A 71,875-nucleotide genomic window follows, 5' to 3' on the forward strand; every position below is an offset into this window, starting at 1 on the left:
CGTGGATAAAACAGCGCGTGAGGTGCGACAAAAGCCGAGCTTCTCAGCCACCGAAATCAAGAATAAACACCACGGAATTCCCACATCTGACTTCAAAAGGAAGGGAAGAGAGAATCAAAGGATGTCGTTAAGTTGGCTGTTTTCCGTTCAGCGATTTCCCCCATTCTTGAATAAAACTACCGGAAACCAAACTGTGGCTCAACTTTCTTGCGTGCCCATTGTCAAGTCTCTTTTCGCTATTAAGCAGGCACGAAGGGAAGATGGATGGCGGGGGTGCCCCGTGCCTCTGCTGCGTCTCGTGCAACCTCTCAGACCAGCCGAAGCCACGGAGCGATCCGCCCGCGCTGTTTGCGACGTGTCGCGTTACGAGCCGCAGCTGTCGAGTGCGACGCCTCCCTTCCGTGGGGCCTCAGCTACGCGCGCAGGACTCGGAAAGCTCGTCCCCAGTCGCGTTTCGCCTCGTTAGACGTGACCAGCGTTGGCAAGCCATGTGTCGGCTCTCGCTTGCACCGTCGCTGCTGTTCGGCACAGCGTTGACACTGCTCGGAGGAACAGCGGTCTGCAGAGCGCAGGGCGCCCAGTCGGCCACGCGCAATTACGAGGATGACCTGAACGAAGTGCTCAAGGTGATCGTGCAGAAGCTCCTGCCGCTCGTCTCGGACCTGGTAACGAGGCCCGAAGTATCGACCGACTGTTCGACCAGCATGATCAAGACGTTTCTGGCTCTTCGCCAGCAGAAAGCATGGGCGGTACGGAGTGAGTATGGCCGCTTCTGACGGCTGCGTCGCCGTGTGTCTCGCTGCATCCTATCATCATAATCATGAAACTATACCACTGCAGGGCGAAAGCCTCCCCCATGTTCCTCCTCCTGCTCCTGCATCCTATATTTATTGTGCCATTTTGAAGCTTCACTCTGTTAGCTAAAGCCAGGTATCACCGTGTGTGCAGCAATCACGGGCATGGCGCTGGCAGGCGGTAGCTGGCAGTTGACATGGCCGCGCACTAACTGGATGTAATTTCTGGAGGGTTGCCAGAAATTACGTTTGGCAGGACCTTCCAACTCGGGCCTTTCATTTCACACGGGAGGATAATATCAGAATCATCCCGCCAGGACCGTTGCATTCACGTTACCCCTAGGCTACGCAGGCATGTTCATACCGATTGGTTAAATGGGGGCTTTATATGTTTGCTAGGTGGTAGCCTACGCTATCGCATCGTACTGTTAAAGGCGGAGCTTCGATGCCCATAATTTATGTTAGCATCGCACTGTAGCGATCGCCGTACGATGATCTGCGCAGTTGCCAACAAAAGGTTTGGTTTGGTTTATAGGGTTTAACGTCCTAGAGCGACTCAATTGAGAGACGCAGTAGAGAAGTGCTCGGGAAATTTCGAGCACCTGGGATTCTTTAACGCGCACTGACATCGCGCAGCACACGGGTGCTTAGCTTCCAAGAAAAGGGAGCAACCATTCTGACGCTTCAGAGATGGGAAGGATCCCGACAGTCTGACCAGATGACAGTGCTGGAAGCGCCGATATAGGCCACCTTCCTTTTCTTTTCTAAAACTCTTGAAGGGATGCCCCGCTGCGGTGGCTCAGCGGTTACTGCACCAGACCGCTGAATCACATGACGCGGAATCAACTCCTGGCCCGCAGCGGCCGGTTTTCGGTCGAGGCGAAAAGCAAGGCACCCCTGTACTGTGTGATGTCAGTGCACGTTAAAGAATAACAGGCAGTCGAAATTCCGGGAGCCGTTCACTACGGCGCCCCTCATAGCCTGAGTCATTTCGGGACGTTAACCTTATATAAACCAAGCCAACCTTTCAGGAGGTAAGAGGGCACGTTGAGCGACTTGCACGTTATTCATATTGAGAGGGAAGCGCGAACCAAGATGACCACAGAAAGCAAAGCCACCACATTATCCAGGGGGAGATCGTAAATGCTAGAAAGATATTTGAGAATTTCTCAGCTTGTAGTGCTCCTAGTTTGCAAAAAAGAAAAAAAAGCTTCAGGCGAACTTTGTCCGGAAGCCATAGAAAACTTGAGGCCAGTCATAAAGCCGATCATAAAGCCAAAATTATCCGAAAAACTCCATATTTTTGCTCCATATTGGCAGCCAGCAGAAAAAAGCTGCAATACTATAGTAACAAGCGGAATTCGAACCAATTCCAGCGCAAACAGAGCAGCTTCGTTTTCTGATGCCTTTCATTAGTCGGAAGCTTCCCCAAGTTTTCTTTTAAATCATGCTGTTTATTACACAAATATCATCTCCCATCTCTAAAAATTATTTAAAAATCCTCCATTAAAATGTATCAAAATAATCAAATAACAAAAAAAAAGGCGCGGCAGCGTATGTCACCAAAATGGAGCGCCACCCTAGAAGTCCGTCGGATCATACATTTGCTGAAGATGAACAATCAGTTGATATAAATTAGATTTGTTTTAAATAAACAAATTTGCTATACTGGCCCATCATGCGAGTTCTACACAAGCTGTGCAGTCCAGTATGGCTAGGATTTCATCAACGTATTGCACAGCGGGAGGTATCGTACAGTATGAGTAGTCAAATTATTACCCTTATTCAAGGTCCTTCGTGCAATGTCTCTCTAAACAATAAATACTCCATCTATAATAACTATTTGAGCAATGCGGATTTCTTTCTGGAACGTTTTTCTGAAGCCTTGTTTCTTGATTTCTGAAACGAAAACGTTTTTCTGTAGCAGTGTCTTCACCGGAAAGGTCTCAGTGCATGCCTTGTAAAATAAAGCCGTAGTGCATGGCGAAACTGACAGTTTGAGCATCCCCTTCAAGTACTTACATGCGCACATCGCTTCCTGCCTAACCAAAACACAGTGAACGGTAAATGGATGGAGGGAAACTGAATTCAACTCTTTTTATGGCGATTTTCGCAGCCCTGGAAATAAAGATACAGTTGAAAAACAGAGTGCTAGAAAGCGCAGAGTGTAATTACACATCATACAATAACCACAATATAGAAGGACGGTCACAGAAGTTAGAAGAAGAAACAGAAGCGTTCGTGCAATCTAGCCCATTAAGTTTGTATGCAAGAACGCACGAACAGTCACGTATGAAACGTTTCAGAAAAAAAAAAAAAAGAGGAAAGCAAACTGTCGTGCATAACAATTGGCTAAACCACGCCCACCAGAGCCCGCAGGTCCGAAATGATAGACACGTATTATGGTCTCAACATCGCAAAAAAAAAAAAAAAAAGAAATTATAAATAAAAAACAAAAACGGTGAATATAAATCCAGCCGCGGGAATCTGCAAAAGATTACAATTTTTTGTTTATATAAACATGTCGCAGGCGGTAACCCTGCCTAATATTGGTAGATGACGCAGGACAAAGGTCTGACGTCGCACTGTGCCGCCGATATTTGATATTTCCAATCGCTAGTACCGTGCTTGCACGTGCGCGCCTCATGGAGCGCCAAGGTACACGGGCGGCCCACACTTTCATGCAACTTTCGTATTCATATTCAGTTGGCGTAGGCCCTCATAATTCAAGCCATCAGCTGCAACTTTCGAACGCTTCACCCAAGCTTCGGACACTGAAATAAGTCCTTCGGTCTGGTCAACTACATTTATTCTAAAACGCTAAACCTTATGAATATACCAGCACCGTGAGTTTGCCATCCGCAGAAGGAAAGCGTCGGACGACATTGCTCTGCAGAGGCTTGAGCACAGCGCCTCTAAATGCGCTAAAGTAGTAAAAACGTTCCTAGCATGAGTCGACTTTTTAGGAATTGTCTTTTTATAGCTATCAATTTTCTTCCTCTCCTGTCTCTGTCCTTTTCTTCACTAGCTAATGTGCTGTTTCATTTCCATATTTCATGTGTACCTTGACATGCGAGCAGTTTAAAAATACCGGCAACTGCTGGAGTCTTCAGTTTTTTTTTCTTAACTATTTATAACAGGGTTACTGTGTCTCGAATTTTTAACGGCTTAAGTGCTAAAAAGCTGTGGGTAAAGATTTTCAAGTTCGTGACGTTCACTTCCTATCTTGACGAAATCTATTTATTTAATTATAGCCATCGCATCAGCTTCAATTGCTTCAACGTGAATGGTATATATTTCAGCAGTATGTATTGTTTTAGTTTTATTATTATTATTTTTTTTAATAAGTTAAAGCTATTCAGCCGTTTTCGTTATATGTTTATCTTCCCATAAACATATATTTTATGCTCAGTTTTCCCGTCCTGTTGTGTAGACGGGCGGTACTCCACCATGACGCGTTCCTCTAAAATCTGTTCCTCGGTGAACGTTGCATCTTTAATGCTCTTGTCTCGTGGTGCATTCTATATATTCAATTTTGTTCTTCTATCTTCTATGTAAACAGGTAAACTGTTTCTGATGGCATTAAGAGTGAGATTAAATGTTACTTTATAGGCTTCTATAAAATCAAATCGAGGTCCCTCTTCAAAGCTACCTTCAAATTATCACTCTAGAAAAACTTTGCATTGACAGGTCCCTACAACGAAATTATAATGTGAAGAGGAAATCATTATCATGACAGCTTTTTCGTCGCTCTAACCTTCCCTGTACCCCAGTGGCCATGTCCAACGCCATGTACGCCCCAAACGCCCTTGAAGGCACGTACGTGGCCATGGGCGGCTATGACCAGTGCCTACGAACCCGGGTGCGCTCACCCGATGGCGAGGTGTACTTCAAGGGCCAATACTGCTCCGTGCTCTTCTCCCTGCCCCAGGAGTATTACAGGCGCTTCATCGAGTCCTTCCACGAGATCGGGGAACTTCAGGTGAGCTTAACTATCATATAGGTGGAAATCTTGGCAGAATTCCAAGGTGTATAAAAGCTGGACTGCAACCCATCGCAAATTAAAGAGTGCAGCGAATTCGGCATGAATTCGGGAATCCAGTCTAGAGAATGTCTGAAGCTACACCTGCCAACAGGATCGTACTGCATGATGTTGGTTCAAAACCTAAGAATCTTTTAAAGGTATGAAGAAAAGAAGACACCGTCGATTCTGTGGGACACTGTGGGTTCGTGTTGTAACGGCTTCTATACTGCACCTAAGCGTGATGAACTTCGGTGCATGGTTTCCTTAAAAGTGCACACGGAGCTAAAGTATTCCCATTAGCAAATCAGTATTCCAATTATAACTGCCATCGCAACTATTATTGCTGCGTACGTGTTTTGTAAGTTGCTGCTCATGGGCTGCTTATTGCACGGTTGCATCTGTGCCCGCGTGTTAATAGTGAATAAGCTGGCCACTATACCCTTAGGCGGAATATTCAGCAACAAAGTCTCTTTTTTGAGCGCTCCAAATTCACAACACAGCTCGCAGCAAGAGACTACAGCTTTTTTTTTTCCTAATCCTGGTATTAATGAAATTTCGGGCAGGCAGAAACTACGAATACGTTTGAGAGCTAAGTGTGATTATTTCACCACGTAGGCGATTACCTACGTGGAAGAGCACCATCGCCCTTTTTTCTTGTTGAATTTACGGTTAAGAGGCTTCACCACTTCGTTGGTTTGAGAGTGATAGGCCGTTCCCATATGTCCTGTTGGCCCCTTTGGGAATGTATCCTTCAGAACAACGCGCTCCTGCAGAAGGTAGTTCCGTTTGGTTTGGTTTGGTTTGGTTTGGTTTTAGTTTGGTTTGGTTTGGTTTGGTTTGTAGGGTTTAACGTCCCAAAGCGACTCAGTGGAGAACTCTGAAAATTTCGACTACCTGGAGTTCTTTAACTTGCACTGGCATCGCACTGGCGCCACTCCGTTTTGCCTTCATCGCAACGCAGCCGCCGGTGGAAGGTAGTTCTATGAAGTATTCCAGTCGTGCGAATTATAGAAATCGCATACCCGCATTAAGTATAGAAAAGGCTTGGGGAAGCATAGATGCTGCCTCTCACCTTGCAAGGGTGATTTTGTTTCAATTTTCTGCTGGTTTACGTTGTTGTGTTGCGGCTAAGCTCTGAAAAGAAAAGAAAAAACTGAGCTATTACATACGTGCAAGTGAAACGCGAGATTCGCGTCGTGACTTTCCGTGAACCGCAAACACTGTTACAGTAAAAGCTTGGTCTGCGCAGCACGAATGAATATTGCCTGTGCCTTGTCTTCGATGCGCCTGCTCATTTGCTGATGTATGGCTGACTACGGAGCTTGAATACAGGGCGTACGAATACCAGTACACAAACGCCGTTTGTGTTAATGGGCTGTGTGGCCAAGCGGACACAAACTATTAAAAAAGTTGTCATCGTAAATTCAATGAGCAACTAAAATTCACTAATTAACTGTTGTTCACTGCAGTTAGCATGCGTCTTTATATTGAAAGTTTGTAGGCCTGTGTCTAATTAATTTACTTATTCAGTCGTGTCTCTTCGTACATGTTCTCTCGCGTTGCTTTCAGATGTCTGCAAACTTTACTGTGCCACGACAAGCCTTGCTGATTTTCGAAAAGTGCCACGAGAGCATTTGATCAGCAGATAACGCCAAGTAATAACACAGAACTCGCGCGGTTAACCGAACTACTAACTGGGGTGATGTTATACCTCACGCTGAGCAGTATACTATACGCGTGCAGTAATGATCTAACGAGCCGTTCTCTTCGCAGGGTCGTTTGGATCCCCTGACGGCCACATCGCCGGAGAGGGATGGCGTCGACACCATCGGAGGCCTGTGCTCGCCCTCACTGTGCACCCGGGACGACCTTACCTTCTTAACCCGCTCACGTAAGAACACGCACCCGAAACGTGTGCAGTCGCGAAAACTCTCGCCCGATGACTGTCTTTTGCTTCTGCGCAGTGTGCCGTGACTGCAGCTAACAGCACACGTTGCGACAGTACCGCTACTGTGGGGTCTGTCGATACCTTGCTGTTCGCACAAAGCGTAGTCTCGTGGGTGGTCAAAATACCTGTTTAAGCGGCATTTGTCCCTGTCACGGTGGTGCAGTGGTTATGGCAGTAAGCATCCTTGCTGTTTGAAGGACGTCTGTCAATCACAGCATGAACATAATGTACACGGAAAAGGTGATCTTTGGCTTTAAGATGTCTCGAAGCGACGCCATTGCTGCTTTGTGCTCTATTAAGCTTAGAGGACCGTCAAACTGTGATCTTTCGTTGCGTGAGTGACACAGATACGGTGACTTTGATTAAGAAGAGGTAACGTTGCCTGATATTGCGACCAGTCGGCGAAGCGGTTATGCCGGTCTGTGGGCGTGTCATGTTCTCGCCGCCACGGAAGACGAGAATACTATCACCTATTCTCTCGATTTTTGGTGTAAGGCAAAGAGCTAGGTACTTAGGACTTTTTGGGTGTGTTGCTGGCTGTGGTGGCGGTCTTTGTATACCTGTCTTTAGAACTGCCTACCTACTCTTGAAAGGGTACTGAAGCAATATATGAACGCCACGTCATTCAGCTCCCTCGTTACTCATCGGGGATCTACGAGGCAGGGGTTAGTGGCATACATCAGCACCCTTCTCATCGAACGAAGAGCAGTGATAGAGATGGGCAGAAACAAAGCGTATTTGCACGGAGAAGAGCGTTCCGACCTCTAAATTAACCTAGGACGAGAGCTCGGTAGCTGGCGTGAACCAGCTCATTTCTCACAATATTTAAGTGAGAAGGAGTCAGTTCCAAGCACGTGTGCTTATAGAAGAGTGGGAATGCCGAGCACAACGAACGAGACAGTTGATTGTACGGCACGGCAGAGTTTGCCAAGAAATGTGTGAAGTGCCGAATGTGGAATGGTAGCGGGGGTCAAGAGAGAGAGAGCACGTCTAGGGCGTTTGTTAATGCCGGCCTCGGTGAGGCCCGCACTCTGCCCGTCGGGTGCCGTCTCGGGTATCCGATGAGCGAGCAGCGCAGAGCTCGTGGCATCTTTTTCTCTTATAAGAAATTTTCTTTACCTGGTGACTCTCGCTCAGTTACACTGGCAAAGGCATGGATGGCGACGCGGCTCAACCGCGTTCCCAATGGCATATCAAGTTCGCAACCTTTAATGGTGATAGCGACTTTCGCTGACGTCAGTTCGTTAGGCAGCTACCAAGAGTCACGATATTACGGACCCTCTCAATTAGATTTTGTCCGGCGAATTCGTTTAGGAGAAATCCCAATCACTAATATTATCCCACTTCCTCGTTTTAATCCCTGAAGAGGTAAGTGGTTTAGGGCCAATGTTTTACACATACACTACGCGCAGAAAAAAAAAAACAGCAAAAAATAGAAATCAAGAAATACGATGGCGTATTGCTTTAGAACATTGCCGTACATAAAACGCATAATAATGTTTTTCAGCGCAGAAAATAAAAGCATGGGATTGTTATTGTGAAAAGGAAAGCAAAGTGAGCAGCTCTCAAATAAATAGTTCTCGAGGAGAAAAGAGTCCTGCCGGAGCTACTGAGTCCTGAGTGCGGAATCAAATATCCTGCCTCGGCGTCAGCGTTTCGAAATGCAAAAACGGCCGAATGCTGTCCTCCCTGCATCCCCAAAGAACGCGGTTGCGGGTATCTCTCATCACACAGCCGAGTTCGAAATGTAACGACGGGATCTGCGTCGCCTTAGTTCCGACAACTTCGTTCTCCTTACCCCTGCTAAAAGAGCGGTTCAAGCGTGCAATTCGTGTGGAACAGATACAGATCCTTCCCTTTTCTGATGAACAGCTTCCACTACCCCTTAGGGGTAAATAACCTACTCCGCCACCAGGCGATTGTGTGTGAGAGAAAGAGAGAAGCAGTGGTTGACGACGCATGGTCTCTATCGTAGTAAGCATTTATTTCGGCGTTGATCTATTAATCATAGCAAGGATATTGTTTTTAAGGTTAAATCAACGCTTCTTTTTTTTCTCGCCTGCACTTGTGCTGCGTAGGTTGTAGCTATACAGGCGGACAAAATGCGAATAACGCTGTATACATAGAGGCTCTACAAAGTGTGCTTTATCGCAGTAGCATGCGTAAATGTATTCTCTGTTGAGACGATCAGCAGCTATTTTTCTAAAAATTATTTTGATACATACCCACTTATTTCTTACTGATTATTGGCATGGCATCGTATGGTATGGTATGGTACGGTACGGTACGGTACGGTACGGTACGGTACGGTATGGTATGGTATGGTATGGTATGGTATGGTATGGTATGGTATGGTATGGTATGGTATGGTATGGTATGTGAGGAAAGGAACTTAAACTATACCTAGGCTATTGAGGTGCGCCTAGTGGAGCGCTTCGGACAAAATTTAGACACGTGAGGTTCATTAAGAGTACACTGACTTCTCACAGCACATGGGCAGGTGCTGTGCTTTGCCTCCGTAGAAACGCAGCCGCCGCTGCCGGGATTCCATCCCGTGTCCATGAGCTCAGCGCACCAACGTCACAGTCACAGAGCTACTGTGGGGGGGTACTGATTATTCGTATGACGAATTTGTCACAAACATAGCACCAGTGATGTTTATAAAGCATGGCACATATGTGCGAGTGCCGCCCATTTTCTACTGTGTGTGTTGTTTTTGTCTAATTCCATGAATTCTCTGTTTCAGTGATAAACGAGTACGGCGGTAACGCCACAGTGACGTCCTGCAGCACCGACAATGCGAAGGAAATCACCCCTGCCCAAGCGTTTTCCATGTAAGTGGAACCAATCAATGCAGCGCGTGACGCTTGCCTTGTTGTACTGCTTTCTAAACGGGACATGCTAAGACACTTTTCGCACGCGTCACAGAGCGGTGCTCTGCCTTTTAGGTCTGCTCGTTGGTGTGGGCACTACACTCGAATGGTTGCCTCAAGCAGATCTTCAGGCATTGAGGTCCAAACCAGGTGAGCAAGTATTGAGGCGAAAGCCTTTCTTGCCTGATGCATGGCGTGAACAGAAAGCGTCACCAGAAAACGTCCTTCGTACTGACACTTAAAGGAAAAAAATACCTGTTCTCGCTGGAAATCAAACCCCTATTCCCCAGCCGAGTGAGCAAACCACCATGTTCATGAGGAGCAAATCGTAATTCTGCTTATGTAGCGTAAGCATTATAGTAGCAATAACAGTGACGATGCACTTAGTAATGATGATAATGATGTAGTAGTAATTGCAATGACGATTCAGTTAGTGATGGTGATAATGCTGATGCTGATGCGGCCATTCCCCTTTGTATCGGGGGATCACAAAGTTCTGGATCAGGCCAGGAGAAACGGGTAATAGCGATGACAATAACGATGCAGTTAGTGATGATGATAATGGTAGTAGTAGCGATTGTAGTGATGATGATGCACTTACTTGATAATGGTGATAGCAGCGAGGACAATGATGATGCAGTTAATGAAAACAGTCCTGTAAATTGGCTTTCACGATTTTCGCTCTTAAGCAGGCTTAAGCGCAGTCCTGTAACTGTTTCAAGATTCAGTCATTAGTCTGACGAGTCGTTCCTGAAATGACGAAAATATTCCCTCCCAAATCGTAAATAAATACAGTAAAAGGTTTGGTGCGAAATGCTACCGTTTCAGAAAAAAAATATCTCATTCAGTGTAAAACTTTGCTGCACTAGGCTAAGTAGAGAATTAGGGAAGCCAACAGCATTTCAGCTTTATTTTCTTTCAAAATGCACTGTATCGTTCCATAAACGTTTTTTTTTTTTTTCATTGTCATCAGTGCATTGTCAGGTATCTTCAACTTCTGGCTACATTTATATCAGCATCTCAAAAACAAGACAGATCGACAAGATTTTACTTTTGCTTCAGCAAACTTGGTCGTCCTGATACGCTTAATTATTGGTTAAAAGTGTTAAAGCACTTCTCGATTAAAAACAAATGGCTGGCATATGCTGGGATTCAGTCGCATTGGCACCAAACAAATTGTCCCCCTACCAATTAAAACTGGAAGCTTTCATTTTTTTTTTTTGCTTCCGCGAACAGACTATTATGACTTACCTTGCTACAGATGATTTATCTAAGAACTCGCATCGATTACATTTTTTTCTATCACATGAAAACGAGCGTCTTTGAAAACGTATCCTTTTTCTACAATTCTTCTTAATTTTCTTTTTTTACTTTTCCCTTGCGCTTTTAGGGGCTCTGATACGTATTCTGCTCATCTTCTCGGCTATAACGAACACGAGGTTTCTCTTACGGACCAAAGTTAAGAAACAAAGCGAGGCACTGAAATTTGTATGTGGTCTGAAAGTAATAATGATGTTCTGGGTAGTGCTTGGACATGCCTACATCATTCTTCCGATGGGGTATTTCCGTAAGTTTCTCACTATTTCCTCTTGCATGCCGGATGTTTTGCATTCGTATATTAATCATAATTGTTTTACGATGGATAACGACGCTGCAGTAGAGACAACCAAGGCAAGATTACGAACTGATGGCGCAGTTACGTTCACTGCCGCATTCAGGCAATCATGCACTTTAGTGGTAATGCAGGACGCATTTTTTTTCTTTTCTTTTTCTGCTAACTCCATATTCCTTACAACGCTCAGGTCTTGTAGCGTCTTTCATTAAAGAAACGATAAAAAGTGGCTAGTTTTTTAACTAATACCGCCTTGTGTTTTTTGTTGTCATTGAAGAGGCGGAAACAAATTTATCCATGCGCACGACACGCAACATGAATTTGGATTCTTCTCTAGGACTCAATGCTACGAAAAGGTCTGCCAAACGTGATCGCTTAAAGCATCAAGGCAGTCTTCAAGGTTGACACGTTACCTCACTGATGTAAGGAATGCAATTAAAAGAAAAGTGTTCTCTATAACTTCCAAACCCGTTAATAAGTCAAGGAAAACGTGCAGTAAGCACAACGATGCTGTGGTCTAAGAGGGGCTTCCGAAATTTTCCTCCTTGGCACTATTCTGAGCCTGCAAGTTTGTGTATTTTGTTTGTTTTTTCCTTTAGACGCAGTGTTCGCAATGGCTCCTATGACAGAGCACATTACTTTCCAGTTTATCACGAATGCCTTCCTCAGCGTCACGATTTTCTTCTTCCTAAGGTACATTCTCCACCTCTCCGTAATCAGATGATTTTCACTCAGTGGTTTAATACCGCTCTCGTTTTTGTGTTCTTTACAGCGGCTTTGTCTTGGCCTTTGTCGGAGTGGCGTCTCAAGAGACTGTTGCAAAGAAGGGCATATTCGTTGTCTATTTTGTGCGAGTTTTACGACGATACATAAGGTGCGTATAGCTCTTTTGGGTGCCCCAACTTTGACGCAATTATTTTAAGAAATTCACAAAGTCACCCATTTACATTATACGTTGCCAAAGTGATAGCATTACAAGCTTACGGTACCTCTTCTTTGAGTTTTGTGTCGTGCTTTCATGGTTGTGTTTGTGGACACGTCTTTCTGCACGCAACTAGACATATATTCGGGTCATCTAGCTGGAGACTGCATGTTTCCCACAGAGTACCTGAAGACGCTGGCACGGACACAATTAACATAAACTGAAACGGTCAGGTGACTTCGTTTCCCTCCAGCCAATAAAAATTTTATGACCGACGCCGCTCTTTCTAGAAAATGCCGATGGGGCTTTTAAAACATAGCAGAATGGTTACAAACAATGAAAGCGCCAGTGCCGTTTCTTCCTTTTTCAGTTCTCACTACTGCCACTTGCTCGAATACATGACCTCCGTTACTACGCAGACTGGTGATTCCTGCCGTCATTATTGTCCTCGTGGCTTTCCTGCTGCCTCTGTTTGGCTACGGTCCGGCGGCAGACGATGCGTTCAAACAGTACATCCTTGGCTGCTATGAGAAGTGGTGGACAGTGGTGCTGCAGACGAACAACTTTGATGGCTCTGAGCATGTGGTATTTGAATGTTCAGTACTTTATCGTGCCTGAATTGTGCTTCGGTAGTGCATATTGCGCTTCAAGCCCTTAATTTGCGATCACCCTGTGCCGTCTATAGCTCTGAATTTACGAAACATTGAAGTGTATTTGCAGTGTCTGCAGCATCTCTGGTACGTCAGCGCGGACCTCCAGATATTCCTGGTCGTCGCGTTTCCTCTGACGCTGCTGTTTTTGAAGTAGGTATACGCTTGTCTTTTCGTGTCGATACTATAACAGTTGTCTGGGCAAGTCACACTCCGATGGCAGTCGACGGGAAATAATGAGGACCTTTTTTTGTCATACACTGTGTATTCAAAATTTCTGAAATTCACAAATATTGCAGCCGCCCACCTGCCGGACCTATATTATTTTTCATCTTGACTAATTTCTATGGCTTTGCACCACCGGTGAGCAAGGGCAGGCTTGTCTTCTTTGTACCAACTTCAACGCTATAGTGTTAGGTCCCGGTCGGGGGAACAAACGGCGTCGGCGTGACTGGAAATGCCTAATTGGTCAAGCGGGACCTCTTAAATGAAATAAAAAGGCTGAGTAAGGGGCGCAGTTGAACACCAGATCCTTCGTTGCGAGTCAGGCACGCTACGGCCACCGAAGCATGCTCGCTCGCCAGAGTTTAGGCAACAAGTGCGTTGACAACTGCTATCGGCTGCACCAAGACATCCCCAGGCGACCGTATGGATATTTTGACGCGATTCGTAGCATTCTTAAGGTGAACTTAAGTGTCCACCAAGTTCGTTTTCCTTCTGATGTAGCCCTATCCTCACGGCACGCATGGCACTCTCTTCATTCTCAAATCTGAATCTGCGAAGTACAAAGGTGACAATCTGGCGATGCCAAGTCAGGATTGTGAGGAAGATGGGGCATTACAGTCCAGACAAATTTGGCAATTGCGTCCTTTGTTTTTAGACTGCTGTGAGAGCGGGCCTACAAAGTAAGCACGCATGCCCTTGTTCATCGGAGGTGCAAAGTCTTTTATTTCGACCGAGATTGCATTGAAAAGTAGTATCTACTGGATATGCGGCATTAATATGTACGTATTTTATAAATTTTGGAACGAACGATGTTCGAGAAAAAAATATGAGGAACATTCGGACACCGCTCGCATAACACAGCAACGCTATGATCGAGATCATAGCACACAAAAATACCTTAAGCAGCAGATATCAAAGTTTATAATGCCTGCTTATACGATGTAGTTTTCTTTACTACCAAAATATACATCCTCAATGCTTTATAGTGTTCTCTAGTGGGGGTGCTGTTAACTCATCAAGCAGATTATATAATACCGACAAGTGCGCAAAACGGATAGTAAAATGAAGATGAAGCATTCGCCTCGCATTCGGGAGGTACGGGGTTCGATCCCCAGTGCCGCCGGGTACCCACCGGTTTCCAATGGGTACAAGATTTCCCCCGGCCTGGTGCTCGGCTCTTCTGGGGTGAAATGCTTGGGAAAAGAGGCCATGAACCAAAATGTTGGTTCAAGAAAAAGGGCCACATAATGGGCTGTTGCCGCGCAAGGCGGACTTATTGTTGTCCGATGGCGGAACTTGGGGCTCTTACACTACTTATCGCAGGAATGTGCGCAGGGCAGTGAAATTACTAGCGATACTCATTAGAGCGCTTCTGTTGCAGTACCGAACAACTTCCTAGTAACGGCAGCAGACACGTCGCGGTGGCTTCGCGCTATGCCGTTCTTCCGCCGAACGCGAAATAATTAGCACCTTTAATCCGAACCTCGCTGGTCGCGTTTTAAAAGAAACGAATGCAGAAATGTGCGAGTTCACATTTTAGACAATTTTAGTTGATCACATTCACTCTTATATGATCTTCTCCTCGATAGACTTTAACGCGCTGGCAGAATTGTTCTATGTGTTTCATTATTCTCTTTTTATGTTAATCTCGTTTACATTTAACACATTTCAGACAACCCAGAGCGGCAGCTGTTGTCGGAGTGCTAACGGCCACTGTCTTTTGCCTCATGACGTGCATACAAATCTATTCATGGGACTTGTTCTACGCGTTCACCAGCGGCACCAATGATATGAGGTAAGCGCCTTCACTATTGCCTTTGCGAGCGAGCGCGTATGTTTGGGCTTGAGTGACACCTGCAATATTCGCTGTTACGGTTTTCGTTGGAGAAAATCTTTCCCGCAAATCTCGTTCACTAAAATCAGAGATGAATTTTATTACTTCGCATAAGAAATACGTTTCCGTTCTTTTGTTATGCCATCGAATTCCTTCATTTTGCTTTCCTTTGTGCGACAACATAAAGTCTTCTGCGCAGCATGCATATTCTTTACTCACATATTTTACTTATTTTTACCCAACTTCAATCTAAATTTTCTCTTCCTCTTTTATTTTACGCACTCTTATATGTGCATTATGTCATTATTACGCCCCAATGGGTCCCACTCGGGGACGATGCAGACAGCCCTGGTGGGGTTGCCCACATTCATCCCCCTTTGACAAATGTGCACGTTGCGTTAATTTCTCCCGGTGGTCCAACTTCGGAGAATTGAGCGGCCGCTGTGGATGAAGGTTCACCTTTGATTTCGCTTAGCCCTTCCATAATGACATGGAACCGATGCGGGTTCTACAGGGGCAAAGGCTTGCCGACAATATTCTCATAGGGAGCCGATATATATCATTCATGGGCAGCCCTCGTACAAGTTCTCCCATTGACCCTTGAGGGTCATAATTGTGCGCTTATTTTTAAATATGTACTGTCATGATCACAATATTGCGGGACGTCGGAGCGCGGGAAAAACTGCGTTATGAGCCATCTAACGGTACCCGCCCGCTGTATAGCCTATCGCAGGCATCTCTGTATCATCACTCCTTTAGGTGCGTCGTACTGGATCGGAACCGGCGGCAGGTACCGCTTCGATATCCGCTGCGCCCCATGCCGCTGCGATGGGTGAAGCAAAGCGCGTGCCGCCGGCGCAGGGACTGAATAAAGGGGGGGGGGGGGGGGGGGGGGGTAATATTGCCGCGAAACGTTCGAAACAGTATTTGTTGTTTTTTAACAGCCGCCGGCGTACGGCCTTATCACTCTGATTCTGGATTGCGTATCAGTTCTGTATTCTTTGTTTGTTAATGCTCGATGTCGCAAGTCGCATCTTTATCAGTTTCGTTGTAGTGTAAGATGCACCGAGATCTATCTCGAATATTCCGGCCACTCGTGTGTCTTTCTACAATGTTCCAGCTTGCGCTGGTAGCTGTTTACGACGTTATCTAGATTGTTCTGAGCAGCCTTTAAATTGAGCGTTGACGAGTGTGACGGGCATTCCTTGTTCGACGATCGACGAGCACGTTTGTTGCTATCGCTGCCGCCGAGTTGCTTAGTTCTTTTGCGGGCGCAAGTCACCCCAATAAAGAGTTTCTTCAGTGCAATCACCGACTCTTCATTTTTGTCATCGACCTTGTCACCACCACGTGACATCTGGTGGAGGTGCTGCCCTTGATCCTTCAAATGAAGACCTCAGCTTTGTTCTTGTCACCCTGAGGGACCAGCCACCGACTCCAAGGCCTACAACCGGAACACGGTCTGCTGCCTGACCCCGTTGGACTCCAGAAGGCATCAACCTCGGAAATAGCCCAGCCAACAGCACCATGTCGTCTTCGTGCAGCCCCGGGAGCCCCCCATCTTCCAAGGACTGCCCAGTGCAGATGCAAAAGACTGGATGGACCTTTCGACCGTGTGGCAGAATTCAACGGCTGGAACGACGCCGCGAAACTCCGGCAAGTCTACTTTGTTCTTCAAGGACATGCGCGAGTTTGGTTGGAAAATCATGAGGAAGCCATGAAGAATTGGGAGATTTTCAAGGAAGCGCTTTTGACTGCCTTTGGAAGTTCTGTCCGAAAGGAAAGAGCGCAGGCCCTCCTCCAATCAAGAGTTCAACTCCCTAACGAGCCAGTCCTGGCGTACGTTGAAGAGATGAAGCGCCTCTTTCGCCGGGCCGACCCTAACATGACCGAAGGTGAGAGAGTCAAATTTTTAATGCGGGGCGTTAAAGAATCGCTTTATGCAGGTCTTGTCCGAAATCCGCCAAAAACCGTGGCGGAATTTGAAACGAAAGCGTCTACCACCGAGAAGACGTTGGACACCCGGATGCGCCACTACGAGCGACCACTTCAGTCGGACTACTCAAGCCACTACCCCAGCGCATCTGCAAGCGGAGAGAACCTTCGGGACCTCATCCGGGAGATCGTGCGAGAGGAGCTCCGCTGATTGATGCAATCATCGCAACAACCCCAAGGGGCGACGCTCGCGGACGACGTCCGTGAAGAAATCCAGCAGGCGCTGGGCGTACCTCAAGCGACGGCTGCAACTGTTCCAGCACAAGAGGCAACAGCGATGAACTACGCTACTGCATTACGTCGCCCTGCGCCCCGACGTGATGACATTCCGAGCCCTCGCCGCTACCGTCCTGTTCCTGAAAACCGCCCCTTGGCCCCCGCCCGCCAAGCCTATCACGACCCCCAAGCCCCAGGAAGTGCGATGCCTGGAGGAGAGCAAACAACCGACCGCTCTGCTTCCATTGTGGTGAGGCAGGACACATCATCCGTCACTGCCCGTACAGGCGGATCGGCCTCCGTGGTTTCGCTGTCGACGCTCCACGACCCCGTCCTGGCGAGCAACCACAGGAAATCAACGACTTCCTGCGCAGCGGAGAGCACTCGTCGCCAAGGCGTCTGTCAAGCTCCCCATCGCCATACAATGCTCGATTTGCGTCGCCGGGCCGCGGTTACGTGCAAGGACGGTCCCCTAGCCCCCGTAGAAGAAGCTAAAGGCAGCAACCTTTGGAGGTGAGGTTGCTCAACGGCGAAAAGACGAAGATCATCCGCCGCCGACGACCACTAACGACGACGCAGCTATTTCATTGCCTCTCCACACGACATCGACGACAACACGACCAGAGTGCAAGTCGACACCGCCGCCCAGTGAAATAATAACGGTATGCCCCGGCCATGACCTGAAGAAACGACGGAGCCGAGATGGACACCAAGGCCCACGTGCAATGCGAGGACGCGAATAAGCGACCTTGAAGTTGATGTCGACGGTCGCAGAATCACTGTCCTAGTGGACACCGGAGCTGATCTCAGTCATCAGGAAAGTTACAACCACTTGGGATGGCCCGCTGATTCGTACCGCAGGTGGCAACCTGATTACTCCATCGGGACGATGTGCTGCAAGAATAACCGTAAACGGGCGTACTTACCCCACTAGCTTTGTGGTCTTGCAGCAGTTCACCCGCGACGTGATTTTAGGCATGGACTTCCTAAATGAACGTAGGGCTATCATCGACCTGCGATCTAAGCTCATCAAGCTCTCTGCAGACAAAGCCATTCCTGCTACGACGACTTCGACGCAACACATCGCTCTAAACGTCCTCGATAGAGAATTGACCGTGCCGCCCCGATCAAACGTCGCACTCTACGTAGGTAGCGCAAACATCGAAACCGCTGAAGATATCGTCGAAGGAAATATCCGATTGCTCTTGGAACGAGGTGTCGGCATCGCAAGAGGCATCGCGAAATTCCGGAAAGGTCAAGCTCAGGTGCTGGTAACAAACTTCACCGAAGAATACCGGCATCTCAACAAGGGCACGACGATCACTTTTCTCGACGAATTAGCGGACCTCAAAGACGTATTCGCCCTCCACGACCAACCACTGGAAGACGCATCGGACCAATTCCGTCAGCCCACATTTGACATCAACCCGGCATTGACCCACAGCAGGAAAGACCAGGGCCCGCTTGCACAAACGATCTTAAGACTGTCTTAGCTAAGTCCAGACTTAACTGGAGTCTTAAGGATAGGCCGCTAGCATGGCTACTTAAGACTGGAGCCAAGACTGGGCTTTAGTCTTGACTTGAATAAGTCGCTTGTACGATTACGACTCTAGCCCGTCTTAGTTAAGACACAAGGACGCCCGGTACCTAAGTCGATAAATTAGAAAATACAGAGATGCGCTGGCCCTGTCCTCGCGGTAAGATGTAAACATTCGGTCAATCTTGCACTGTGTAAAATCCGTACCATTGCTTTTTGCGGCTTAAGATTTTGTTACGAGGAAAAATACCCCAAGTGGTTGCTGAGGGCGTTCAGGGAAGCCCCTCTGGTGATCCATGAGCCGAACCGAAGCGTGCGGCTTGTTTAAGTCTGGACCGTTTAAGTCTGGACTTAGCTCCAACTTTATCGTGCAAGCCGGCCCAGATTCGCAGTCTTCTTCGAGGCTACAGGGAGTGCTTCTCGTCAGCATCGAAGGTACGACAAACACCACTGGCCCAGCACCGCATTATAACGGACGAACACGCTCGACCTATGCGCCAAAGCCCTTATCGTGTATCGCCGCGAGAACGCCAGGCCATTCGCGATCAAGTTGAGGAAATGCTGCGTGATGACGTAATCCAGCCATCGAGCAGCCCCTGAGCGGCACCAGTCGTTTTGGTGAAGAAAGACGGCCCACTTCGCTTCTGCATTGATTATCGCCGCTTGAATAACATAACTAAGAAGGATGTCTACCCGCTTCCCCGCATCGACGACACTCTCGACCGGCTCTGCAATGCAAGGTACTTCTCATCGATGAACCTGAAGAGCGGTTATTGGCAAGTTGAGGTCGACGAAAGAGATCGCGAGGAGACCGCATTCATCACACCAGACGGCCTTTTTGAGTTCAAGGTGATGCCATTTGGCCTCTGCTCCGCACCAGCCACGTTTTAACCAGTAATGGACATAGTCCTGGCAGGCTTGAAGTCGCAAATTTGTTTGGTATATTTGGACGACGTTGTTGTCTTCTCGTCAAACTTTGAAGACCACCTAAAACGACTGCAGACAGTGCTGGAAGCCATTAATTCATCGGGATTGATTGATTGATTGATTGATTGATTGATTGATTGATTGATTGATTGATTGATTGATTGATTGATTGATTGATTGATTGATTGATTGAAAACTTTATTGAGTGCATGGGAGTTCTCGGAGTTATGGGTGGTCCGCCAATTCCGGCAGCCTAGTGGCCTGCGCCGCAGCGTGGGCCCTGCGAACCAGTCCTCGTTGTTTGTCGGGGTCCTCGCTGTGCAGAATGGCCTCCCACTGCTCCAAATTGTGATTAGGAAGTTTATCGATAAAGGGATTTAATTGGCATGCCCACACCATGTGAAAAGCCGTAGCTATTTCTTCACATTGTGGGCACTCTGGGGTGTAAAGCGAGGGGTACCATTGGTGGAGTTTAAATGGTGTAACGAGAGTGTCTGTTTGTAGCCGGCAGAGGGTGTGTTCTTCTGCCTTGTCTAGAGTTTTGTGAGGTGTGGGGTATGTCTGTCTGACCTGTCTGTAGGCCTGTAGGAGTTCAGCAAAGGTGATTATAGGCTGTGTGATATGCTCTTTTTCCTCATCGGGACTAACGCTAAAGGCAGAGAAGTGCCACTTCGCCTACGAAGAACTGCGGTTCCTAGGTCACATCGTTAGTAAGGATGGTGTTCGCCCAGACCCGGAGAAAACAGCTGCAATCGCACAATTCTCACCGCCTGTCGACAAGAAAGCTGTGCGCCGATTACTTGGGTTGTGCGCTTATTATTGACGATTTGTCAGAAAATTTTCGCGCATCGCCGAACCGTTGACGTAGCTTACAAAGGCTGGCGTACCTTTTAAATGGGAAGTGCCGCAAGGAGAAGCCTTTGAGGAACTTAAGCGCCGCCTGCAGTACCCTCCTGTACTTGGCCACTTTGATGAAAACGCCGAGACCGAAATTCACACCGACGTGAGCGTGTGGGCCTAGGAGCCGTTCTCGTCCAGAAGAGTGTCGGACTGGAGAGTGTAATCGCCTATGCTAGCAGGTCCCTCACAAAAGCCGAAGTCAATTACTCGACGACCGAGAAGGAGTGCCTCGCGATCATCTGGGCCACTTCTAAGTTTCGTACATACCTATACGGCCGACCATTCAAGGTGGTAAACGACCATCACGCGCTCTGCTGGCTGGCTAATTTGAAAGATCCCTCCGGCCGCCTTGCCAGATGGAGCCTACGACTTCAAGAATTTGATTTGACTGTAGTCTGTAAGTAGGGCCGGAAGCATTCCGACGCAGACTGCTTATCACGCGCTCCCGTCAACGCTCCACCGAAGGACGATGACGACGACGCCTTTTTGGGGCCGGTAAGCGCCAGCAGTTTCGCAAAACAACAGCGATCAGACCCTGAGCTGAAAGCGCTAGCCGATTACTTAGAAGGAAAGACCGCTTCCCCTCCTGATGTATTCAGGCGACAGTTATCATCGTTCGCCTTAAGCAATGATGTCATCGTAAAGAAGAACTTCGCTCCCAACAAGACAGCGCATCTTCTTGTATTCTTCATGCGTTGCACGACGAGCCAACAGCAGGGCACCTCGGTTTTGCACGCACGTTGCGTCGAATCCAGAAGTACTATTGGCCGCGACTGCCTGCCGAAGTTACCCACTACGTGAAGACATGTCGTGAGTGCCAACGACGCAAGACGCCGCCGATCAGACCAGCAGGACTACTGAACCCGATTCCGCCCCCAGACCTGCCCTTTTAACAAATGGGGATGGATCTCCTCGGCCCCTTTCCAGCTTCGTCGTTGGGTAACAAGTGGATCATCGTGGCCACTGACTACCTTACCCGTTACGCCGAAGCAAAAGCACTACCAAATGGTACCGCGGTAGAAATCGCCAAATTTTTTGTCGAACAAATTCTTTTGCGACACGGCGCCCCAGAAATGCTCATCACGGACAGGGGAACGGCGTTTACGGCAGAATTGACGCAAGCCATCCTGGAATACAGTCACACAAGCCATCGACGAACAACTGCATACCATCCCCAGACCAATGGCCTTACGGAGCGCTTGAACAAAACGATAGCGGACATAATCGCCATGTACGTCGACGCTGCAAACACAAGACCTGGAGCGCCATCTTGCCGTACGTGATCTTCGCGTATAACAGGGCAGTCCAGGAGACGACCAGAGCGACCCCGTTCAAGCTTGTGTACGGCAGTGAGGCCACGACGACGCTAGACGCAATGCTGCCGCACGTTACCAACGAGGACAACCTTGACGTCGCCGCCTACATGCAGCGTGCAGAGGAAGCCCGACGACTCGCAAGGCTGCGTATCAAAGACCAACAGCGCACCGACAGCCGACGATACAATTTACGACGACGCCACGCAGAATACAATCCAGGAGACCAAGTGTGGGTTTGGACACCGATTCGCCGTCGCGGACTGAGTGAAAAGTTGTTGCGTCGATATTTTGGACCGTACAAAATCATTCGCCGCGTCGGACCGCTGGACTATGAAGTCATTCCCGATGGAACGTCAGCATCACGACGACGACGCGCACGCCCAGAAATTGTACATGTTGTACGACTGAAGCCATATTACGCGCGTTAAAGAAGCTGTGGTGTTTAAACTTTGCAGTGTTTATGTTTAAGTTTCTTTGTTTTGGAACATCGAGGCGATGTTTTTTTAAGGGAGGAGTAATGCCGCGAAACGTTCGAAACTGTATTTGTTGTTTTTTAACAGCCGCTGGCGTACGGCCTTATCACTCTGATTCTGGATTGCGTATCAATTCTGTCTTCTTTGTTTGTTAATGCTCGATGTCGCGAGTCGCACCTTGAAGGCTGACTCGCAAGCACGCAAAAACTCACGCGAACGCGACGGCGGCACGCGTCGCGCGAACAGAAATGCATGTGTTGCTTGGCTCGTTGCTCGGATCTGCCGAAATAGAAAATTTCGCTCGTTCACCCGGAAGTAAGCGTACGTCACTGCCGCTCATTTTGCACGCTTTCTTTATTTTGCTGTGTTGCATTGTGATTGTGCACAACCGCGTAAATTTTTCGCTTTGTACGAACAATGGTGAATAGCCAAGGATTAAAAGAACGTCTAATCGCAACCGAAACAAAAGTAACAAGGGGTCACGTGACTACTCGTATAGACTACAGTGCAAGTTAACACACATTCGATACGGTTTGTTGTAAATACATTTTCCTTTGGCATGTTGTCGCAAAATAACTTGCAATCGTTATGACTTTTGTTGCATTTGGCAGTAGTTTTTCGGTGTACTAATCCACTATGCCAGCCACACAACCTACACAGAGCGTCGTCGCCGTTTCGCTCGGTTCGCGCTATCGCGTGCATGCGTCGTCCCAAGTAGGCGACGGAGCGAACCGTGATCGCATTCGCCGCGCCGCCTTGTCGCGTCGCTCACTTTTTCGCTCACATGCGTTTCCCGCTTTATCAGTTTCGTTGTAGCGTAAGATGCACCGAGATCTGTCTCGAAGATTCCAGCCACTCGTGTGTCTTTCTACAATGTTCCAGCTTGCGCTGGTAGCTGTTTACGACGTTATCTAGATTGTTCTGAGCAGCCTTTAAATTGAGCGTTGACGAGTGTGACGGGCATTCCTTGTTCGACGATCGACGAGCACGCAAGGGAGCACGTTTGTTGCTATCGCCGCCGCCGAGTTCCTTAGTTCTTTTACGGGCGCAAGTCAGCCCAATAAAGAGTTTATTCAGTGCAATCACAGACTCTTCATTTTTGTCACCGACCTTGTCACCACCACGTGACAATATTGCTTCTCTGTGTTACTGCGTTAACAGTACGAGCGACACTTTCCCAAAATGGCGGCGTTTGTAGCCTCCTCCCCTCAGTGTGTGAGTCCCGGCGAATGAATCGTTCACCTTCCAAATGGGTTCACATTCCAAAAAATCGTTCACCTTCCAAAGAGCGTGGAAACCATCGAGGCCGAGCTCGTGATGTTTTCGGGAGCATTGTGATGTTTTGTGCTTTGCCTTTTATGCGAACGATAAATCGCACATTTTCTTTGCAGCTGTGTTCAGCGTAACCACTTTTTTCATGAAGTGATAGGTATTTTGAGGTTCTTCCTGACCAGGAGCTTTTAGCCGTCCTGGCATTTGGGGTCTTCTAGTAAGGTTCACTCTGCGTGTGCACTTTGAAAATTCATGATTACACATGCGAAGCCTATAGGAATAGCAGAGAAAACATAATTGCAGCGAAAAGCGGCACGCAGTAACCCATTGGCTGGGGCACATGCTAGCCGGCTATGGAAGCGCCAACTGACACCGGTTCCGGTGTAGTACGACGGGCGCAAAGTAGGAGCGACGATACAGACACTTTCGCGATAGGCGATAGTGCGGGGAAAGGGGGGGGGGGGGAGGCTTCAGATGGCGCAGAACAGAGTTTTGCCACGCCCTCCGACGTCCCGCAATGCTGTGATCGCGACAGTACCCGTTCTAACTAGAACGCATGAAATTTCACGATTTCATATAATCGATGTAAGCTCACTGACTTCATGTTGCGCATAGCTCAGGCAGTTAAGTTATATGTTCTGAACGGTAATAATACGCGGAGTCGCAGGCTGTGTCCAGGGCGACCACTTAAGGAGCAACAGTTATGCTCGTGTAAAGCCCAGTCATTTTAGCGCGGTTTAGGTGAGCGCATGAACCAAAGCCATACATTTTTTTAATCGACGAAAGATGATTACAGTTGTTATACAAATCATCTATAATGGTAATTTAGGACAACGTCTAATACAATTACAAAGTAGAAAAAATGACTGCACCGTAGTATGAAGACACTCTAGTGTGTTCAGTCCCGCTACGACCAATGGAGGACCTACCGGGGCATTGAATCTGTAGCCCCATTTGGGCTAGCGCCATTTTTTTCACGAAAAGAACCTGCAGCGGTTTTGTGTGGGCAGCCCCGATGCGGCGGGCTGTTATTTTTCACACCTTGAGACCCCTCTTCTGTTGCGCATGCCTTCAAATTCCCTACAAGGGACCCATTTGGATAACATGCGGGCATGCACATCTTTGGACCCAACTACGGCCGATGTGGGATGTAAAGCGGTTTTGTGTGGGCAGCCCCACTTGAGTTGGGTGTTTTTCCACCTAGAGGCCACCTTGCGGCTGCAGCTGTGATCAATGTTCCTACAAGGGACCGAGTTGGCTGTCATTCGGGCACGCACGTCTTCCAGCCCCATTATGTCCGATGTGAGACCCAAAGCTGGTTAGTGTAAGCAGCCTCATTTGGACTTCACGAGGACATGTTCATAATGAACTATCAATCATAATCCACCTGCCCTCAAGTAAACTTCAAAGGACCAAATGGGGCAGCATGCGGGCATGGCCGTTTTTTGTTTTTGTTTTTGTTGTTGTTGTTGTTTTTGCCCCAGTACGGCCTATGTAGGACCCACGGCGATTTAATGCGGACGGCACCATTTCAGCTCGACAAGGACTTTTCCCCGTAGAATCCACGTTTAGGTTGGATCTGCCCTCAAATATCCAACATGGGACCCCTGTGGTCTGGGTGCAGGAATGTGGTCTGCGGTTGCTCGAACAAAGCCGATATAGGACCCATGTAGCCTGAACAGGGGAAAGCCCGAGTAGCTTCCTCTACAGCATAGCTCAATGGCGTTCAAGTGCTCGGCATCTGCACTGCCTCCAGAAGCTGCAGTTAGATACAAGTGCAACGAATGGTAGTCAGGACACATGGTAAAGTATTGCGAGCATGCATACCTAAAGACAAATATCCGTTCCTCTACTGGACGCAGCCACCGTAGACCGCGCTGTCGTCTTATGTCGTAATATCACTCAGGCCTATCGGTAAACTGTCCCGATCGATTCTTCTTTTTCGGGATTTCGCTTTTGCCCTTGTAAAACGACGTCAACAACTTCTTACTCCTAGCTCTCCTCTGATTACGCAGGAAAGTGAAAGACACCCTGGAGCTGATCTACTTCCGACCTTTCACACACGCTGCCGCGTATATCGCCGGAGTCATGTGCGGTTATGTATCTGCGCAGTACAAGAATGTCTCCATGAACCCGGTAAGCTCCCAATTGGCCTCTTGGTACAAGCAAAACGTAGTACAGTCACAAGTTCGCGGCCTCGAAAAGGGCACTTGGCTGAAGTGCCATAAAAAAACGAACTCTGTCGCCTCAGCAGGCGGAAAGTAGGTGGAAGCTCTGCAAAGTACAAGAATGACAAGAAAAATGAGCTTTTCTTCCTGAGGCATCATTACGAGACGTCATTACGAGAAGCTCTCCTAGCAGGTCCACGGCGCGCAGTTCCATATATGGGATGTTCCGCTCAACGGGAGTCCAATATACGCTATCACCACTCCTATACTTTTGCATGGGATTTTCAAGGGGATTGTCTTGGAGTCCGATATAAGCAATAATTCTATATATCCTGGTTCGATATATCCGGAATCGACTGTAGCAGCTTCAAGGGCCTCAAGTGTTTCCGCGAGTAGCCTCAGAGATGCTTAACCGAAGCCGCTCCTTCAGACCACCATGCTTCAGACTCCCCACGTAGTGGTAACTAATCAGTGAACTAAAGAGCACGTACTGCGAAACGAGCGATCGGGCTGGCATTGAAAATAGAGGAGGCGCTGTCCGTTCTCCCGAATGCGACCCTATTACAGTGGTTACAGCGCTACTATGCACGAACTGTAAAACGCTGCAAGCCGCCAGCTCCGTGTATTCTGCGCGCAGCCCATGAAGGAGCTTAATCCACGTTGCTGATGGTTCCGAGAAAAGTGTCTGCGGTTGCTGACGGCGCGATCCCAACAAATGGCAGAATTAAAGAAACCTTCGTAAGCAGAAAATTCTAGGCGTCATCAACTTTCATTTTCCCGCACAGGTAAGTCTCCCTGAACTCGCTAGCTATGCTGTGGCCTGCGTGTAGTGATGTAAAACTATCGGTAAATTCACTATCGACAGTTTTTCTAAACTATCGATAGTGGCGAGATAGATAGCTCAAACTAGTTTTGCTATCAATAGTATAATACGTAGTAATACTACCAACAGTGCTACGAATGATTTTGCATATTTTGGCCTGCAATATTGCCAAAACATTTGCTTTAACCTGTGAACCTACTATCAGTAATACTCAGCTCTTGTAATTTACTGTTATACTATGCTGTTTTAAAAGCAGCAGCTACACTACATAGAGCACGGGCAAGCATACCCTCTGAACCGATTTCGGCTCGAGCAGGCACGCCAAGCGGTGCGTCTCTGATCGCTATTGCCAGCACAACTAGGACATTTGCGGCACTTAACGTTATATCCAGCAACTCTACCTTGAATACAGTTGCGTTGAAATAAGATTAACACAATGACGTCACCAGAGCGGCGAAAATTGCACCGTGTGGCTGGCGCGGCGTCGAGCTTTGCGAGTTGGATTGGCACTTTTTTTTATCGACACGTTCGTAACCCGCTGCGCCGAGCATTGCTGTCGGTCGCGCCTGAAACACGTCACTAGTGCTAGCCTTTTTTCAACATGACTGTACATCTGCAGGTCTCGGTGACGTGCAGATTGCGATAATGGAGTCTTGTCACAGTTATCACCACCACCATACCACGCACTAAGGGAACCAAGTTTATGCTGCAATGAGTTCGCGCGGTTGATTTTATACTACAATAGCACGATCACATTAATTACCGATAGTGCTATCGATAGCGTTATCAATATAGTATCGAAATTACTATCGATAATACTATCGATAGTTCTGCATCACTAGCTGAATGGCAAAATTCATTGGGACACCTAATTACAATACGTTTCGGCAATACGATACCATTACAAGCTGTTCTTTCCTTTACATCAAATTTTGTCGTTATTTCGTGTTTGTGTTTGCGGACCCCTACGCGTCTGTTAGCACCCAACCATGCATCTCCTTGAGTCACCTAGGTAGTGATTAGATTTTTTCCTGGAGGTGTCTTAAGATGGCAACACGGATGTAATGAAGATATATACGCCGAAATGTATAGTTGTCACTTCAGGCTTTAGCACTTCACTTCCAGTCCAGGGAAATACTTGAATGACGCCGCATGTTGTTGTTGTTGTTGTTTTTTCAAAGGTAGTCTATGTCACTTAAAATGTATGGGGAACCACTTTTCCTTTGTACCCGGGACTCAGTTACAAAACACCTATGTACACTGCCCTTCTGACGAGACTGTGGGAAGTCAAGGAAGTGGGGAGCTTCATGTGCCGAGAAATTAATGTGTACATGAGGTGCGGCATGACTACCGAATCTCTGACGATACTGCCACCTTATAACAGCGAACATGTGAGGTCCTTTTTTATTATTTCTTGGATCCTGGGATGTACAAGAGACACTTGCAACGTACTCAAAGGCCCAGCATACAGTGACAAGATCAATACCAGCGAACTACTATACTGGCCTCTGTGGAAGAGATCACTCCGCTTGGCCACACGGGTAGCTTATCGTAAATCCGCGCTTCATCATTTGCAAAACAAAAAAGTAACCACTGAAACATACCGTGTACAGGACGGAATAGGCTCAGTCAGAACACTTTTGCGAACCAATACGCTGGCGGTACCGTTTCAGAACGTCGAGATGGGCCTGTGGCTAGTGTCCTCTGCATTGGCCTGCGGCGCCATGTTCGCTTCGTTTCCCTGGAACCAGGGCCACCTGCCTGACGGAGTGACCAATGCCCTCTACGGGGGATTCCACCGGCTTCTATGGGCTCTGGCTTTCTTCTGGCCATCGTACGCATGTGCAACGGGTCGTGGAGGTCAGTAGACGTGGCTTGGTGCCGCAGTTTTGTTATAGTTTTTGAGTTCCTCGTACTAAATACGGGCTCATCTGCCAGCACTACGAAAAGCCGCCACCTAGCTTAGTGGAGGCGATTTCGGCGCATCAACTTGGGCCGAAATCTCTATCCGTACCCGCGTGTGTCATTCTGCCGGAAGTTCTGAGGTGCTTACCTCCAGAGTGAAAAAAAAAAAAGAAAAAAGAAACAAATGGGCGAGACGCTGCCAGACACCAGCCTTTGATCTAGGACTATATATATACATAGTAGCTTCCTTGGCTCTCCTCCTTTCGCACAGTCAGCGCTCAACTAATGGCGTTTTGTTTTACTGCTACTTTTTTCGCTCTTTTTGTTCGTAGGCATATTGGTAGCAAAGAAAAGCTGCATTTGGATCACAAAGAGCTTGCATGGCGTAAGGTTGATGAGCACGGCCGTCTGAAAAGTCGATTTAGCTGCGAGCCCAGCAGCGACCATTGAACGTCAAATGCGCTGTGCCGGAACCAGTAGGTTTACCGTTGCCGTGAGTGCCTCCCTAGCAGGAAATATCCGTAAGGACAAAAACCTTGTAGAAGCAATGAAACTTTTACCGCTCGACTGTAGTCACCTGAACAAGGCCTCCGACGACGCTCTTGTGCACTTAAAATAATGTAAAAGCCATCCACTTTGGCAGCATACACTAAATGGGCACTAAAATGAACTTCTACATCACGTACATGTATACTCTGCTTTAGAGTGCTCGTTTCTTTAGCAAACGCCGAAATTGAAAAGACCCTTTACGGTGCATATATGTCTAATAATGACTGCGTGTTATTTTCGCAACGTTGGCTTGAGTGTGACGTCTTAGACAAGGGCTAATGTAGCTGTTAGCTATCCCAGCAATTAGAGCCAAAGTGCTTGAATTAAGAGGAGTCTTTTCCCTTCTCTCATCTCTTAATGCAAGTGTACGCGCCTCGGTTGCAAAAATCGACAGGTTGTGACTTCAGAATCAGTTTCGTCATCCAGACAATAATTTCCCTTCAAAAGTGACTTCATTGTTGGAAAGACGTGGATATGCCATGGTGTGAGGTCGGTTAACAACGGGGCTGGGATAAAATTTCAAGCTTGCAGCAGCGCGCTTCCATCTGGGCAAGATGACTCGTCGAGTGCGGCGTATCTTACAGAATTCGGGTACATTTGATGAGCTTGCCACATCCCTTGGTTTTGGTGCACTCCGGCAATATCTGCCGCAATGAGGCATAGTATGTTCCAGTAATCGTGACGCATTTTGCTAGGAACTCCGTCAAGATTACCCCGTGCTGGTCCAACAACATGGTGTACTTGTACTGCATGCCTTTGCTTCCCCAGGGTTTGTCATGTGCCTTCTTTGTAGGCAGTGAGTCCGGATGCGTCCATTGCATCGACTGGATTTCAGTCTCCGGATCACAGTGATGGATCTAGCTTTCATCCTGTGTGAACAATCTGTTGAAAAAGTCCTCCTGATTTCCATGGCACATCCTCAAAAAATTATGGGAGCATTCGACTCTGTCCTGCTTCTGGAAAGGCGTGAGTAGCAGTATAACTTAGCGAGTGGATACCTATGAATATACGGATGGCCTTGAATTATCTTCGTCGCAGACACCCCACTTGACATTTTTTCTTAGGTCTAAAATTGTTATGCGGCGATTTTCCAAAATGGCGACCTCCACTTTCTGGATGGTGTGCTCATAGGTGAGTATAGGAGCCATTTCCATCCAAGTCCTAACCTATTATAATTGATGATGTCGGTTACTGACTGCATTGAATGGTGGAAAAACCTCCTCGTAAACCTCTTTCATCTCATCGAACGTCTCCCTTACTGTGCGGCCTTTCAAGCCAAGACTCTAAATTACTGCTCTGTATTCCATTCTACTGCATCCATTATCCTCGTCGCGTTGTTAGCGTGTTAGCTTGCGGGAAAAATCCCAGAAGGCCTTTCGCAGCTTCAAGTGATTGGCGCACATTCGCGGCGGCTCCATGGCGGGCGAGGCGGCAGTCGGAAATTGGGGTGCTCGGCTAAGCCATGAGCGGATTTACAAGCTCTCCGTTGACATGGAGCAGAATCAGAGCCGTCTCGTGTCTAGAAAAGAAAGACTCTACAAACAGAAGCAATTCTCAATCAATCGCATGACAAGTAGATAGTATCGAACGTCAACCGCAAAAACGTCGAGATAGGGTCCGTTAACGTTATCGCGTTTCACTCTTAAGGCGGAGCTTAAGCGTCTCCTAATTTTTTAGACACTCTCTTACCTCTGTGGGTAGCTCTCTAGGTAACTCTCGGAATTCAAGGTGCATGAATTTCTCGGATTATTTCGTAGCGCTGACCTGGTGGCCGAGAGGTCCCCTCAATACTCATGACTGTATACTTGTTAGGCATGCGCCACGCAGCAACTCGCCACCTCGATAAAATAATATACCTTGGGCCCCTCCAGGAAAAAAAAAAATATGGGGAACTTTAACTCCGCCTTTAAGAGTATGACGCGATAGCGTGGGCTACCACCTAGCAAACATATAAAGCCCCCATTTAACCAATCGGTATCAACGTGCTTGCGTAGCCTAGAGGTAACGTGAATGCAAGGGTCCTGGCGGGATGATTCTGATATCACCTTCTCATATGGAACGAGAGACCAGAGTTGGCAGCTCTTGAAAAAGTAACTTCAGGCAATCCTATGCCCGTTCAGTGCGCGGCCATGTGAGCTGTTCTAGACTGAAAAATAATGGGGCTAAGAAGTAACGAACACAATAGAGAACGACGCAGGACGAGCGCTAACTTCATCTGCCCTTTATTCACTGCCAAGGCAGCAAATATAAAGAAATTTCAAGGCATGCGCATGAACAACAACACGACGCATCAAACAAACTGCTCAAGGTATGTCATCTCGTCTCAAAATCGAGATGACATACCTTGAAGTTGAAGTTGAAAGTTTATTTTTGAATGAAAAAAAAAAAAAAACTTACAAGAATATACAGCGAGAGGTCCCATGGTACAAGACCGCAGGTGGGACCTCCCATGGTAAAGATTTCGATAGGCAACATAAAGAATAATACTATTGTAAGAAAATTTGTGAAGCACACTGAAAATAAATAACGAAATACATAGTAAAGAGTGCATTGCCGACCGAGTTAGATACAAAAACAGAATACAGAAAAAAGTACAAAAACGCTTATGAATTCCGCGACACAAAAGATAAAGAAATCACAAATTAAAAAAAATTAATTTCAACTTGAACAAAGAAATTGTATTAGTTTGCTTAATGTCGAAATTTAAAGAATTCCAAAATGATATGGACGAAAATTGAAGTCCTTGTTTCCCGTAGTTAGTACTGACCTTAGGTAGTAGAAAATTATTACGTAGAGAGACCCGTGTAACGCTGTTGTTTTTTATCATGCCGGGAGGCAAAATGCCGAACGGGAACTGATGTTGAAGAATCTTAAAGAATAGAATACCGATATTATAGATATAAAAAGCCGAGAGGGGTAGAACATTTAAATTCATGAACAAAATACGCGATGGTGACATTCGAGGGGAGGAGGTTATGATGCGTATGGCTTGCTTTTACAGTTTTATTAATGGCCAAAGATGAACATGTTAGGCGTTACCCAGGATGAAATGCCGTAGTTTAAGTTGCTGTGGACGAAAGCGTACTACAGTGATAGTAACGTGTAGATTGGGAAAAGGATCGGATTTTGATTAGTGCGCGTAACCCAAATGAAATTTTCTTACAAGTTTCCGCTATATGATAATGAAAGTTTAGGTGAGGGTCAATACCAACACCTAGAAACAAAATTCAGTCTTTCGACGCGATGGCAGTGGAATTGAAGTATAGCAGTTTGTTTCATGCATCGTGTTGTTCATGCGCATGCCTTGATATTTCTTTATATTTGCTGCATTGGCAGTGAATAAAGGGCAGATGAAGTTAGCGCTCGTCCTGCGTCGTTCTCTTGTGTTTTTCACTTCTTAGACGTATTATTTTCAGTCTAGAATAGTATGCACCATCTAGCCCACATTGACGTTCTTCTAAACCATGTGAGCTGCCAGCTACCGCCTGCCAGCGCCATATCCAGCGCATTTTTCGCTCACAACGCCAACGTCGCATTTTCTGGGGAACGCGCCTTTAACGCTATCGCGTTAAAAACATCGCGGTTACATGCCTGGCGCAAATGTTATCAGTCGTAATAAGAACGCGTATTTTAAGGTGGTTTTCGGCTACATTAAACCTAGTGGCGCCAGCAAAAGTGCCCCCCTATTATTACATACGACTAAAGGAGTATACCATCAAAGCTGCCTGCTAGCATGTTTGCAGGATTTATTCCTAGTTCGGGTTGTGTGCCCCTTGAAAGTATTAACGTTAGCTAGGGCCCTTCTGGAGCCGTAATATATTCCTCATGAATTCCAGTCCTTTTGATACATTTAAACAAGGTCAGAGGCAACAACCACGTTATGACGCAAGCCTGTTACTTTGTAAAACGTTCTACTAAATCATTTGAACAGCACACGTAACAAGTTTTAAATATATATTTTGCGAGCAAACAACTTTCTACAGTGGAGTGTCGGTTTCGCGATACTAAAGAGTGAAGAGCACCGCACAAAAGTGTACCGCTTCATGACGCATCAGTATATTACAGTTGCAGCTTTGTATCCAATCCAAGGAAAAAGCTGCAGCCGTAATTTTCTGAATATTAGATCAGATGGCGTGAAAGGAATATTAGAGGCGCGAACTTGATACTCATTTTCTGTTAGGGAGCTGTCAAGTTCGTGACTTTAATCTCATTTTCCCAGCAGCTACTGCAATACTTACACAATACGAAGCATGGGTACATATTTGGCTATAGCTTTCATTCCGTGCTTTTCAACTCTCCCCAACGCCTCTCATCATACAACGTACTTTCTTCTGCTCTCCATCTTACTCACAACAGAGCAGCAGACCAGAGAATCATAATTCTGGCCAGCCTGACTACTGTTTCTTGTAAATCTCTTTCTCTGTTGAGACTTTACATGGGGGGACCGAGCAGTTATCTCTCCTTCTTTTCCGCAGAGCTCGCAGGAGGACATGAGCTCAACCACCGCCTTATTTTTATTTGTTTATATGTATATGTAGCGACACCGGTCACGTTTATCCACCTGACAAGACAAAAACGTGAAAAAGAAAATTTTTAAGTCATCATTCTTCTCATACAGGTGTACTGAACAAGATTCTTTCGTGGGGCTTCTTTGTTCCGATATCGAGGCTGACGTACGGCATCTACCTGGTGCACGTGTTACTCTACGTGACACGGATGCTTCGTTTGAGGACATACATCAACACGGATGAGTACTTTCAGGTAAGGAGAAAATGGCTGGGCTCCCTTTTCAGAAAACTAATTAGGGAGACGCTCTAGCTTCATAGATGTTATAGCACTCTTAACACCTTTCACCAATACCTTTAGCTTTTTTTATTTTGCAGGTAGGTTTTGGGGGGAAAAGAAGGCGCAATATTTGTCTCACTTTTCGGTGGACACTTCGTGATCTCTTGTATGTACATGTACATGGTTCGAATTCGTATCGCAAACTAGCCTCCTGTTAAGGCGAAAGCCTTTGATACGTCATGCAAAATGTGTCCCGCTTTTGAGGCGGGTCTGATTGGCCGTGGCGGGATGACGTCATAGGGTTATCGACCAATCACAGAGCACCCCCACGGTATGCGCAAACGCGTGCCTTATATGGCGATATGCCAATCAACGATCAATTACTGATTATTTAATTACTGAACAATTAATTAGGGAATAATTAAGTTCTAATCAAATAAGTGATTAATCAATTACTGAATAATAAACTAAATAATAATTAATTGCCAATTATTTATATTACTAATTAGTGCCAGTTGCGCAGCAGAATGTGGCACTCAGGCTTTCGCCTTTCACTATTTTACTCGCTAAAGTCCCTCGTAATTTTTTCGAATAGCAGATGGAGGCTAGATGGTAAGCTAAATGTTTTGACACAACTTTGAACGTTACAGAAAGAACGGTTGCATCACAATTTTGATACAAAATCACGTGCGTATTTTCTCTGACATCGATTTTCCCAATTTTGGGTTACGGCGACTGTGATGCATATTCAACCAAACAAGCTGTATTCGCGAAAAAAATTCGCGAAGAAAAAATGCGAATTTTGCTGCCAGAGCTGTACCTGCGCTGTGCCTCAGAACAGGAGAGAAAGTCTGCCCGCGACCATGTGTGCACCTTCTGCATTTTCCTCGCAGTAACTTTGTCTCAGGCACACGAAGCATCGCGCTTTGTGCAACCTTTGTCGCACTCGGGTGGAACGCGCGGTCAATAGGCACCGCCAAGTGCTTCTAAACCCCTCTTAGAAGCTGTTTTACGCCATGCTGCGTAATGATAGTGGCGAATTCCAATCGGCGATCTGAGGCGCGTCCGAATCCACGAGAGGAAACGTGCCTGCGGATTCTATATGGATATCGAACCTCCGCAGTTCAATCAGAACTCAGTAAATGTACTTTGGTCTATTTTACGTTAGTTTTCTTTTTTGTCATTTTTCGATTGATACGGTGTTTGTTGGCGCGTGCATTGAGGATGTAATCGGGCAGGACGAAAAGCAGCAAAATGCGCTCCAATGTGCTGCGAAAACATTTCAGCTCTTGAACTTGTATTCAGTTGTGAAGTTTTTGAAAAAGCTGTATATCTTTCCTTTACAGCCCCATGACTGTGCTTGGGCGGATGTTAATGAGTAATTATTCCCGAATTAAAAATTTGCTCCACATTGGAAAGTTTTTTTCTTAAATTCATTTTGACTAAATGGTCTAATTGTTCACATCGATAGCGACGCCCGATGTGGCAAAGAGTGTTTTCTAAAAGAGTAAATATAAGTACAAGAATTCACTCCCAAATAATATTTGAGTGCACTGTATGCTACATATTCATCAACTCTTGCGCACGCTACCAGTTTTTGTCTTACCTGAGCGCACATCTCACGTCACTGATCCGTGACGACCATGTTCGAGCGTTTGCGCAAGAAACGATAAGCAATTCTGCATGGTAGGGTTTGTGGGAGGGGACGGAGGGTGGCTGCTCCTGGCCCTAATGGGGCTCGGACAGGTAGGTTACCGCCGCTTACGGCGGGGGCTAGCCTTCCACCGAATTTTATCTGTTGCAGGCCGTCATTGCACCCGCCACCGCTTCGGTGGTGGACGACGGCTGTTGCGGCGCGCGTCTTTCTCTCCCTCTTCTTTTTCTTTCTTCTCTCTCTTCTCTTCCGTCCGCACGAGGCAGAGGAGGTGGTTCAGCTACAGCGCCAGTAGCAGGCCTGTGCATTTTCTTTTCCTTCTTCCTACAGCCACAACAACATGGTAGTGTTTGTCATAATAGAGGCTTTACAAAAGTTAACGCTATCTAGTGAAAGAGACAGAAACTGTGCTGGGCGGCCATGTCTTGTTCAGTCCGCCCTCGCCTCCCATCGAATACACTGTCAATGTGCACCTTCGTGGAACCCGTGCTTGCACCGCAAGGTGCATTGGAATGATCACAAGCGATTGTTTAATTTTTTAACATCACAGCAGTCGCTGCTAGCACCAATCTCTATTCGGAATGATGCCAGCACGTTGCTGCGTACCCTTCTACAGCAACCCACCGTCGTAGATGCGCTCGGAAACAAGGTATACACGTGTATGCGACCGCTCGTTTGCAATCCTAATCGGCTTTACAAGTGTCACTTGCATCATGTAAAGCATTACTGCACGTCCCTCTGACTGGGAGCTAACTCACAGAACGTGCTATCACCTAAAACAGCAAGGTTGTTTTGCGTGCTATGGAGCCTTGTTAACTTGAAGGATAAGCTTATGCTTCGATGGAGGACACGGGAGAAGGAGCAATGCATGTATACCGATCAAACGCCATAGTTCAAATACGTTCCTTGAAACCTTTTGTACGCAGGTTGCATTTACCATTGTCTATTTGATTTAAGACAAGGACATGATTACCGAAACTACTTTTCACAGTCGTACGAAATTGTAGTGATTGGTGCAGAGAGCAATACGGCTGTCTAGTGAGCCCGAGGTGCGTGTTTCACGCTGCAAAAGCAGCTGCCAAACCCGCGGCGTCCAGTAAAGCAGGGAAAGATGACATCCCACTAGTGTGTTGCAATATGCTCACGTCCAGTCCGTTTCGAAAGACGTTATCGCGTGATAATGCATGCGAAGTCCGGTCCACGTCCAGAGCGCGCAGCTCAGGTTTGCATTCTGTGCCTTCATACCTACTACTGCGGCCGATAAAATAACGAAGTTTGCTCACTTTTGTGCGTTTTATCGAGTCGCCCGATGGTTCGCTAATTGACAGCCACCTGAAATTCAGTTGATTTTGTAAATATACCGATTTCTTGTTTATTCCCTCTGTCAGATAGCAGACATTTGAAGCCTTAACCTCATATGAAAGTGCTGTCATGGGAAGCTTCGAGGAACTCGGAGGAAGAGGAACTCGGCTGAAACGAAAAGAAATTTGAAAAGTCAACTCACATTACTGCGAAATGTGCTTGGTGCAACTGGCTGTGTTCATAAAGTCAGATTTATATTATGTAATACTGTTATAAAACATTAGGGGGACACTTAAGCTCCGCCGTTAAGGGTATGACGCGATAGCGTCTCTCACGCACACGCTTTCATTCTTCCTTTCTGGATTTTTTAGCTTTTATTTTTTATATTTCGATTATCTGTTTCTTTATTTTATTTAATGTTTTATATTTTCATACACTAATAATCAGGGTCAGCAACAATCGCCTTTCTATTCGGAGCAATTTGACACCTTTAAACACATTCTTCAATTATTTCAATTAATCAGTTACACATTCTAAATCTTCACCAAGTACTGGTTTTTCCTTCTGAGCATTTTGTCACGTTAAGCCCTCAATTTTCCTTTTTTTATTTTTTGTTGCTTTATTTCATCAATTCGCCAATTACAAATATTTTATTATCTCATCATTGCCTATTGCACACCAATCAATCTTCACTGACTGAAAGCAGAAATTACAATAACACATTTTTTTTTTTTTTTACGCAGCCCCCGACTATTTCCGAGACCCGTGCCAATAACTGCATCGACGGCATAGGCAGGAAAGTGCTAAGCGCCATTCCGACTTACGTCAAATTACGCACGATTCTTTCATCTCAAAACAAACTGCATCCTCGCTCATTTCACCAACAAGTATCCCACTGGTAGCAGTGGGATGAGCGACTCTGATGCGCAAACCAAGCAAACTCGCGATCGTCTCTCATAGTCGTTAAAGTAAATAGCAAAGGCACACAGACAAAAAAAAAAATCTGCACATTAGAAAACTCTAGATACTGTACCTGGATACGGATGACGCTGCGTGGATCGACGAGGGGCCAATGCAAGACTCTTAGAGCAGTTTGTAACCTCTACGCCTCGGCTGTCAAAATACGCTTCTTGGCTTCGCTAACAGACACCGCCAGGGACAAAAGAGAGGTCCAAGCACAGCACACTAGGTTACAACATGAAAAGCGCGGACAGAACGGCGGGCGCTGACGGACAGACACGAAGCGAACCAAAGCGAACAGATGGAGCGAACAAAATATGGCTGCCAGCGCGGGTACAGTGCCGCTCATGGTTGCCAGACTTACTTTTGTAAACCCTCTTGCAGCACCACCAGAGGAGCTAGCGGGAATTGTGGGTACTATGCTGAATAAAGCACCTGCCGATTTATGCAAAATGGCATTCTTGGGGGCAGCGGTGTGTTCTGCGTCTCCCTCGCCTTAAAGTTCAAGCTGGCACCCACAGCGGGACGCATTATGCACCTGGCGCAGCAGCGAGGCATCAGCCTAGCGGCAGTGAAAAAAAAAATGTGCATGCTGTTTTGTTTCGGGGACGTAGGTGCCTGGCTGCAAAATATACGAGATAAAATCCTACGTTTCCGTTTGTGTGGACCACGACACGCACTGGACACTGTTCTGACAAAGAAGAGACAGAAGCCCTCTTAGAGCGCGAGCACCAAGGAGGCCGCAGCGCCATCGGCAGCACTACTCCGCCGGTGAGCGCCATTGGCACAGCACCGAAAATCCAAGTCCCTTAACAGGGCACTCCCAAAATTGTGCTCTCCTGAGGGCATGAGCGTGCATTAGCCAGCACTACCATGAGTGGAAGTGACTACTACAGCCTGCTCGAGGTCCCGCACAACGCGCCACCGGAGGACATCCGGCGCGCCTACCGGCGGTTAGCCCTAAAGTGGCATCCTGACAAGAACCCGGACAACAAGGCTGAAGCTGAAGCTCGCTTCAAACAAATCTCACAGGCGTACGAAGTGCTGTCCGACGAATCTAAGAGGCGACAGTACGACCTATACGGTGGCAGCAGCTTCGACCCTGATCGCCAGAACGACTGCGCAGGCTCCCGTGGCAACGGAGGCTACAGCGGCGGCGCTGCTTTTGCGTTCACCTTCCGTGACCCCGAGGAGCTGTTCCGTGAGTTCTTCGGTTCGTCAAACTCATTCCGAGATATCTTCCGCAACATTCCTGTGGGCGGCGGGCCACGCGCAGCTACCGTGCTCACGGGAGGCTTCCCGTTTTACCAGCAAAACTTCGGCAGCATTTTCCGCTCAGGCTTGCTTATCAACCTAGATGACCTGTTGTTCGGGCCGCACGGAGCCAATGGTGGCATGGGTAATGGATCAGGCTATGCCGGCATGCCAACGCAGGAGGTTACCTCGGTACGCTACGTGAATGGTAGGTGCATCGAGACCCGTATTATCATCCAGGACGGCATGAAGACTGTACTCTGCTTCGAGGATGGACAGCTTGTGTCGCGCACAGTCGAAGGCATCGCGCAAGACGGGTACGACGCCGAAGAACCACCGCCGGCGTACCCCAGGGAAACACTGCAGCAGCAGCAATATCCGCGAAGGGAGACACTACAGCAGCAGCAACATCTGCGAAGGGAGACACCACAGCAGCAGCAACAGCAGCAACGAAGGGATACACCGCAGCATCAGCAGCGAAGGGAGATGCCACAGCAACAGCAGCTGCAGCAACATCAGCGAAGAGACGAATGCATGTCCTCGCCTTACGGGGCAGCGCAGCAGCCTTCGGCTGCCAAGTATCCCTCACATTCCAAGAACACGCCCAGCAGCAGCAATTCCAGAATGAGTGGTAAATCCAACACGGCCTACAGCGCTCCCCCGGCTTACAGCGGCCCTGCGCCTTGCAGCGCTCCATCAGGAATCCAAAGCAAAAACGACAAACGCAAGAGCCGTTCCAGCAAGGCCCTCAGGGGGGAAAAAGAGGGAAGAAAGTCAAAGATGTCGAAGAGGGATACTACGGAGAACGCAAGCAGTACGACCTCTGGAAATTCGTCCCGACGGGAGAAGTCAAGGCACAGAAAAGCGAGCTAATCCTTTCAGCGCAAGTCCCGGCCTTCATCAGATATTTACACCTGCAAGGCTATTTATGAGCAGTGAAAATATGTGCATGCTTCGAAAAAGAACATGTCAGAACAAGTCATTTCAACTGTCTTTGAAAGCGAATTATTTACCCCCCCCCCCCCCCCCCTCAAAAAAAAAAAGGTTGCCCGACAACTTGACAAGCAACACGCAGACCACAACTTGATCATGCAGAATGTTGGCATTGTAAAGTTTCTTGTTGTATGGGTCTTCCGAATTATGTTTCTACAATCACTACCATTTCTGGCTATGCAAAAAAGGATATCGTATGTTGAAACCACCGTGTTACATTAAAGCCCTTAAATAGTCAAAAATTTCTTTAAACCCAAACTTACCTGAAATATTAGATGAACTTTGTTTGCACAAGGAAAGAAACGAGGAATTGTACTATAAGTGGAGTCAATATTTTCTGTGAAAAGCCTGCTTGTTACTGATCAATTGGTTGCAGCCTCTGTGCAGATACAGTTTTACAGGACTTGCATATTTTTTGTAGCACAGTTTTCTCCAATAAATTTCCTTCTGTTGAACCAGTCTGTTTCAATTTCAATGGCGTTGAGCCAGGCCATAATTCGCTACCGCTATAACCCAATAGGTAATCTTGGGAACTGGTGTATTCATGTGTACTTCAGTAATTTTGTACAAGCAGAGCAACAGGCAATGAAATGAGCAACTGCTACCAAATTTATTTTAAGTGGAGTGACCACAAAGTAATCATGCCAGAAGCCATGACAACTTTGGTAGAGTTCGTGCATAACGCTTCCTCTTGTTTGCAGCTGCTGGTATTTATGTGCGTCTATGTCTTCACAATTCCCAGGTATAGCGCGAAAATACTTTCTTTTGATTGTCTCCGAACATCCTTTATGCAATTTTTAAAACTTTGATATAATATATATGTCCTTGCCAGCCTGGGTACGCCCACTGCATGTTTACCATATTTACAATGATCTCCAGTTAGTCGTGCACCGCACCAGCGGCAACCACCCATGTCTTCGCAGCCCACCTGACATTATACTACCAATTGCTGCATTCACCGTCCCTGTGAATCATCTATGTTACCCTCACTGACCACCAGTTGTATCACATGCCCCAGCTACATTCATTTCCTCTTCATCTCAGCTAGGATACCAAATGTGTATTCGTTCCTTAATGCATTTCCGTTCTGTGTGTGTATCAAACATTTTTTAGTTTCACAAACTGATCTCATATTATGGTGGGCTGCAAACCTCTCATTAAATAAGAAGTCTGAAAGCAACAGCATAAGAGTATTCAAATATCAGTTAAAGAGCATCTTAGCTGTATTCTCATGCAGTTCACCGTTGGCAGTGATATGCTAGGAAAGTGCTCTTCTAAATCAAAATTCCTATTTTTGTAAAACCGGCTGAAAGGCTTAGGTGAAACACCCTATATATCATTGAGTTGGTTTCAGTTTCATATGTTCGCTGTAACATGTATCAGTGACTTGAGTGATCCCTATTAAAATACCAAATGGGCTTGCAAACCTCAAATTGAAAATTTCACCAACCCATTTTGCCTTTGTGCCCTGCCGCAGTGGCTCAACGATCAGGGCGCTCACTCGACTGCTAGACTCATGGACGCGGGTTCAATACCAACCGTGGGGGTCGTTTTTCGATGGAGGTGAAAACAAAGGTGCCCGAGTATTGTGCGATGTCAGTGCACGTTAAAGAACCCTAGGAGGACAAAATTTCCGGAGCCTTACACTACGGCATCTCACATCGTCGGAGTCGCTGTGGGATATTAAACCCTACAATCCAACCAACCAAACCATTTTGCCTTTAAAGCAATGATGAGCATAACATTGATTGTTGACTGAGTGGTGCCTGCGATTAATAGTTTAAAGTTGAATGTGTCGTCGATGTTCTTTCTAAAGCGTGCATGGCATACATATATATGCTTCTTTCTCTCATTCTTCTTTGTGGCATTTGTCAATTCCCTTATGCCGTGGTCCAGGTGTCCGCCCAGAGAAAGTCGGTTACAGAGCTTCTCCTGTTCATAATTATCCCTACACAAAGACGAGTGGTTCATGTGAAATAAAAGAGTCGTCGGATGTCTTCATCCCATGGAAACTATCGGCTGCGAGCACGTGGCCGAGCTAGTGCAGCGGCCATGTCTGGGTAATGGTGTATAGCGGCATGTATCATTCTACTAGAGCTGATGGTAGCCACCTACTGTAAAGCTCTGATAAAGGCCCTTCCCACGTGCAAGCTGGCAAAAAGCAATCGAAATTGCAGATTTGAAAGAATCCCCAGTTATATAGCATCAAGGTGACAATTCTTTCCTCGTATAGACATAAATAGGCACCTATAGTGATTATCTGTCGGTGGCGGCTGTAACCAAACCTGGTTTGGGATGAGTGTAGTGCCTGGAACTTCAGTCATTGCATACAAACGTCTCTGCCTCAATGCAACACCCTTAGACTTGTTAGACTTTGCCCCTCTTTAAACAAATCTTGCTTAGATTTTTAGAAGGTGTTTGTGCTGTGAGAAAGTCTTTGAGAAAGCGCGTTTTAAAGTCGAGGGAGCAGACCCTCACCTTTTTTTCAAGTGGGAAACTTGCAATAGGAAAATTGTGGTCATTGAAAATATTCAACAGGCATTCAAATGCGTAGTAAAGAACAAAAACCGGAAAAGGAGATGGGACAGTAACAGATGACCACACAGGGCGGTTGCCTCTAAATTTAGTCCACCCCATGTCACTTACTTCTGTCCCGTCTCTTTCTGCGGTTCTTGTTTTTCATATTATCCCGCACACTGGGCTGCAACTATGCCCTCCCAAGCCGAAGGCGAGTCACCTGCTCTCTTCTTAATCGAAATTTTTCAAGCGTTTAGCTTGAACTGGTGCCCATATTTTGCATCCTCAACGATGTCGTCTACTGGCATCAAAGGACTCGCGAAATGCCACTCAGAAGCCTACCCCTCCATCTTTTTACAGCACGAGTGTACATGCAACAACGCTTCAAATAGTTGTTTTTGAGTCGAAATTTTGGTAACAACATTGGAGCGTGCTAGCAAGCAGTTGCAAATGACGAGGTTCTAGTAAAGACAATCTTCATTCATGAGAAAGTGTTCTATGCTATTTGAAGCAAACTCAAGATACATTAAAAATATGAAGGAAGGAGGAAGGGGGTTCATGAAGATATATATATATAGCGTCAATTGTCCCTATATTTAAATAAGCAATGAGGAAAAAAAAAATTTCCTTTCTGGTGTTTAGGCTGGCAGCTCCCGCCACCCCAACATTTCAAAATAGCCGCGCCTAACGTCTGTTGCGAGTGTTTACTACTCCCATCTAACGTGCCATAGAAATCAGAGGGGGCACTGACGAATCAGACTGACTCTTGCATTGCTATTTAGGCTCGAGCACGTAACATGCTGCAAGCAATACTCTTTGACCTCCCCGATTATTTCTTTCCACGCCTGCAGCTGACCACGGCACTTGGAGTATTCTCACTGAGTGTGGTGTTCGCCTTCATGCTGCACTTGTGCGTTGAGGCACCTGTTCTGCGCCTCGAGAAGCTTCTCTGCGATGGGGACACCAACCATGGTGCGGCGGTGCCACCAACCAACGACAAGGCATGCAGCCCACAGCCGGGAGCCACCCAGAAGTCGACTGTGTGACCACGCCGCGTCTGCTCGTCGTACAACTGATGCGAGCAGCATTTTGCGCATGCCTAAACCCTTTACAAACGTTGGCTCACTTCGTTCCTATAAAGCATTTACATGCGTCTGAACGCCAACGTCCGAGGCACACGTGCCTATATGTGTGTACGTATATGGTTCGTTAATGAAGAAAAATTAGGTGGGCACTGTATAATGCGATAGTGCCCCGTGGTCCTCTCTAAATACACACACTCATCATCATACAGTCTTAAGATTACACTTTACATCTAGGACCACACATTGATATAGTTCCCCAGCTTGTTTCTAAAGTGTAGAAGCGTGCAATGAGTGGTGTAGTCGGTTGCGTGCCTGGCTCGCAACCTTAAGGTCGTGGGTCTGAACGCCGCCTGAAACCTAAAGTTTTCTCAAAGTGAAATCAATTTCTATAAAATTAAATCACCTTAGATATGCTATGACCTTAAATTTACCTTATGTGTCATAGTTATTCATTTTCAATCCACGCGTGACGCCATGTTTAACGTGAGCATTGTGGAATGTTTGAAATACTCGCGTGAGGCCATGAGACTGTGACGTCATGCCTCTTCGACCAACCGAGATTCTTCGCTCACGCCCAATGACGCCGACGCTGGCTTCTCTACAGTAATCCCCTTACGTTAGGGGGAACATGAATTGTCTACTGCTAGCGGTGTGACTCACCTGTAAGCTCCGCTTTCGTTATTCGAAAACAATTCATCCCTCTTTGCTCAGTAATTTTTCAGATTTCATAGGGCTGAGATCATTACCACAGATTAGCCAAAACATATCAAGTTTGTCCTTCCTGGGGTAATAAATACTGGATGCAGAGTGAGGATAAGGTTTAGATACAGTGAAACCAGAGACAAACGACAAGCGCTTTCAGAATTTGCACAGAATTAATAAAAAAAGTACAACGCTCTAAATGACTGTTCCGAAAGGCATGTAAACCAAACTGTGGCTTTCGAGACCAAAACAACAAATATGTTGGAAACCATGCATAACCAGCTTTGCTCTAGCAAATTGTTCAAATGGTAGCACTCATTATACTTTCACGTCTAGAAAACACATGACATGATACTGCATGCCTTCATTCGTTCTTCAGACTTTTGCCCCGTCACTTTTGGGGTGATAGAAACAACAAAGAGTATGGAAGTCCTCACGACGACGAAAACTCAAGCATACCTAAAGCCCATAATAAAAGAGAAGCGCACAGGGATGAGCAAATACAGGATTCATAACACGCAATATACGCCTCGGTGCTACATACATTAAAAAAAGCTTCACATCACATCAGCGTACCATCCGGCTAGTGGCCAACTAAGCAGCATAAGCATTGACGCTGGAAGGATACTTGCACGAGACAACTTGTTTGCATTAAATTCAATTTTTGACTTTCTCACGCCTTCTGACTGAAAAGAGCAAAGCCTTGAGAAATATGGTGCGCTCACGTGACTTCATGCTGAGATACACTCGCTATTTACAGAAGAAGCGCCTCGCAAAACTAATTTGTTTCATTAGTTTACAAGTGAAGTTTTCACTTGGAATTAATTTTTGTACACCATTCAGCTAGCTTGCTTTTTTGTCAAGAACACTGCAGCGAAGTGTGGAGACGACGGTGGCCCTGTTTCTTACAACAAGCCTCAAGTCAAAACGTCCTTTCTCTAAGCTCAAATAAAAGACCACACTGTAAGCGTCTTGGTAACGTAGTAGACCCTGGCGGTATGTAGTGGCTCCCCTCCTAAATGCCTTTGGCATCCAGGATATCAATAAAGTATATGTCGAGCTAGCTACATGCGAGAGGTGTTCTGCAAAGAAATGGAGGCAACATTTAACAGTGGTTGCTAAATGGCGGGGGCCACATGGTCGTGTAATGGAGAGCAAAGCCATCTATAGACATACGCACACCACACAAGCACTAATGCTGCTTCTTGAGCTCAGCAGCTGGTATCAAATCAAGTATCATATTATTTTCCTCAGAAGCTAAGGACTGCGCAGCTCGCAAAAAAGCAAAGCTTTTCCTGGCCAAAGTACACACTAAAAAAAAATGTGATCTTAGTCTTTTTGGAGGGTAAACTGTTTGTCACTGAGCTGACACCTTTTTGCTGGTAAGGTTATGCTGTTTCTTGAAGGCTAAGTATTTATACCATTACATGTAGTGTAACATTATGCTTCAGGTAGCCCAAACTTGTACCTTCACAAGCAGTGTAACTGTAATCTACCTAGGTATAAAGTTGCACCTTTCATAAAGGCCTGTGTTTTAGTCTGTCGATGGCATAAAATGCCCTTTCATCAAAGGTACAAGTTCGCATCTTGAGAACGTAAACTTATCCTGTATGTACAGGTGCAAAGTTACCATTTTAGAGTATAAATTTATATTGCGACAAAGAGCGCAAAGTTTTGCACCTTTATGGTGCAAGTTTACACCACCAGGAGAAGGATAATGTTGCCCTCCAAGCAGTTTAAAGTAATGCCATATTACATTGGGTATCTATGCATAATCTAGTGGTATACAAATGTTTTCCATGCAAGAGTATGCAATTACTAATCTGCATCGTAAACTTGGTCACTGGAAGCAGGAATAAAGCTAACCAATATGTTTGAATTTTCTGGAAGGAAAGGTAATGTTGAAATATTGTAATATCTTTATGTCGTCTGGAGTGTGACAGTGAGCAATGTTTCAGGTGAGGTAGGCTGTGTCATGTTGTGTTCAAGCCATAAGTTATGCTGCAGAGTGAACAAAAAAAATTTACAGAACGATCAGTGAAAATAAAAATAACATACCATGGTATTTATTTCCCCTCATAGAACACCCAAGTTGCAGCAACAGACTGGATAATCTTCTCCGCACAGTCAGGGCAGGGATGCACCACGTATGTGTCCTACATAGAAAAGAGAATTTGCAATTGGTTCCTTACAAAGTAAGTCTCACAGAACATGCTTATGGGATAATTAATGCAAGTATAAAATTAACACTGCAGAAAGGGCAAGTAAAAAGGAAGACAAATGGAAATAGTACACTAGTATAGGCTTCCAAATGTTTATATAATGAGAAGTGAGCCCACACAATATATAGATGAATGAAAATTCTCCAAATCTGAGCTAAACCTGTGCCACTAACACATACATAGATAACTATCACATTGCAATCTCAGGAAACAATTCACAATATGCTCAGTAAGATAAAATATACAATGAGATGTATTCTTGCTAGGAGCAGGGTCAAGCCACAGGCATCACTAATGTTGGACTAACCACAGGGTCATTTCAAGAAATATGAGTGAAAACATTGATAAAATAGAAGCTAGCCTAATAAAGGCAAAATATGCAATTTAAAAAACCCCTCCCTCTATTTTTTCATTTGTGTAGTTCTCCATTTTTTTTTTCATTAGCTTTTTATGTTAAACTTGGTTTTATCATCTTCACTTTCACCTTTGTTGTTTGCTGGTTTGCATTCAATCACCCAGACATTATAGTTGACTTTCACACCTGCCCATCCCAGTGGTCTTATTTCTAGAGTCACTATGGTGTGACCCTCCTCCTAGAAAACAATGTCTCTGGTCCTTCATGATATTATCTTATACTGCCTATAGTGTTAATTTTTTCCTGAGACTACACTGACTTGTAATCATCTGATCATCCATCACAAGTGACAACTACGCATCTCTCTTTTTTGGGGGGGATAGGGGGGGTTGCATTTGTTATCTCTAAATTAATTTCCCCTGAATATAAAGAATGAAGCCTGTTTCTACAGGTGTATGTCTAAGGCCATTCTATTGTTCCAGCCCTTAGTGCAGTTTACATTCCTGGAGAAAGGCATAAATATATGTACCACAGAGGCTATGCCTCATGAAATGCAGAATATCACTTCTGAAAGATGGAGCGTTTCATGCTAAAAGTGCAATGATAGCAAGGCGCATTCAAAGCACCTTCTGCGCATGTGCATTATGTAGAATTATGTAAAGTATGACAATAAAATGCAACTTTTACATAAGTTCATTGCCAGTTTCACACCACACATCAGCATATCCCATGTAAAAGACTTCTCAAGAATGCCATTTCACTTCAAAACAACATTGTCTTGCTCAAGAGGCAAAAAACAATCCCTTTCAATACCCCTATAATTCCTTGAACAAACCACAAAGCTTGAAATTTTATGTGCTGCTGCTTTATGTAATGCTTGCAGCATATGTAGCAGCAAAAAAATCTCTTATAAACTGCAATTTTCCACAACTGTCCAATGTACCGCCCATCTCTTTAGATGCTTAACTAATGAAATTGTAATGCTGACGAATAGTATGCAGGAAGACTTATTAAAACATTGTCCAACAAATTTATTTAAGATGATGTTCTTCATCTTTACAGATTGCATATCATAAACTATAAAAAGACACCCGTACAGTCTCTGCCGGTGGGTTGTGCAGCAAGGTGGACTTTGGGTACCTGGTACAGCTTAATGATTAGGCTTAATTATACCTATATTTACCCAGTCTATTTTTTTTTATAAGGGGCAATATGAAAACTGCAAAACTGAAGGCTATTAATATCATGAGTAAGCCCAGGTCCAAAACCCTCCTAATCATCTATGTGGTCTAACATAATGAGCATCAAAAATATTCCTTTAAAACTTTGTAACTTGACTTTCCCACATTACATAACTAAAAAATGGTGTCGCTGACATTTTTAATTCAGGGAATACAGACATATTTTGTGTTTCTGATGATGCAGAAGAAGCTAACATGATTCTGGCAATAATACCAAGTGCAGCAACATTTTTTTTACATGCAATGTGGGAAAGCAAGACAAGAGTTTTCAAATCTGTCTTTCCTTGTCCAATATTCTGAACTACATTGCCCTCCTTTAAAAACTTTGTAAGTTGGCTTTTCCACATTACATAACTATAAAATGGTGTCGCTGACACTTTTAATTCAGGGAATACAGACATATTTTGTGTTTTTGATGATGCAGAAGAAGCTAACATGATTCTGGCAACAATACCAAGTGCAGCAACATTTTTTTACATGCAATGTGGGAAAGCAAGACAAGAGTTTTCAAATCTGTCTTTCCTTGTCCAATATTCTGAACTACATTGCCCTTTAAGGAAATTTAAGAAGTGGGCTCACCTATAACATTGGGGACCCTCAGTTCCGGTATATAATACTGTCCCCTAAAATTAAAATGCTAAAGCCAAGGTAATTTTAGTTGATTAGCCATTGCTGTGCTGACAATCCAGTTCCGATTTTACTGCAGATTTCATTCATTTATTCTCCCTTTCAAGGCCCATAGACATTACATAAGGGGTGGGGGAATATATATATATATATATATATAACAATTGAAAGGAAAATGAGGGGCTCGTTATTAGGAGTTCAGAGGAGCTGACAGTCTATGAGTCTAAGTCAAATGTTAGCGATTTTTTTTTTCATGTTTTGTTGTTGGTATTTGGCAAGAATTAGTCTTATGGTGATTATCGGGATAAAAAATTAAATGCAAAGCGGAAGAAAAAACAATGCGCAAAAAAACATTGGCGCCTCGTTTTTCTTTCCGCTTTACATTTAATATTTGTTATCCCGATAATCACCATGAGACTAATTTTTGTCAAATACAAACAAGAAAAAATCCTCAATGTTTGCCTTGGACTCATAGACTGTCAGCTCCTTTAAACTATATATATATATATATATATATATATATATATATATATATATATATATATATATATATATATACATATATATATACATACACACACACACACACACACTTAAATGGCAGTGGTGGAACACAGAAAATAAGCTGGGTACAAATGGAACAAAACAATATAAACAACACAAAAGAAGCAATAAAGCTGAAAGTGCTAAAATGTCATCCATGTATATCATCTGAAGTACTTCATTTTTAGTTTCATTCTTTTGTGAACACACCTAGCAACATAAGAGCATGCAAGTTGTTTGAAATTATACCCATGAGAGAACATAACCTTCCCGCTGACAACCAAGCATAAACAATTTAAATATGTTTTGAAGAAAAAAAGCATACATTGACAGCTCACTCAATAAAATGAAGTCACCATGTCCAGATCCATTACGCACTGTGAAAATCCCTCCTTTGCTAAGTTGGTCAAAAACACTGAATGGTTACAAAATCAATGTAATGCCAGGGCTATTGCTCCTCAGCATAGAAAAATATGCTCTTTGATAGACATGAAGCAACAATGAACAGGCCACAATGCCACAGCTACATCAAAAAAATACATCACATCCCACACAAATCTTGCCACAAGTAGTCGCCAGCTCTGAAGAAGGCAGGTTGATTGTTAGCAGCAAGAAAACAGCACTTCTATATCGCATTCCTCCTACTGGCAGATATGCTGCAGTAAAGGTATCATTCATAACATTAGCCTGATACTCGTAACTAGTACATTCATAACTATAGTACAAAAAATAATGGCACCACACATCCTAAAACAATGACTTTTGGCAATATTTTGACAATGAGCTTAACTCTAGAAGCTACAACTCCTGTTCCTAGATATATCTGTAACAATATCTGCCGCCTCTTTGCAGTTGAAATAACTGCTAAAATAAACTAGAATAGCAGATTTATGATCAACAACTGCTAGCACAATGAAAATACACGTTAACTTCAACGAGGGAATGTCTCAGTACCAGTGAATTGTAGTAATGAGTATAACAAAATGTCTAACAATAGAAACTACAGACAGAAAAGAATGTGTTGTTATTGGTCAAGAGGCTGAAAATTTCAGAATGGAAATAGTTGAGTAGAAACTATAGCAAATTCCCAAATCAAAAATACTGATATAAAAATTGGTCTTAGCTTGCTAACAAAAAGTAGCATGTTAGATCAAAATAGCTGTTTGGGCAAGTTATTTCATACTTAGCACATTAAAAGACAAGCGAAAAAAAAAAGGGGGGCACAAAGGAACACAAAACATATTTCAGTGCCCGTTCTGTCCTTTTGTGTTTCTTTGTCCCCATTACTTTTTTGTTTTTTGGGTTGGTCTTCTTATGTGCTAATTACAAAAAGACAGTCAGTCTCAAAGCAGAGAAGGGGTGACACATGGTTTGCTTCAGTGCTGAAGACATATAGTCACCAGCTAACCCAGACTTTTCACTTGTTGAGTGTCTTCTTAACATAGGTGATCAGCAAGTTAAATAACACTATTCACTTGCACATGCTATTCTGATTCCATGGCACGCGTTTGGGGTGCGGCCACTCCTCAGATAGATGACGGGTCGCAGAAACACAAGATAAATAATCTTTATCCTTGCATTTTACAACTTGTAAAAACGCGGTGCTGCCGCAGTCGCGCAGTGCGGTTAGAAAACGAAAAGTTTCTCCCGTAAGATAAAACTTGGAGAGGGTAGGTTTGAGACAGAGAAAACGCACGAGGGCGAGAGAGAAGGCATTTGGGGAGAAGGAAGAGAAAGCGCGTGGAGAGGAGTCCAGTGTTTCCAGATGAAGGTTGTGCGTGGCGGGAAAATTGAACCAACTCATGTAATAGCACACTCCCCGCCTGGTTATATACCACTAAGTGTTTCAGTCCTCGCACGGAATAAGCAGGACCATTTCAGTCACAGGATGGAGAAATGTCTCTATCAGCCCCCGGGTTGCCGTCTTGATCTCGACCTTTCGCACATTGCCGTCCACACTTTAGATAGCGTTCACAATGAGTCCCATGGGCCACTCGTTGCGATGAACCTGGCTGTCCCTCAGGAGCACAATGTCGCTGCCTTGAGGTTACGAGTTGGGTACTGCCACTTGCGACGACACTGTAGCGTAGCAAGGAACTCGCATCGCCAACAGCACCAAAACGAGTCAGCCAACCACTGAACTGCCGAGTTCTTTTGCATTTATGCAGGTTGCAAGAACATTTACCTGGGGCCGCACCTCCGTGTCAGAATCAGCATCAACCAGGTCAAACTTGAACTTCAGTACCCGCGAACAGTGTTCTTGATGATACAAGAACTCCGGGCCCGTCAGCCAGGTTGATCCTGCCATTTGGGCTGCAGACATAAACCTTGTTCTGAGATTCGCAGGGTTCATGTTAGAAGGAACGTAATGCCACTGTTCTGGACGTGTCGAGCTTCTGATGCGTTCCACCCTGTTACTGACATACACGTAAAACCTTCAGGTCTCATTATGTATGTAGCCTAGGGCCGCATTGCTGCCGGTATAGAAGTTTACAGCATCAAGTCCCATATCCATTTCACGATTAATGAGCTCTGCTAGCTCTACTGCCAACACTGCACCACAAAGCTCCAGCCTTGGGATGGTGTGTTCCGGATGCAGTGCTAGCTTAGCCTTTCCAATGACGAACCCGACGTAGCACGCGCCATGTGAACATATTACTCTGAGGTAAGCCACTGCAGCCACAGCCTAGTTTGATGCATCTGAGAAGATGTGCAGTTCCTTGCGCTGTGCGGTGGTGAGTGAGGTAAGGGCATAGGTACGAGGTATGGCCAGCTGCTCGAGTACTTGTAAGGAGGCTTTCCAAGTCTCCCATGTGGCTCTCTTGTTATCAGGATGTGGACAGTCCCAGTTGCATGTCTTGGCGATTAGCTCTCGGAGGAGGGACTTCCCTTGAATGGTGACAGGAGCAACAAACCCAAGTGGGTCGTACAGACTGTTCACCACTGACAAGACACCGCGCCGAGTGAATGGTTTTTCTTGGATTGGAGTCGTGAAGGTGAAGATGTCCTTCGTCAGATCCCAACAAATTCCCAGACTGCATTGGATCGGCGGTGCACCATTATACAGATCAAGATCCATCAAATCCTTAGCACGGTCTTCCTCAGGAAATGCCTCTAACACAGTTGGGCTGTTAGAGGCTATTTTGTGGAGTCTAAAGTTTGATGCTGCCAACATTTGTTGTGTGCGGCGTATCAGGCTAATGGCTTCTTTGTAGAGAGAGACTTCAAACCATCGTCGACATAGAAATCTCTCTCGACGAATTGCCTGACGTTGCTGCCAAATTCTTCCTCTCCTTCTCGTGCTGTTCTTCGAAGCCCATAGGTTGCAACTGCTGGTGAAGGGCTTTTTCAAAACACATGTACCTTCATTCGGTACTCCATTATGTCATCTTGGATGTCGTTGTTGTGGAGCCACAGAAATCTAAGATAATTCCGGTGGTCATCTTGCACAAGGAAGCAGTAGAACATGTGCTGAATGTCCACGGTTATGGCCACAGGTTCTTTCCAGAATCGGATGAGCACTCCAAGCAGGCTGTTCATCAGGTCTGGTCCAGTAAGCAGCACACTGTTCAGTGACACGCCCTTAAACTGTGCTGGAATCAAACACGACTCGAATTTCACTGGGCTTTCGCGGGTGGCAAACACCAAAGATGGGGAGGTACCAGCATACCAGCATTCTTCTCCATCTCGAAGTGGTGGGGCTTCCTCAGCATAACCGTTCTTGAACATCTTGTCCATAAGTTCGTGAATTGTTCCCTCAGTTCTGGTTTCTCCTTAAAGGTCCGTTGAAGAGAAGCGAGGCGTGTCTGGGCCAGGTTCTTGTTATTCGGAAGCCTAGGTCTTGGGGAACGGAAGGGAACAGGCACTACCCAACTGTTTGATTCATCCCGTGAGAACTCGCCATTCATTATCTTGAATAACTTCCTATCCTCCACGGAAAGGGAAGGTCTGTTGTCATCCTTCGTAGTCTGGAATAGCGTTTCGGCGATTCCATTATCATAGCTGTCGTTCTTAGCAGCGTGCTGAGCAGGTTGGAAGCAATGCATCAACTCAGGAGTGCTTGTGATCTTCTCCTTGACTAGGAAGTGATTCTGGCATGGCTCAAAAAGGGAGGGACATCCATTTTCGATGACGTTTGTCTTGAAGTTGTTGACAAGTCTGGTGTGCGGCTTCGACTTTCGCAGACATTCCCTACGATAACCCATCCCAGGTCCAGTCTCTGAGCAAATGGTGCATCAGCTGGCCTATTGCGCTGTTGTTGAACCTTGCATACTCTGAGGATGTCTCGCCCGAGGAGAAGAATTTTGGCCTCCAAGTCGAAGCAAGGAATGAATCTAGCTACAGATGTGAGATGAGGGTGATAGCAATGCCGCTTCCGGAGTAGGAATCTTGTTCCTGTTGTTAGGCATGTCGTTGCACTCAATGAGTGTTGGTAAGGGCAGCTTCAAGGAGTCGTAAATGTCTTCAATGAGAAATCTGAACGCCCTTCTTCCAACTGCTTCCGTAATTCCAGCACACGTCCTTAGAGTGCAGGCAGAAGTTTGTCCATTAAGACCGAAAATGTCGAACTCCGTTCTTGCAAGGGACCTGTTGCTCTGGTCGTCTAGGATGGCATACATTTCTGCAGTCTTGTAAGGCTGGCTCGGATGACTGACTTTAACCAAAGAGACCTTTGAGCATGACTTGTCACTGTAGCCTTGTTCGCACACTTCTGTACAATTGGACGATACTTCAAGTGAGGAATCCTAGTCTCCTCTGGCATCTGCAGTACTGTGCTCAAGGACAGAAGGCCCATGGGTGACGTTTCCTGCATGGAGTGGTGTGACATGACTATCGCTACCACAATCGGCACACTTGAGAACTATTTTCCAGTCTCTTGCAAAGTGGTCTGTAGATGCGCAGCACCTGAAGCAGATCTGAAGGCGCGACACTTCCGGAGAGGGTGAGATTTCTTGTGCAGAGGACAATGCTTGGTTGTATCCTGCAGTTTCGGCGTGTTTGGAGGTGGATGCTCAGTGCCTGCCTCCACGTCAGTCAGTTGGACTGAGATGGGCACTCTTCTCATGCCCTCATTCGTTGCCCAACTGTATGCTTTTGGAAGACTTGAAGGGGTGCTACTTGCTGAGCTCAATTTGAAGCTGGGGTCGTTTCTCATTTTCGCCTGGTCCCTGACAAAGTTGGAGAAGATCGAGAAGGGGGGAAAGGTAACCTGCTATCTTGCTGTACTTGGAGCCTTTTGTGATCCACATCTCCTGCAAATGGTGTGGCAGCTTTTCTACGATGAGATTTACCCTTCTTGCGGTGTCCAGGTAAGCTAGCCCGGTCAAGTGAGGGTCCTCTTTCGCAGCCTCAACCTCAAGAAGCAGATCTCCCAGCTCTCTCAATTTCATCATCATCAGCCTGATTATACCCACTGCAGGGCGAAGGCCTCTCCCATATTTCTCCACTTAACCCGGTTCTGTGTTAGCTGCATCCACTTGACCCCTGCGAACTTCTTAATCTCATCCGCCCACCTAACTTTCTGCCGCCCCCTGCTACGCTTTCCTTCCCTTGGAATCCAGTTTGTTACCCTCAGCGACCATCGGTTATCCTCTCTTCGCACTACATGTCCTGCCCATGTCCATTTCTTCTTAATTTCTACTAGAATGTCGGTAACTTGAGTTATTTCTCTGACCAACTCTGCACGCTTTCTATCTAGGAACTTATCTAGAATTTATGGGTGTCTTTATCAGACAATCTGGAAAAGCTTGAAATTCTCCTGAAGATGGTCTCTTCTATAATTTCCGGGCGACCATAACATTCCTCGAGTCTTTCCCAGACTATCTTTAGCCCAGCCTCCGGGTTGTCCACGTGCACTGAACGTTGCTTCTTTGCATAGCTTGACGACACTGTCGCAAGCCACTTCACGAGAAGGTCAAGTTCCTCTCTTGCCGCGACTTCAAAAGTCCATGTCATTCCCTTGAACGTAGATGTCCACGACCGGTAGTTTTCAGGGCAGTCGTCAAACTTCGTAATGGTGGTACTCACAAGATGGTGTCGAATCAGATACTTCGCCATGGCGGTCAGCTCAGGAGCATTAGCTTGATTAGCTTGCTGACTCGCAACGTTCAGCGTGACCCCTTGGTTTCGAGCTCTTGGTGTGTATGGAGCGTGGCCCTCAGGTGCCGTTGTAGCGTTCCGAGAGGTGTAGTGCTCCCCGCCGTCATGCTGCTGTGACTGTGGATGCTGGTTGTTGCGCACGTGAGCCTGGTCAAGTATGTAGTCCAAAGTGCGTTGAGCGCGGTCTTCGGATGCCTCGGAGACAGTCCGACAAACGTGATGCTCCTCGCCGTGCGGATCTACGGCAGCTTGCAGGACCTCCGCTTGTGCTTCCACAGCGCCCGCTTGCCGTTCCAACTGCATGACTTCTAACTGTGTCCAACTCGGCTTTTTTGCGCTCGATTGCTACAGTTGTGCTCTTTTCCTTCTCTTCGAGTCTTGCTTTTTCCAGCCTCACAGCCGCTTCTTTCTTAGTCGGAGATGCTTGCACTCGCTCCGTGGCAGCCTCCACCTTTGCTCTGGCAGTGAGCATGCTTGGCGTGGAGCGACTTGCGGTGGGGAAACGCCACATCGTCCATGACTGCAATGTGAAGTAACGAACCTCTTCAAGAGCGGTACCAGCCAGCGGAGCAGCGATACCTAGGCCTAGGTGCTAACGAGATGGTGGACCAGCGATCATGGCGTTTTTACTATTCCGATTCTATGGCATGCGTTTGGGGTGCGGCCACTCCTCAGATAGATGACGGGTCACAGGGTCGCAGAAACATAAGGTAAATAATCTTTATCCGTGCATTTTACAACTTGTAAGAACGCGGTGCTGCCGCGGTCGCACAGCATGGTTAGAAAGCAAAAAGTTTCAGACAGAGAGAGAAGGCACGTGGGGAGAATGAAGAGAAAGCACGTGGAGAGGAGTCCAGTGTTTCCAGATGAAGGTGGTGCGAGGCGGGAAAATTGAACCAACTCATGTAACAGCACACACACCCTCAAACACAGCGAAACTCAAGGCATGATAAGTCACTGTCCGGGCGCCTGTCATATAGCATGGCATGAACAAATGGCAACACACAAAGAGACACACATAGCACGCGACATAAATATTATCTGACGAGAATCACTTGCAGTATAGATTGAGGCAGATGTCAGTAATCATCAATATGTGCCACATAAGTGCGTGTGTCAATTTAAACGCCCCTTTCTGAATGGAAATAATGCTTTGGACTTACCAAAATGAATAGCAGTGACCAGGTGCAAGTGCTTTGAAGAAACGACAGTCTACATTCTTGCGCAGACGAGACGAAGGACTTGAGCCTGCAGCGAAAAAAAAAGCGTGAGAAAGGATTTAAGGTGAAAGCCTTTAATGGCTCATGCTGTTGTGGACAAAATGTGTCCCACTTTTGCAGCAGCTTTGATTGGCTGAGGCGGGATGACGTCATAGAGGTTTCGGCCAATCACACAGCACCATCACAGTATGCGCGAATACATGCCTTATATGGCCATATTTCAATCAATGGCATCACTAATTAATGACAAAATAATTCATTGCCAATTGAGGACTAGATCTATAATTAATTAATTAATTATCTGCCTCGTGATTAATTTATTAATGTCTAATCGATTAATTACTAATTATTGCCAGCTGCATAGCAGAATGCGGCATTTCGCCTTTCACTTAGTCGCTAAAGTCTCTCGTCATTTTTTTCCTGCACATTGCGACAGTAATACACGATCCGGCTGGGTCCCACCTCCGATCTCGGCGCCACAGCTCAAAACTGCGGGGCCAAATCATTAATCGGCGTTCAGAAAGCGTGGCTGTGTGATATTACACGCGCTGCCTCCGAATGGTACATACATCCCCCGTCATAAATATACAGCCCACCGCAAAGGGATGCGGAGCGAGTGCCGGCCGGGTGGTAGCGCGCCTGTCTTTAATGCGCGCTTGGTGCGAGGATATAGTGGTTGAGGGGGCGAGGGTCCCTTGCTCTCGGGCACCATATCTCGGGCGAGGAAGAGAGATGTAGTCGCGCTGGCTTTGTAATAGTAAGTGCGGCGTTCGCATTATTCGTTTCTGGCCTCTACGCAGGGGCGCTTGCATCAATCCAGTGTGGCGAGTCATCATCATGCTCTCCGAAGCGCTCGCTGGATTCAAGCGGCAGCGCTGTCACGGGCGCTGGAAGATAAAACATCGCGCCTGCTTACCGCTATCGCCGCGGCTATGTGCGAAAAAAATTCAGTGGCTCAAAACGTCCCATGTGTGCTCCGTCATGAAGAAAGAGAAAAGGTGTCAAACCCGGTTAGCTCCTGTCAGCAAACATCTGCGCTGCACGCGTTTCTGTTCAGGCAATTTTTCGTCCCTGAAGTCGTTGAAAGGCTTTTCATGATCTTTTCGTTTTAAGATCAAGGAATGCCAGCGCCGTCCAGAGACCCAGAAAACGCTATCCAAAAAGAAAAGAACGGCGTGACATTAAACATAGCCTCCTTTATACTATCTGTGCCTGGCAACTCCGCGCTCTGTGGCCGTCGTCCCTGCTCCTCCGCTGGCTACCGAGAGATGACGACAGCGACGTAGGGTCACCCTCGCCTGGCGAGTGCCTGGTACGTCGTGTTGCAAAGCGGTCCGGATAGCCACGCGCTGTCGCTCTCTCGCTGTTTCGTGGACAGTTTTGCAGTGTGCAAGATCATGCTACTACTTTTCTCTGCCTTCGGATGCTGCAATAATACAGCATTGCACGAACTATTAAGTGCCAGCTATGCTTTATTCTTCCGCGGCGATCGCTGCGTAGTGTTAAGCTGCTTTGAGGCTTGTGAAAAATAGTGACAGCACCAAAAACTGTTTATTAAGCGTCAATACTGCAATAGGGGTGAAAACCTGGGCCAGGGGACGCTGCGCCGCTCTGTGCATCAGCGCCCTCTGCGCGTGCGCGGTTGTTTCTCTCTTCCGGCCGCGTTCTGGCCGCGGTCGCGCTCCAACAAACGGGGCAAAAAAAAATGAAAAAGTGACGGTGCGCTTTTTCGCAAAACTCGTGTTGAAACGGTAACGGGGTGGTTGTCGGTTTTTTTTTTAGGTATCTCGTACCGCTCTTATCTCGCACCTCCGTTTGCAGCAGCCATCGCGGAACCAAGTTGGCCTCAAAAAACAGATATATTTCATTAATGCCATCATCTGGCGTTTTTAAAGGAAAAACACATACGTCAATCGTTCTATCCTCATACGCGATCCTGCTTCGAGAGCTCAAAACTGCGCATTCGCTAGAGGAGATAACTGAAGTAATTGCTGTGGAATTAAAAAGACAAAGGTTTACTTGGAGAGATGTCCCCGCCTGCATGGAAAGCCGACGCATTTCCTCGCTCTTCGTCTCGCGGAGAGAGGAAACTGCCGCAAACATGGCATGCCTCGGCTTCTCATCAGTGACCCAGGTCGTTAGGAACCCCTCATCGTTAAAGGTAGATAGGTAATTTATTTCGAATGGCAGCGCCGCAGCAGCGAACTCCCCCTGACCGCTGTCAGCAGGAACCAAAGGGTAAGGCGGCATGCTTCGTGCCTTTGTAGGGAACGCGTCCTGAACGCGCCGAAAACAGGCCCCACGGCGCCGGTAGCATCGCCTAAAACATCTGTCTCCAAAGAGTTGAATAGGCCCCTTTCAGTGCGCAGTCACAAATAGAAAGGAAGCTCCCCAACCAGCGCCCGGAGCACTCGTCGCTGTGTACACGCGTATCAACTCTCAACGAGATGGCTGGACCCTTCATTCTCTGAACAACCTGGACAGAGACATCAAGAGGTGCCCACGCCTCAAGTCCTTCAATATACCTGTCGCTTGGTTCTGCTTTCGAGTAGCGAATTCGCGTTCATGATTTTTTTTTAATGTATCAGCCTGCCACCAAGCCTTCTTTGAAAAAAAAAATGTCCGCGGCGATCAACTAATAATAATTTCTCACTTTCAAAAGCACCGATAAAAAACGTGCCTCCAGCCAGCCTCTATGTCAGCCAGGGCACAGAAAAAAGCAAAAATATGAAACCCCACTGGCAATGAGCGCAGACGCGCGACCATCCCCCCTCGTCCTCACTCTCCTCCCGCTCCGCGTGCACGTGCGGCTCGCGCTCCCGAGCGAGCGGGCTGCGCAGACTCCGGAGAGAGCCGTGTGATGAGGGTAGGCACGGTCGGTCTAGCGCGCGCTCTCCCTCGAGACCGGCCGTGGCGTAGGCATGGCGGGGTGTGCACGAAACAAGAAAGTGTCGAAACCCAGGTCGCTATTCGTGTTATCTCCCCCGCCTTCGAGTCCCCGCGCTTTTAGAATCCCTTTGTCCTTCTCCCACTGCGGACAACCCCTCTTGACGACGCACCCCTCCTCACCCCTTGAAACATTGGAGAGGGTTGGAAGAGGATGGGTGGGAGAGAAGGGGTTGGCAAGGAGGGTGAGAGTAAGGAGGGCGTGCTACTCTTTTTTACCTTTTGTTAGTGTTGGTTAGTTTGTTTTCGACCGCGCGGCCGTAGACTCGTAGAGCGCTCGCGAAGGAGAGCCGGGAGCGCCCATTCGTGCGGCTGCATGATGGCCTGGTGTCCATGTCATACTCAAGAAAGCGGCACCTACTTTTCAACAAGAGCTTTAATCCAATGTTCAAGGAATGTGAATCGCCAAATATGCGATGCATATATAATTGTGATTTCCTAAGATACACAGTTCTGTTCCCAAGCAAAAGTGCTCGCAATGCGAGTTGTCTAATTTTAAAGCACGAAGAAAAGCAAGGAAAAAAAATAGAAAGACCCTACTAAGAACGCATTTGTTTTTCCCGAAAAGAGCCAAATCTGGGCACCGAATTAGGTGAAGTTCAGCTGCAATGTTTAGTTTGCACAAAGATCTTCAAAGCTGTCACTTATACCAGCCCCCCTAAACTACTACAAGGCATGTGCAAGCTTATGTGACGTCATCATAGTGAGATCATACTAAAAGTCGACTTCACACTACGCGGTTGCGTTTTATTCTATTCAACGCTGCTCTGCTAGCGATGAAGAGGTTTATTTTATACTTGTGTTACCGGTGTTATCTAATATTGCCAGTCTCACCTTCATTTTCACCTTCTCACCTTCAATTTTCACCTTCATTCAGAATTACTTGAATAAACATTAAGAAAGGCACAAAATTAATCTGAGAGCACATTTATTGTTAGATGGATAGATAAAGCTAAGAATGGTAGGCAGAGATATTAGTCAGAACGGTGACCTTGACGACACTCGGTGTAGCTTGTCGTGAATACGAGGTCGCTTTCACGGAAGTTCTGGTCAAAAAGCTGTAACGTAAATATAAAAAAAAGCTGCTTAAGCTGGGAGCAGTGACTGCCATGAGTATATTAACGCAGCGAGCAGCTCACTCGGCTTTAAATCAGTCATTTACTACGGCAACTGCGATCACGTGGCCACTAGCGAAATAAAATTGTTTCCATAAGAAAATAATTTAGGTTGCAAAACAATTTTGTTCCGCCCACAAAACAGAGCGAATGCTACTCGATTATTAGTAGCTGTGCTGTCCAAACTATGTGCTCGATATGGGCACGCCTATAGCAGCAAGACTATTAGCAAGCAAACAAGAAAGCTTTCTTACCACAGTGCACTTCATCGGTAATAAGTCTTTCCACGGCACAGCCTGTGTCCACGCTGCATTTCTAGCCGAGTACGACGGAAACTTGTACACTTGCGTTTTGGTTTCATTGGCATAGTTAGAGCGACAGTTTAGCGCACAACACCACCTAGACATTGTAGATACCTTGCTCGCAAGCGCCTATGCAGCACGGATTTGGAACAGCAAACACAGGCTGAAAATTTGGAGGACGCTTAAGCTTCGCCTTCAAGAGTGGAACGCTATAGCGTTATTGCACCTCGTCTAGAAAACTTATTAAACGCAAGGGTATTGGGGCATCCTCGCACTGGTACCCGCGCGGCCCGAAGGGGAGAAGCGGGTAAGCGAAGATAGTGATCTAAAGAAAGGAAAGACGCTTGATTCTACAACCCGTGAGGGTGCACGGCGAAACGTCAGGGGCGAGTGGCGCGCCACGTGTCGGGGCAGCGCCGCACATTGCGAGGAGGGGTTCTTCTGTGTTTGCCGCAAGATGGCTCTGCATGTGCGCAGAGCGCAGAAGAAATTTAGCGGAAACGTACTTCGCTACTCGTGTAACTGCGACTTCTGTATGTAACATGCTCATAATTACCGATATACACCGCAGTATAACGTTCTACGGCACGTTTCTAAGGCAACACCGCATTCACTAGAAGCGCTTTTGTACCGCTTTCAAGCATCGAACTCGTGGCTGAGTGGTAGCATCTCCGTCTCACACTCCGGAGACCCTGGTTCGATTCCCACCCAGCCCATCTTGGAAGTTGCTTTTTATTTATGAAGTGCATGCCGGGATTTATCGCTCACGGCCAACGCCGCCGACGACACCGGCTTTTTGCGACAAGAGCTCCTTCGCACATTCAGGCCAAGTCGTTCCAGATCGCCTTGCTAGCGTACGCTTGCGCTCGGCGTTGCCGATCTATCCCCAGATCTCACTGTCGTGACGTAGGACTAGTGGAAAGGGGGACCTGCGCTGGCCTTCTCTGTTGGCTCAAGGCTCAACTCGCGCCGTCGCCTTGTGCGGTGGCAGTTACCGCCTGACCGCTCACCAGTGGCGCTGAGCGCTGCGTGATGTCATACCATCTGTGTAAGAACGGGGGCTCACCGTCGCCTTGCGCGGTGGCAGTTACGGTCCGACTCCCCTCGTCTCGTTAAGCCATGAGATGCCGCCTACAGTCAAAGCGTTTAGGCAGGCTGCAAAAAGGAAGCAAAAGCGAGCCACAGAGACAGAACAAGAGCGAGAAGAACGGCTCTCCAAGCGACGAGCGCAAGCAGCAGCTAGGCGGAAAAGGCGGTCAATGTCCTCGGCAGTAGAATCGACGACGGAAGCAGGACAGGAAGGTACGAATTTGTCCGATAGTTTGGAACGTGCATCTAGCAGCACTACCAGCTCGGAGCGATGGAACGCTAGCAGACGACAACGACGTGCCCAAGAAACACCGGAAGAGCGGCAACAGCGACTATGAGAAGGAACGTGTGTAGAAGGAAGTAGTTTGGACTTAATCATGTGTAGACCTTCGGATGAATACGTATTTAGTGATGTACAGACAAAAAGCCATTTCTTTAAGGACCACCGGAGTGTATTCATAGGTTTGAATAAAAGATGAAACGAGAAACATGTGTGCATTGTCATTCTGTCTGTGTGTGAGCTAGTAAAACCATAGCTAAACATTGTAGTCAAGCGTCACCATAGCCATAAAAGCAAACATAACCGGAGCATCACCATGGTGAATATAGCACAGCCAAGCATCACCACAAGCGGTATAATAGTAGTACCACGTATTGCTTCGCAATCACCAGGCTTAACCAAGCAAAGCCACAGCGAATTTTATTAGTACTTTAACGATAGCGAAATTGTTGGCTGCCGTCTTGCCCGTGGCATTTTAAAGCTGGCATTTCGACTGTGGTATGAGCGCAAGCTGAAGAAACTCGTGTTTTATAGTTTGCGCCAAGCTGCGGCGGAACACTTGATGCATAGGTGGCCACGCCCCTTTTCCAACTTACGCTCGCTCCGGCCGATTGGAACGGCCGGATAGAAACGTGCGGGCGGAGGTGATCTCGGAGGCCATGGCGTAGGTTTCGTAGTTCCTCTCCGCTCCGCTAGAAACCGAGCGCTGGCGTCGCGGAGCAAACTCCAGGCACAGCCGGTCTCGAGGGAGAGCGCGCGCTCTCCATCGAGACCGGCTGTGCTCCTGGGAACCCAAGCTCAAGTTTCGCTGCGCGATGGCAGCGCCGCATTCCTGGCATGGTGGCGAAATGTGAAACGATGGGACGTCGCCGGAGCAGACGCTCCGCGAGCTTCATGTGCACGTGCGGCGATCGAGTTGCGCCTGGCGGTTATTTGGCGATACAAAAACGCTTCCGCTGATGCGAAACGGAGGTACTAAGTAGCATTGTGTCATGGGTAGCCACAATAGTAGGCGAAGCGCCAAAAGACGAGGCTCACGTGTGGAACTTTGCAGATTTCATTGGAAGCATTTCCACAAGACCTTTTTTCCAACCGCATGACAGCATTCTGAGAAGTATCGCGTTCTTTGTGGAAACGAAAAGGGCCAATTCTCCCCTTCTCCATAAACTCAGAAATGTCGACAGTTGACAAAGACGTCTTAGAGAGGCATCAAAAGAGTACAATGGTTTAACACCATGTATACGAAGTGAAAGGGTGGAGGATTATCCTGCTCTTCGCTCCGCGCGTCTTGCTTTGCCGATTTTCTGTGCTCTCTCCCTGCTTTGCGAGTGCTCTGAAAGCAACCAAATCAACAGATATCCAGCGTGCGACGTCCGCAATCGACAATGATGTGTGAATGTGCCCTACGACCAAGAAAATATCTAGGAACGAGGCTTTTTTTTTTGAGGGGGGGGGGGACATGCTTGGCTGAGCCGCTTTTACAGATTTCCGCAAATTGGCCAATAAATGAACGAACATTACTATTAATCATAACAAAAATATGTTGGAAGTGCAATACAAAAGCGATCCTAGTTATGGCTCGATTGACACTACTAGAGCACCCTATTCGCGTCACAGGTTTCGTAAATGCAAACCAAATATAAATGAAGCACAACCATTTAAAAAGAACCGAAATAAAGCGCGATTGTAGTATAAGCTTGGATTTCGCCTTCCTTCCGAACCAGCGAGCCGGTTACGTCGCGTGCAGAGCGCGGAGCACGTATATGCTTTTGAGACTGCTAGCGTTCGTGCCTTTGAAGAAACATCTCCTCCAGACTATAGCTTATTCTTCTACTGCAAGATTTGCTTTAGTAACGTCGTAATAATAAAAACAAAATCTATATAGATCTCATGCTACAAGCCAAAACGATGATCAACAAGCGAGCAGCTTTATTTCAGAGTACTGATAATACTTCCGCAGTTTTTAAACATATTATATACGACAATATAGTTACATAGCTGACTTACCTCGAGATAAACTGCCTACGTTTTCGCTAACGTGGGAAACGCATTCCCAATCAATATTTACTCATCGCCGTCTGCTCTACAGTGCAGACCTGAATAAAAATTTTCTCGCCTATAATTACGTTTCCTCCATGAAAATACGCGGCAGGTTGTCCAGTCATCAAGACGGAATGCAGGCGGCATGTCGCGATGCGCCTGCGGGGGCGCGTCAGGGCGCGTGCTCGGTCGAGAGAAAGCACGCGGCGCACGTCGCGAAGGCAGCGAGCCGAGCCGGCGGCGCCTCAGTGTGTGTTTTTCTGCCACAGATGGCGTTGCCCATCAGAAGCCGCAGCGCCGCCCAGCAATGCTTTGGGAGCCTTATGTGCACCTGCGCTTTCTGGACTGAAATGGTAATTGCTCCCCTCTTAGCTCGTCTGCGTAGTGCATTGGATGTGCTCCTGCGCAGTTTGTTTTTTCGCAGTGTACGCTAATTGTGTTCGTGATAAAATAGAAACACAAGCTTTACCTATTGTGAAGATGGCTACTTTAATGTGAGTTAAACCGAATCGTGCGAAGCCTGTATTAGCTTCCCTTGTCAACCAAATCGCTGTGTCTATAGCATCAGAAACCGCAAAACTCGTACTCAAGCGCATTGAGTCCTGTGAAAAATAATGACAGCACCAGAAAATATGTTTATTACGCGTCAGTAAGGTAACAATAATATTAAATGTGCAAGTGTATTTTCTGGACAGCGGTGCTAACTTCCTCCCTGGTTAACTCGTCTGTGTGTTATGTTACCAGTGCTCGAGCTTACAAAAATGAGTTTTGAAACTCTATTGTTGGACTATTGACCGCCTTTTGAATTTATTGAATTTCGATAGACATTCAACCCCAGCTGAGTGCAATCTTTAAAGGGCCAACAGAATTTTCATTGTGTTCTACCCAATAGACTTTTCGTGCTATTTTTTCTATGTGCTTTTTGTTGTCAGTTTTCAACGTTCACGAACAATTAGCGTGTACTGTTCATGCTGACCCATGTTTTTAAGTAGTTTTAGGCACAAATGATAAGAACAGGATGTGACAATTTCGTTATGAATTTTTGCTCTAACTTGTAATCAACTATTGGCCACATTCTTCAAAGGGAAATATAATAGCAGCATGCAGTTGCGTGCTCGTTCATGTTATATAAAAGTACATATTAACGGTGCACACTTAGCTCAAGCTTCGCAACACAGTGAAAATATGCCCTAAAAACTTCATGATGGCAAAGCCTCCACTAATAATGCAAATACATTTGAATGTCAATCAGAATCCGTAATGAATCAGCTTCTGTATGTCGCAGAAGGTAACTTTAGTGGTAGGACATATTTTATATTTATCATAAAAAAGTTCAGTGAGTCATCATACTAACAAACAGGATCCTAGATTGAACCTACCATGTAGGGCAGGACAGAGCTTTTTTAAACCACTTGCAAAGTTCACTATATATATGCTTCAGGGCCTGACATTCTGCCCAAGCCTAGGTATTTTTGCCCGTAGCTTTTGCCGCAAAATGAGGTGCAGTCTGTATTGAAATCCTCCACCGCTGTATGTCTTTGGAGAATTTTACTGTTATTTTTTTCTTTTCCTTCCTTTTTTAAAGTGGACACCATGCTAAAATGAAGTCACTTTAAACATTGAGGGGTTCTAATAATGACAGATTGATCCCACGCATACTATAGAGTTAACACGCATAGCAAAAACATTCGCGTATGAAATAAAAAGAAAAATAAAACAGAATTGCAGGCGTCTTCTATCGGCGACTCGTCTTTTCAAAGAAGCATTCGGCCACTGCCTTGCTCCTGTCCACACCCATCTTTCCCCCGTGCCCGCGAACGGCGCCAGCATGTCCGGAGGGGTCGAGCGTTACTTCCTGTCGGCCGGGGGGGGGAAAAGGGAGGGGGGGAGGGGTTGCTCCCTCTGGGTCTCTGCTCTCTGCCTTCTCCGTGGTTTGTCTTCACGGAGATGACCTTGGCTGCAGCATAGCTGGAGTCGCGCAGCGGGGGCGGCGGCTCCCCCTTTTCACCGAAGCTGTTCTTCTGCGCCCCGTTTTCTTTGCACGCAGACGCGGGTACGCTGAGTGCGGCAATGTGCCAGTTCAGTTGGCGTTTTCCCGCCACCGTGGTCGCATCTCTTGCACTGTGAGCGAAGCACCGTATGTAGGTTTTTCGCTGGTGATTATATCACGAAGATCGTTTTGTTCAAATTGGAGCGCGAACGTACGCATTTAAGTCTTCGGAGGAATCCGCTCTTGGGTGGCAGCTTCTGCGCAAGGAGGACGTGTTTAAGAAGTTCAACAGTCGCAGGCGTTTTGGATTCTAGACGAAAAGCCGGCGCGGGCGGAGGGAGCGTCTGCACTTTGGTGAGTGTTTTACTTTTTCCTATTCGTGTTTGTGCCAGTCTTGTACAGTGTGTGCTATGAGGTGAAGCACGCATGTAAATATTTCTAGCAGGCAAACCAGCCTCATCGGAAAAAAAAAAAAAAAAGGAGGGGGAGAGAGAGAGAGAACGAGGCTTGTCTCTACGCGGACGCTGGGGCCGATGGAACGCCAGCTGGAATGGCGACATTTTCTTTCTTTTTTTTTTTTAACCGGTGACCGTTTTTGACGGATTGTTCGGCACAGTGCTGTACTCTTTCGATACGCTACTCGCGCTGAGACGGACACATTATCGAGATCATAATATGCCTCTGTCACACATTGTGGATTATTGAATCTGTGCAGCTCCACCATTTTTGCAGTGTTTGTTTTTGTTTCCACTCATTTTAGTACCTATAGTTGGTAATTTTGCTTCAAGTTTTCTGGGTAGTCATGCTTGTGACTTGCGCTTTGCTATTTGTATTCACAATGGGATCTTTGACGGCAGCATTTATTGTTTATCAGGGAGAAATGAACGATGTGGTAGTGCTGCCGAGCTGTGGAGGCGGCGGGCGATGCCGTCTAAGCAGTGAAAGACATTGACAACTCATTTTAGACAAGAAATTTCTTGAGCTATGACGTGGAGCAGCGCACAAATGCCTTTGCTCTATTTTTAGGTTAGTATATACCGCAGCTTAATTATGATTTATATTGTTTATTTCAGCATCACATGCGAGGAGTTCCCGGACGTATCAGCGTTTTACGCAAAGAACAGCCTGGCGTCATACCTTGCACATGAATTGAAATAAAGCAAATAAACAACCCAGCTCATGTTATGGGTTCACCAAAGATGCATATTTTTTTCTTTCTCATTAACGCGCATTTTTTTATTCTGTGTTTCCTTTCCGCTGCGGATTACCAGAAAATGCTGCGTGATCAACGGTTAGCCAGGAGCAGGCACGAGGTGGTTTACATTAATGCAAAAGTAGCACAGCACATATCCTTGCTGCGGTCAGTCAACACATTCTATGTTCTGCTCGACCAATCAACAATTTAGTCAGTTTAGTGTAGGTTAGTATAATGGGGCTTAAAAGATCAAGATCTGTTTTGTTCTTTTATGCCTCACTATGCTTATCATTAACCAGCACTGATCAGACAGGATTGTTGATTGGTCGGGCAGAACATAGAATGTGGTGACTTATCGCAGCTAGGAGATGTACTGTACTACTTTTGCATTAATGAAAATCACCCCGTGTCTGCTCCTGGCAAACCGATGGTCGTGTACTATTTTCTGTTGTTCAGGAGTGGAAAGGTAGCAGAAAATCAAAAAGCGTCACTTGCAGAGTTTCTGAAGCATTTGAGCCTGAAATCAACAGAATTTCAGTTGCGCGAATTCCAAAAGCGCTCTTAAGAAACACATGGGCCACTATTTCATAAGCGCTCAACAAGAGGCCAACACTGCATCATCCAAGATGTTGCCGATTATCGACAGACTTTCAACAGCGTGTATTGACACAACGCTTTCGAATTTCTATAGAAACCCTACATGCATTTTTGTAAGCGCAGTATTTTTTGTTTCACTAACTGCGCAATTCTGTGATAAAATAAAAACACAACTTTGCCTATCGTGACGATTACTTTGGAGTGAGCGAAACAGAAAGATGCAACGCGTATATTTGTCTTCCTTGTTTTTCAAGTTAAAAAATTAAACGTTTGTACGACGCGCTGAATTAAGTAACAGCGGATACCGAAATTGTTCTCCTTACAGATCTCAATGGGCATACTGCGATGCAGTTGTTCCAATCATCTGTAAATTAAGCTGGCTTCTGAAGTGTCCTATCAGTGACAGCAGTCACCGTGAAAATTTTTCCCTACTTGTGGCAACTATTCATCCCACTACTTCTGGTACTCTTGTAGCACAGCTGCTGTTGTGAAATGTGTAAATAAATGCTGATGCCTTTCTTCTTAAATTTTGTTTTACCGCAGCGTAGACTAGCATTGTAATTTTTCTATTACAATTGGCGCTAGCGGAGCAGTCATGGAGTTTTTCGAGCCATGCGCAATTTCTTGAAACTGCCTCACATAAAATGTCAGCGTTGGTGTCACTGCCTAACAAGTATCATGATCACTTGTTATGCTTATAGGATGTCGGATTTACAAGTAAATATGCTGAGTATGAACGATTTATGCTTAGGGACAGTTATCCCCCGAGCGAATAACAGCGCTCCCGCCCTAGCGCCGGCGTTCGTACCCGTACGCCTCGACACCTACGTCAAGGGCTCCTTCAGCCACGGCAGCGGCAGCGCCGCGCAACTTTACCTGGCGGCGCCGCTGTATTGTTCGCGCGGCGCGTTGACAGGCACAGAGAGTATAAAGAAGGCTATGCGTTAACGCAACAGTTGTGCGGTCGCTTTCGTCCATTAAAGAGGTTTATGTGTGGGGTGTGAGAAACCCATCATGTTGGATTACTTCAAGTAAAGGATATATAAACTGAAATTAGGGTGGACTGCATTTAATTAAATGTGTATTTCGCAGAAAAACATGAATTCAAGCGTTGGTTTGGGCTATGGTTCCTAACGTGCAAAACCTGGCTAGTCGTAAATAATTATGTGTGGATTATAATAGATCAAGTTATAATAGGTTAGGATAGGTTAAATTTAGTCTATTGAACACAATCTGTGAGCTAGACGCCGCTTGCTGTAGTACGCAGTGCCATGGAATCCTGCCAATCAAGAGACCGCAGATAACGAACCTTTGGCTTATTTTCTGCGCAGGTCCATTTTCTTGGTAGTGGTTTGCAGTGATTTTACCTCATTGCGGAAGATGCACGTTTTTTTACCCTACTATTCGATGGGTCAACGTAACGTGTTGAATACTTGACCTTGGTTTTATTAAGTTGGCGGCAGTAATTGTTGCGTTATTATTTGCAGTCCAGCAAGGCAGTCAGCAGAAAAGGTTTTCAAGGATTGTGCATGAATTTAAGGAAAGTAAATTTGGCACTCTTAGAACTACTGACGAACTTTGAAGGTATGAATACTGAGCACATTTAACCCAACAGATCACTCCCTCAGTCCACCATAATAAAAGTAATCTAACCCATCAAAACGTAATTGAATCCTCTGCGCTCACCATCCATCAGAATACTCCGTAACCCGTCTCAGTCCAGCCAACCACAACCAAATACAACGAGTACACTCTTCCTCTGTATATCCCCATAATCCACAGTATCCAAAATAATCCACCCTAATTCAACGTATTCTATTCTTAATCTTCATACATTTACCCTTAATCTACTGTCATCTGCCTTAATGAATGCTAACCATAACAATAACCCTTAATTAAAACGCAACTATCATAATTCAAGCAATCTATTAGAATTCCTACCTATCCCCCTCTAACTCGATCCTAATTAATCTAATCAAATATATCCTCAATCCATTTGATGTAGGCAAAGAGCACTGCCGTGCAGGTCAAAGAACAAGTGCTCGAAATTGGCGTTATCAGATTTAATCAAAACGTGATCCATCTTTTGTCCAACGTTATTCATCACAACCCACCCTCAATCCTAATCTGCCCACCCCATAAACTATCGTACTTCAGCGTCTTCGTTTCAATGCACCCAACCTTCTGATAGACTATTGTGACCACCCGACTGCCCCGATGGCGTCATGGCGATATTTCAGGACCAAATTTTGCACGCCGGATGCTACTGGCTTTTGCTGCTACTGAGAGATGTGTTTCGCCTTAAATTAAATGTTCATCCAAAGACTTGTTAGTCGCAAATCACAGAAAATGAGCCTGGAAAGAATCGCAGGGACCGCAACGCTTGCGGTCGGGCACTAAGCTCTCTTCGAGCCTTTTCTTGTTTCTTTTGTATTGCGAAGCACGCCCTAAATGTTATCTACCACTCCATGTGTAGTGGGCACTGCGGAAAGCAGCTCCACGCTTTATTTTTCAGCGCCCGTGATAGAACATGCCCAAGGTGAGTTTGCACTTTGCATCGATACAAGCGCTTCCGCAAAGGCGACAGGAATGACGCGATCGCATCACTTATCGCGCAGCCACAGCGATACTAGAGAGATTTAGCTTACCGTGATCCGCGATCCGTCACCGTGGCTCTCTACCGCGCGTAGGCGGGGCCGTCAAGCTGATTGGTCCCGACGCGGCAGGTCTGTGTGCAGACATCGGGCTTTACCGACATCCAGTATGTGGCGCCATCTGTCCGCGTCAAGGGGGGTCTGGGCATGCGTAGTGGAACGCGCGGTGGCGGATTCCAGTAGCGGATCGCGGATCACGATAAGCTAAAACTCTCTACTGTCTCCCTCGCCCTCCCAAGAGCCAGGGAGCTGTTCGCCCTCACCCCCTCTACCCTCGCAGCAGGCGCGCCAAGAAAACAAGTTGCTGGCAAAAGAACCGTGAACTCATCCCATCATCCTGCATACTCTCCCGCATTTACAGTAACGTTCCCGTAAAGCAGCAACAACAGACGATCAAAGTGATTGTATGCAGCGAGTAAAATAATGCAGCATGCAAACATACAACGTCAATACGTATTACCGGGACTGGATTTGCGCTAGTCGCCGCATACTTTCGACCGCTGGATACGCTTGCGCACGTCATAGACGACTACAAATGCACCGTAAACAACTTGCGAAAAGGCCGTGACCACCTGGCAATTTTAGGATGCGCAGGTCCTCCCGTCAGAACTGAAGGAGTGGTATGCTCGGGTTGGGGCCAAAGACGCGTGCTCAGAGGCCGGTTCAGAGACAAACAGCAGTAAGAAGCGGCGTCGCAGACGTGAGCAATAACAAAACATGTTCAGGCCAAGTTAAATAGCAGAGAAAAACACGTAAGACGAAATGTAATACGTCACTTACATGTGCGGCTGAATTTGGCGTCAAGGATACGTTGGAAAACCACCACCGCAGCGACCAGCCATCCGCCGTTTCATTTTGAAGTTCACACTTTCGCGAAGTCGTTTCAAAGTGAGGCATCGATGAGCGCACTCGATGAAATAATCGCTGAGCGCAACCGGTACCAACGACGAAGAGCACGAACGCTGACTCATGCGGCAATCACAGTCGTTGTCTTCTCGCAGAGTCGCAGGGAACGCAGGCAGGCTCAAGCAACTGCGTACACGTGACGCTGCGTTGAGAATAAAAACAACAAAACTAAAAAGCAGCTGCTTCGCTTTTCGCCTCACCGCCGCTCCCTTATCACTTCCCCTTCCTCCCTGTTTTGC

The 71,875-nt window shown here is 46.3% G+C and overlaps 3 protein-coding genes and 1 long non-coding RNA gene across 4 annotated transcripts; 2 read left to right on the forward strand and 2 right to left on the reverse strand.

Moving 5' to 3' along the window:
* The first annotated feature begins 488 nt into the window (after window positions 1-488).
* LOC146204801 (nose resistant to fluoxetine protein 6-like) lies at window positions 489-43,869 on the forward strand. Its single transcript, XM_084605205.1, has 15 exons — window positions 489-756; window positions 4,568-4,776; window positions 6,592-6,709; window positions 9,513-9,600; window positions 9,695-9,789; window positions 11,030-11,206; window positions 11,851-11,944; window positions 12,024-12,125; window positions 12,593-12,758; window positions 12,894-12,976; window positions 14,721-14,843; window positions 25,534-25,654; window positions 28,183-28,369; window positions 33,582-33,724; window positions 43,280-43,869. The coding sequence occupies exons 1-15, from the start codon at window positions 489-491 to the stop codon at window positions 43,472-43,474; spliced, it is 2,169 nt and encodes a 722-aa protein (XP_084461331.1). The 3' UTR covers window positions 43,475-43,869.
* On the forward strand, window positions 38,297-39,925 carry LOC146204802 (dnaJ homolog subfamily B member 6-like). Its single transcript, XM_084586561.1, has one exon. The coding sequence runs from the start codon at window positions 38,538-38,540 to the stop codon at window positions 39,789-39,791; it is 1,254 nt and encodes a 417-aa protein (XP_084442687.1). The 5' UTR covers window positions 38,297-38,537; the 3' UTR covers window positions 39,792-39,925.
* An 8,682-nt stretch (window positions 43,870-52,551) lies between the features above and the next one.
* On the reverse strand, window positions 52,552-52,941 carry LOC146204803 (uncharacterized). The gene has a single exon (XM_084605214.1). The coding sequence runs from the start codon at window positions 52,939-52,941 to the stop codon at window positions 52,552-52,554; it is 390 nt and encodes a 129-aa protein (XP_084461340.1).
* Window positions 52,942-55,701: 2,760 nt separating this feature from the next.
* Window positions 55,702-71,754, reverse strand: LOC146204804 (uncharacterized). The gene is made up of 3 exons (XR_014704056.1): window positions 71,511-71,754; window positions 56,466-56,550; window positions 55,702-55,822 (listed from the first exon to the last, which is right to left on the reverse strand). It is a non-coding gene; the product is annotated as an uncharacterized LOC146204804 (long non-coding RNA).
* Window positions 71,755-71,875: the final 121 nt, after the last annotated feature.

This window comes from Amblyomma maculatum, chromosome 1, assembly GCF_055883805.1.
Source record: "Amblyomma maculatum isolate TAMU_Amacu chromosome 1, ASM5588380v1, whole genome shotgun sequence".
In the NCBI taxonomy this organism is placed as follows: domain Eukaryota; kingdom Metazoa; phylum Arthropoda; class Arachnida; order Ixodida; family Ixodidae; genus Amblyomma; species Amblyomma maculatum.

Excerpts from the sequence above, each read along its gene's own strand:
- LOC146204802 (XM_084586561.1), top strand. The coding sequence starts at position 38,538 with ATGAGTGGAAGTGACTACTACAGCCTGCTCGAGGTCCCGCACAACGCG.
- LOC146204801 (XM_084605205.1), top strand. The coding sequence starts at position 489 with ATGTGTCGGCTCTCGCTTGCACCGTCGCTGCTGTTCGGCACAGCGTTG. Across the intron at positions 6,710-9,512 it reads TACCTTCTTAACCCGCTCAC|TGATAAACGAGTACGGCGGT; the intron begins GTAAGAACACGC and ends TCTCTGTTTCAG. Across the intron at positions 11,945-12,023 it reads ACGATTTTCTTCTTCCTAAG|CGGCTTTGTCTTGGCCTTTG; the intron begins GTACATTCTCCA and ends TGTTCTTTACAG.
- LOC146204803 (XM_084605214.1), bottom strand. The coding sequence starts at position 52,941 with ATGGACAAGATGTTCAAGAACGGTTATGCTGAGGAAGCCCCACCACTT.